The sequence below is a fragment of the Vigna unguiculata genome, chromosome 7, assembly GCF_037176805.1.
Source record: "Vigna unguiculata cultivar grain cowpea cultivar isolate G323 ecotype 2 chromosome 7, ASM3717680v1, whole genome shotgun sequence".
Classification (NCBI taxonomy): domain Eukaryota; kingdom Viridiplantae; phylum Streptophyta; class Magnoliopsida; order Fabales; family Fabaceae; genus Vigna; species Vigna unguiculata.
In genome coordinates, this window is record NC_140798.1 from 27,892,580 (window position 1) to 27,964,668 (window position 72,089).

The 72,089-nt window shown below is 31.4% G+C and overlaps 4 protein-coding genes and 1 pseudogene across 5 annotated transcripts in view; 4 read left to right on the forward strand and 1 right to left on the reverse strand.

The window, feature by feature from the left end:
- The first annotated feature begins 464 nt into the window (after nt 1-464).
- LOC114192779 (Pentatricopeptide repeat (PPR) superfamily protein) lies at nt 465-3,253 on the forward strand. Its single transcript, XM_028082595.2, has 2 exons — nt 465-861; nt 1,623-3,253. The coding sequence occupies exons 1-2, from the start codon at nt 580-582 to the stop codon at nt 2,853-2,855; spliced, it is 1,515 nt and encodes a 504-aa protein (XP_027938396.2). The 5' UTR covers nt 465-579; the 3' UTR covers nt 2,856-3,253.
- Nucleotides 3,254-11,280: 8,027 nt separating this feature from the next.
- LOC114192534 (uncharacterized) lies at nt 11,281-13,722 on the forward strand. Its single transcript, XM_028082282.2, has 5 exons — nt 11,281-11,527; nt 11,707-11,799; nt 12,603-12,765; nt 12,937-13,026; nt 13,178-13,722. Exons 1-5 carry the CDS (start codon nt 11,435-11,437, stop codon nt 13,333-13,335), a joined length of 597 nt encoding a protein of 198 aa, XP_027938083.2. The 5' UTR covers nt 11,281-11,434; the 3' UTR covers nt 13,336-13,722.
- Nucleotides 13,723-18,913: 5,191 nt separating this feature from the next.
- Nucleotides 18,914-19,387, forward strand: LOC146884739 (CBL-interacting serine/threonine-protein kinase 7 pseudogene; annotated as a pseudogene).
- Nucleotides 19,388-25,203: 5,816 nt separating this feature from the next.
- Nucleotides 25,204-35,473, reverse strand: LOC114190521 (truncated basic helix-loop-helix protein A-like). 2 transcript variants are annotated; one of them, XM_085665147.1, is made up of 9 exons: nt 35,290-35,473; nt 34,894-35,060; nt 34,464-34,718; nt 32,227-32,323; nt 31,673-31,687; nt 31,451-31,507; nt 30,824-31,355; nt 26,039-26,580; nt 25,204-25,933 (listed from the first exon to the last, which is right to left on the reverse strand). In XM_085665147.1, the coding sequence occupies exons 2-9, from the start codon at nt 34,995-34,997 to the stop codon at nt 25,538-25,540; spliced, it is 1,998 nt and encodes a 665-aa protein (XP_085521273.1). In that variant the 5' UTR covers nt 34,998-35,060; nt 35,290-35,473; the 3' UTR covers nt 25,204-25,537. The 2 variants fall into 2 exon arrangements, with proteins under 2 accessions (XP_085521273.1, XP_085521274.1); XM_085665148.1 differs by having other exon boundaries at nt 35,200-35,473.
- Nucleotides 35,474-70,618: 35,145 nt separating this feature from the next.
- LOC114192345 (aluminum-activated malate transporter 14-like) overlaps nt 70,619-72,089 on the forward strand; it is a 2,908-nt gene continuing 1,437 nt past the window's right edge. The window contains exons 1-3 of the mRNA XM_028082040.2: nt 70,619-70,931; nt 71,047-71,187; nt 71,429-71,707. Of these exons, the coding sequence (XP_027937841.2) occupies nt 70,640-70,931; nt 71,047-71,187; nt 71,429-71,707 (712 nt within the window). The 5' untranslated portion in view covers nt 70,619-70,639. The remainder of the gene's footprint in view (nt 70,932-71,046; nt 71,188-71,428; nt 71,708-72,089) is intronic.

Genomic DNA, 72,089 nt, shown 5'->3' on the forward strand with positions numbered 1-72,089 from the left:
CCTGTACTAAAATCATGAATACATTCCCTTATTCATATAACCCTCTATTCCAATTAAATCTTAAACTAAAGTATGAATCTAGTAAAAATCTAAAAACATAAAATAAAATACAAGAACATAACTAAATTACTTCTCTAATAGATACTTGAATATTTTTATTTTCAAGTCAAACTTTTAGTTAGCCTATTAAACTAGAAATAATATATCATTAAAAGTGTAAAGATAGCAAATACTTTTTTTTTTCAAATTAAATAAAAATGTATTGAAATTTATATTTTATGCTGTTATCTACTAATAAGCTATCATAAAATTATTTCCTTAAGTTTATAACAATTTTTAGAAAAAATTAATCACATATAAAGCAGTATTAATTAATTAGTAGAATTTTTTGCATTAGTAATTTATTAAATTTTTTTAAAATATATTACACCGTGATTTTTTATGTACTAAAGGGCGGAGGGGGCATTCGTGAACACATCAGTGATCCACGTTTTGGTAAAAACTGAAATGGCAAAAGAAAATTGAAACTCATCTCAAGTTAGGGTTTAGGGTTTAAGAGCTCAGATCAACTCATAGATCATGATGCAGTGGAGTAAAAGGGGAATGTTGCTGCGTTTTCTCGCCGTCATTCGCCGCTTTTCCACGGAGGCGGTGCCTGTTCGTGCCGCAGTAGCTGCCAGTTCTAGCGGCGGTGGAGATACTCTGGGGCGGAGGCTTCTGAGCCTTTTGTACCCGAAACGCAGTGCCGTTATCGCCATCAATAAGTGGAAGGAAGAGGGTCACGCGCCACCACGCAAATACCAGCTCAATCGCATTGTTCGAGAGCTTCGCAGGCAAAAGCGCTATAAACACGCACTCGAGGTTGGTTCGTCATCCCTTGAACTCTGTAATCTCTTTTAGCTGTAACCTATTAATATATTGAATTCTGAATCACGAGAGATACACTACTGGCTTTCCTTTGGTTATTCTACTACGTGTTTGGCTTCACGATTTTTTTTTTTAGGTCGTGTGTGATCTTAGTTGAATGTTCACTTGCTTTGTTCAAAATTGATGTTGAGTTAAAACAACTTTGGATAGTTTTTTAGTTGAGTTTCTCTGTTCACTTATTTTCAGAATAAATTTTAACCTAGCTCAATTTTACAAAATCAATTTGTCAAAGAATTTTTTAAATACTGTTACGCTTAGTTGATTGGTTTAAAAGTCTCTTAACTGAAAAATGAATGAATTATAATTTGTTTCATTTATTCAGTGCAGCAATTGTGTTTCTATTTTGGTATTAGACCCTGCTAGGGGAAGAGTAGGGGAAAAAGGTGTTCCAACAATATTTGTTGAACCACGCTTACTTGCAATTTCAAATGTCCCAGCCAAGCTGTCTAGGCTTGGGGGATTAATTGGAGTGATTTTTTTTACTGGCCTAGAAGGGAACGCGACTATTTTCCAGGAAAAAGCACCTAACTTTAGTTAACTTTGTTAAAATTTTAGCTGTTTTTTTATTTTATATTTCTTTTTTTTTTTTAAATTAAAGTTGGTTATTCAACACATGAAAATTTTTCTCAAGAAAAAGTCACCAAATCCATCCCCGATCTGGAATGTAAAAGGGTTGATCCTTTTTGTTTGTGTAGGTATGTGAATGGATGACCTTGCAGAAAGATATCAAGCTTGTGCCGGGTGACTATGCAGTCCACTTGGACTTGATAACCAAAGTTCGGGGTTTACAGAGTGCAGAAAAATTCTTTGAGGATCTTCCCGATCGTATGAGGGGCCAGCAAACCTGCTCCTCACTTCTCCATTCGTATGTCAAAAATAATTTGGTTGACAAAGCTGAGGCCCTCATGTTGAAAATGTCGGAATGTGACTTTTTGAGATGTCCTCTTCCTTACAATCACATGTTAACTCTCTACATATCGAATGGGAAGCTAGAAAAAGTTCCTAAAATCATTCAGGAATTAAAGCTGAACACTTCCCCAGATGTCGTCACTTTCAATTTATGGTTAACTGCTTGTGCCTCGCAGAATGATGTAGAAACAGCAGAAAGAGTACTGCTTGAGTTAAAGAAGGCAAAAATAGATCCGGACTGGGTAACATACAGTACATTGACCAATTTGTACGTAAAAAGTGCTTGCCTTGAGAAAGCCGGATCTACTGTGAAAGAGATGGAGAATAGAACCACTAGGAAAACTCGAGATGCATTTTCCTCTCTGCTTAGCTTGCATACAAACATGGGGAATAAAGATGACGTTAAACGAATATGGCAGAAAATGAAAGCCTCCTTTCGCAAAATGAATGATAATGAGTATATTTGCATGATATCCTCTATGGTGAAGCTTGGAGACTTTGCTGGAGCTGAGGATCTTTATAGGGAATGGGAGTCTGTTTCTGGGACCAATGATGTCAGAGTTTCAAACATACTTCTTGCTTCATACATTAACCAAGATCAGATGGAATTGGCTGAAAGTTTTTGTAATCAAATAGTCCAAAAGGGTGTCATTCCTTGTTACACTACATGGGAGCTATTGACTTGGGGGTATTTGAAAAGGAAGGATGTGGAAAAGTTTCTCGATTATTTTAGTAAAGCTATTTCTAGTGTGAAAAAATGGAGTCTGGATCAAAGATTAGTACAGGAAGCATTTGAAATCATTGAGAAGCAAGCTCATACTGAAGGAGCAGATCAGTTGTTAGTTATCCTTAGGAATGCTGGTCATGTGAATACTGATATTTATAATCTATTTCTCAAAGTTTATGCAACAGCTGGTAAAATGCCTCTCATTGTCGCAGAGAGGATGAGAAAGGATAATGTGAAGTTCGACGATGAGACTCAGAGACTATTGGATCTAACCAGTAAAATGTGTGTGTGATGTTTCAGGGAATTTGTTCTAAGCCAAGCACCAAATAAAGGAGTTTTATGGAGTGTTTGGCTGGTGAGATGGTAAGGGACGTAGCTTAGCGTGAGTTCCATTTTATGCGCAGTGCATGCAAACCAGTTCTGTTATAACTTATGATGCTCCGACACTCCGCATAAATGCATGTCCCGTGTCCGATACGTATCGGATATTTGTAGGACACACAATGTTTAATTTGAAAGATATTTTTTTTATCTTTAACATGATCTTGACGATTAAAATAAGGAACAAATTTTATACTATCACTACTTTTTGCATATTAGATATTAGATATTAGATAGATAGATTAGATTTATTTTTTTGTTAGTTCACAATGTGTTAGTTGACAATTTCAAATTTAACATGTTTACACACGTGTTTTGTGTCTTATATTATTTTAATTTAGTCATTCTGTGTCTTATATTATTTTAATTTAGTCATTCGTATTCGAGCAACATTTATAAGGCATGAACCAAGGAAAATGGAACGGAATAATTCCATTTCTGATCATGCGCCAATGCCACTTCGAGATTGAGGGGAAGACTTTGAACGCCTTTCGGCCCTGCGATATTTTTTGTAGTGTTCGTTGCATTTGTGATGCACAACCCAACTTGGCAACTGATACCAATCTCGACTGAACCTTGATTTTGTAGGTAGAATCAGTAGATAACCCGGTTGAATACTTCAATCTATTTAAGCTATTATAATGTTATTTGGACAATAGATGATGTTTTTGCTTTCGGTAAATAGGGGATGATGCCCAACTTGTCACAATTTCGCCGCCCAACAAGTTAGAGGGCACCCTTATATTGATCCTTCTTCCACTCCGACGAGGAAACCCTGCTGTTGTTTACATTGATTGGGTGACCTATATTTCTCAATTAAAATGTTCAACACAAGTTATTTTAGTTTACTTTTCTGTGTAGCCAAATATTTTGGCGGTGTTGTAAATTTTTCATTACTTGTTGAGTGATGTATACCTACCCAAGAAACTCAACCTTATTGATTCAGCCCATCCTCATTATCCACAGCATATTAGCGTGATGGTAGAACTTCAAAACGTTCATGTATCAACTTTTCTAATGATCTAGCACTCCTTAATGGGATTAATTAACTGCTTCACAGTAGTTCCAATTACAGTCTCAGTATCATCAGTACCTGTTATTAAATGTTGGGATTGAATACACCTGTTGTCAACAATTTATTGTCCCTTGTTATTATTGAATCCACGTGTAATAATCAATTTATTATCTCCTTCTACCACACGTTATCTGCATTTAGTGTGTTGTTATCTGCATTTAGTGTGTTATGAACTATTATTTTGATTCGTATGTTCTTTTTTAAGTGGAGTTCATAGTTTATAGTTAAATATAACTTTTATCACATAAAAAAATATAAGATTTGTGACATTCATTGTATAATAATTAATTCAATTTTCAAAGTTAATGAGTATTGACTTTGTATTGTAAATATTTTATTATCACTTACTAATGTATAACTGGTGGTGGGACTGAAAGTAATTATAGAGGAATTTAAAATATTCATCAAATATATATATATATATATATATATATATATATATATATATATATATATATATATATATATTTTGTCCATTAGCGATTAAGAACTTAAATTTGATAAACAGAAAATATTACAGTTAAAAGAAAGTTTATACTTGATATGTATTATAAAATTTTACTGGTCTTTGTTTTAAAGATTTTTTATATTTCTTTATACACCTTGTTTTTAGTTGTAATATTGACATTTTCATCTTCTCAAAAATAAGTATTTTTAATCTTTTCTCTTCTTTCACTTTATATATATATATATATATATATATATATATATATATATATATATATATATATATATGTGTGTGTGTGTGTGTGTGTGTGAACATTGGATATGAAAAATAAAATCCAACATAAAAAATAAGTGACATTGACTCTTATTCATTGTTATTGTAAAAATATTGATATTAAAATTGTCTTATTTGCAATTTAAAAGGTATTGAATTATAAATAACTAAATTCATTTTTCGGATAAATATTGTGTCACTAATCTTTTTCTATTATGAAATGACATTTTTGTTCAAAACAATAATTTGTAATTTTCTGATTACAAAACATTTTCTCTGATTAATATTTCTTAAAAGCATAATAACTACATATACTTTCAACTTCAGTTGATGATTTAGTATGTCTAAATATTTACTTTGATGCAAATCATTTAGCTTAAATTATTTGGTCTTCATTCGATTAGCAAAGTGTGTCTAAACTTGTTATGAATCACATCATGGTCCAAATGGAGAAGGACTAATGCATCATTTTGCGATAATTTTTTTAAAGTTATTAGTTTATTTAAATAATGAACAAATTCTTTGTAAAATTGGTTGACCAAATTATGTTTTGGTTTAATCACTCAATGTGCTCTAGTTTAGTTTTATTTCAAGTTGTAATAATGACCTAATGCTTTTGGGTGACTTTTAGATTGTCACAATTTCAGTTACAATCAGTCATTAAGTAGTGGGATCATTAATAGCTTAAGTGATATGTAATTACAATTTATGTCTTTTGTAATTTTAGTGGTTAAACCTTCTATATAAGCTGAACCATTTTATGAATGAAGATAAGTTGAGTTTTATTCAGAAAATTAGAGTTCATATATTCTATATTAGTGAGAGTGATTCTCCTAAGTTCTTGAGTGATTCAAGAATCCTTGAGTTTTATCAAAGGTCTTTCATTCCTTTGCGTGTTTAAACTCTTACGCCTATCTTCTCTTATTGAAAGTGTGACGTCTCTTAATTTCCACTCCATCTTCTTATTAATTTCCATTTTTCTCGTTTTAAACAGTTTTCAAATTCCTTGCTTGTTAGCATTCCAACCTAGATAGATCTGTAAAACGAATCCACCGCTCCAGATTCACATAATTTGGTAGTTAGAGCTTGGCTCTGGGTTTGGAATAGCAATGGAAGTTTACTATACAATGTGTTTAATCAAAGGCCACACATGTTTAGTTGCATACGATTACAGAAGCGACAACGATGTTGTGAGCCAAAGATTGGTGGAGAAACTCCAGTTACCAACAAGGTTTCATCTGAATCAAGCATGAATCAAATTCAGTACATGAAAAAAGAAGTATTATGTGATATTGCTCCCATGGACTCTTGTCATCTTCTTTTGGGATGGTCATGACTTCGTTTTAAAACACTCAATCTTGATGAACGTTCCCTTTATTTGAGGCATGAGGGACATAAAATTAAGTTGAAATTTATGACACCAAGACAAGTCAGCAAGGATCAACATAGGCTGAAGGAAAAAATAGAAAAAGAAAAAATAGAAAAAGATGCAATAGAGAGTGAAGAAAGAAGGGGAAAGGAAGAAAAAGAAAAGGAAGTAGAGAAAGAGATGACGAAAAATTTATTTGCCAATGATTTTTCTTCTACAATTTGTGATGTCATTTTACATGAACAAAAAGATAGGCATGTGAATGAAATACACCAACTTCCATGTTTGAAAAGGAAGCTTGTTCATAATACTTTATTATGCATCCAGTCCGCTGATGAAAAACAAAGTCTTCAAACACAATGCATGGAGTTATTTGTTGTTACATATGAAGGTGGGGTAGTGTTGGCAAGAAAGGTGCTCCACGTATTGCAACCATTGGAAAGGAACAAATATGAATTTATTCAAGTTGTGTTTGATCCTGGAGGAAGAGGAATAGTTTCAAGTTGTGGAAAAATAAAGTCGTTCACAAGGACATAATAAACTTATATTAAAACTAGTAGTAAAATAAATCCTTAAGATTCATGACGAATCTTCTCGAAGAGGGAGGGTATGATATGAATCGCATCATGACCCAAATGGAGAAGGACAAATGCACCACTTTGCAACAATTTTTTTTTTTGAAGTTATTAGTTTGTTTAAATAATGGCTCAATTCTTTGTAAAATTGGTTGACCAATTTATGTTTTGGTTTAATCAATTAATGGCTCTAGTTTAGTTTTATTTAAAGTTGTAACAATGACCCAATTGTAACTTAGTCATCAGCCTTTGGGAGACTAAGAGGATTCATATTTGAATGCTTTTGGGTTGCCACAATTTCAGTTACAATTAGTCATTAAGTAGTAGAATCATTAATAGCTTAAGTGGGATGTAATTGTAATTTATCTTTTGTAATTCTAGTGGTTAAAACTTTTACATAAGCTGAACCATTTATCAGTAAAGATAAGTTGAGTTTTATTCAGAAACATCAGAGTTCATATCTTCTATCTTAGTGAGAGTGATTCTCTTGAGTTTTTTAGTGATTCAAGAATCCCTGAGTTTTATCAAAGGTCCTTATTTCCTTTTTGTGTTTAAACTCTTAGGCCTATCTTCCCTTCTTGGAAGTGTGACGTCTCTCAATTTCCCCTCCATCTTCTTATTAATTTTCATTTTTCTCGTTCTAAACAGTGTTCCAAATTTCTTACTTGTTAGCATTCCAACCTAGATAGATCCGTAAAACGAATTTATCGCTGTTGATTCGCATCAGAACTTTAATAAGTTATTTTTCTTTCCACTTACTAAATATAAAATGAACTCATTAGCTTGCTCTACAAATTCAAATGTTGGACATAATATTGCTCTATAAAACAAAAACTTAGGAGACATCATATTAAAGAGAAATTGTGACAAGACAAATTCAACCCATGATCGTAAAAATTATTGTTTTAAATAAAAGATCTTGTAGTATATCAAGAATGTTCTCATCATTCTCATTTAATCCCATGTCTTTATCTTCAATTTTCAAAATATAAAAAAAAAATTATATTTCTAGCAGTCCTACTATTTGATATGTGACAGTATTTAATTTCATATTATTTGAAACTTTCAAGACTTGCAATCTTTTAATAACTCATGATAGTTTATTATTGATGTGACAATATTATATATAAATAATTATTTTACAACATTTTGACTAAAATCCTCCCTCAAAATAACAAAAAATATATGTAAAAATCAATGATAATATTTATCACATAAAAATTTATTAAAATAAAATAAAAAATACAAATGATTGATGGATTTGAGTTATAAATATCAAAATTCACGCTAGCTTATTTGAAAACATTCATCACCTATGGACGTTTGTTAAAAATTTGTAGAAGTATTACTAATTTCAATTTGTAGCTTTATCTAAACTTTTGTTAAAATATTTAAACAAATAATTTATTGAGTTCAAATTATTGCAATATTATCTATCAACGCAAGTTTCATATTTCCTTAAAAGTAGATTATCTAGATTTATTTTTTCATTTAATATATATATGTATATATATATATATTAAATATACTATTCTCAAAAATTTATTTTTGTAAATAAATCTTGAATAAATTGTAATAAACAAAAAAGAAAAAGTATATAATCACTTGTTTAAAATTATTTTTAATCACTAATTTTGTAAAGCTCACTTTCTATTTTAAAGTTAATGGCCCAAATTTAATTGCAAAGGCCTACCTAGCCCATTTATTTTCTTTTAGAAATCTCTTCAATTTCCTACTCTCTTTTTTTGTCGACTCTTCCCTCCTAGACACTATTCTCCTTCTTACTTTTACCTCAGTTGAGAACATTTTGTGAAATAGAGGCTGAATTTGAAACCACTACTTTGTAATCCGCTGATTAAATCTGAACAGTTTATTTATCAAGTAAGTTGAACACCAAATCTTCGTTGTCTTTTCCTTCTTTTCTAGTGCAGTTGAGTTGGTTCTGTCTTGGTTCTTCCTTAAAGCTTTATTCTTTTCTCTGTACTCATATTTTTTTTTCCAGCTCTTTAGTTTGTTTTTGGAGTTGTGGTGTTCCTTAGGGCTTTGTTTTTCTGGTTTTGCATGCAGGAGCATGTGAGAATCTGCTATTCTCGTCCAGGCAGGCGAGAAACCTATAGCCCAAGCTAGCAAATAATTCCCCTTTTACTTCTGCACGAGTTATCGCTCAAGCGAGAATTCTCGCCCAAGCGAAAACAGTCTCGTCTAAGCGAGAAAGTCTAGCTTAAGCAAGAACTCGTAGAGGTGCATTGTACCTTCTATTTGAGTTCTCGTTTAAGCAAGGGGATCCTAGCTTAAGCGAGAGGACCGAGTCGCTTGAGCGAGACTTCCTAACTTAAGCGAGAATGTGGTAGATTGGTTTAAATTCTCTGATTTCATCTGTGGTTGGTTGAGTTACTTTTAAAAGCATGAAATATGTGACTATGCATGTATAATGAGATATTGTGGACTGTATTTAATGTGTTCAACATGAAATGATAATGTTATGAGATAACATGTGGAATATGTGTGAGAATTTCATGGAGAAATCTCTTGGGTGATAAAGTAATGTGTGTGATGACTTAAGGATTCAAGTAAGGTTGTATTGTGACACTCTAATGAATCATTCAAACTCACTTAGAGTAGACTGGTTCATGTGGTGAAAGTAGTAAAAGTCCTAGTCTATGACAGAAAAATGACCTTAGATAATCATGGACTAACCTTATGTGTAGTAAGGTGAATATCTGATTTCATTATATGTATCCGTATAATCGAGGTAGCGGGTCTTGTATTGTTTGTTAGCACATGTTGTTTGTGCTCATAATCTGTTTATTTGTCTATTAAAATTATTTTTTTCTCTAACTTACCATTTTCTTGTTTGTGCTTTGGTTTCTTGTAGTGTTTTCCTTTTTGTAATGATCACTAAACCAATGTTGGTGTGAGCAGATGTGGAGACTCCTGGTGATCGTACAGATGGTGGAGATACTACCGTTTAGACTAGGTTTTAGTTACTGCTCTTTTGAACATCTTTTGGAAAACTAATCTTTGTAATTCTTTGTTCTATGAGCAATCTTTTGTCAAACTGTTTTATGTTTGAGTTGTGTTTATGACATTTTTTTGTGTCCATGATACTTCTAATTCAGTTCCAGTATATTTTGGATAACCGTAAAAGGTTGATTCTCATATACTTTCTATTGTCCTCTATTTTATTATAATATTTGATTATTAAATTTCTTTATTAAATGGGATGTCAAACTAGTTGTAAATAAATAAAGTTGATTTAGATATTTTGTCTTTTTTATATAGAAATTTATCCGGCAAAAACATTCATGTAAATCTAAATGTTCCTATATATTTTGTTATATGAAAACAATTTTTATATTTTTATGTATATATTATTTGATAAATTAAATTTAAATCTTACTTTGTAGTTTCAAAAAATTTGTTTATCTATTTTAAACTAAAATTAAAAAATTATATAAACTAATTAATAGAAATTAAAAATACTACAATAAAAATATAAAATAAATATCATCTGATTTTTAGTTGTTCATTCTATTTTTTATTTGTATATTTTATTCATATAATTTTATGAAAATGCAACAAATTTTAATTCAAATATATATATATATATATATATATATATATATATATATATATATATATATATAAATAAAGAGGAGTTCATATTTGTGCACGACATTGTAAAAATATAATAAAAAAATTAATTAAAGTTATTTTAATATAATATTTTAAATACAGTAATTAAATCCAATATAAATCTTCATAAATTAAATAAAATTTGTATATATTATAAAAATAAATTTTCCTATATTTTCTTTCATATGAAAATAAAATAAATGACTTAGAATTATAGTATTAAAATAATAATTATTTTGTACTATTAGTCTGTACAGAATCTACTCTGAATTAGATAGGACATACATGACTTAATATTGATTTATTGATATTCTCAAAAGATAAAAATATTAAAGAAGTTCCATTTCTCCAACTTGAATGGAAACTAGAATGAAAGTCATAAAAAAGAACAAATATATAGAAAAATGTTGGAAGAATTTGGTATGGTGGTTTAGAAAGTTAGTTGCGAGGCTTCACATTCGTACGAAAAGCTCGGATAACATACGCACATGCTTTATTTTATTTTACATTTTTGTTTTGACTCAAACCATTCATCATTGTGTATCTGTACTTCTTTTATTTATTTTTTATTAAAGTCAAACTGGGATTATTAGCTGCATCTTTAAAGTTGATCACCAAAATAACAAACTAAGAAGATAGTGTGACCAAAAACACATTAGAAAAGAGAACGAGTAACTGCAACGACAACATGGAGAGGTTTACCCAATCCAACCCACATCCACGTATAACCAAAGACATCAACGTTAGAGTCCCAATGTTCTTATGAAATGACATTAATCTCCCTTCCTATTCCATCAAGGACCTCAATGAGGATAGCACGTGAACACACGCGGAAAACTAAACGACTTGTCGTTTTTAAGGTTGTGTGGTAGCAGACAACTGCATGCAGAAAGCACGCGTGGTTTGAGGAGCGTAGTGGTTGTGTGTTCGTAGAAAACTGCAAATACTCACCCACTAACGCCACGTAGGTTATGTAGTTTGTTGCATTGCAGGACTGAAGTTGAAGCTTTAAAAGCCTGTCAAGTCTCAACCGTTTCAGAATAAGGTAGCAAAACTGAACTGTCTTCGTAAAATCAACCGCTATAACAAAGCTTTTTTCTCTTTCTCTCTGTCCATGGCTGCTATGCATGATGATGGTGAAGTGGGTTTTGAAGAAGGAATGCTCTGGTTACCCTCTCATGTTCTGGACGAGGCATGTGGCACAAAGGTTATATCTTTTTTCTGTTCATCATTTTTCTTTTTCTCTTCTTCTAGTGTTCGAATTGAACGACTGGGTTGACATCAGTTCAAGTGCCTTGCTTTCTACTTTTGGATTTCATTTACAGTTTATAGTGTAATTTATTGTAATTGCCAGTAAGTTACTCATGTACTTCAATTTTTCTGCAGGAATATATGAGGAACAGATATCAGAAGATCCAAAACCATCAGCAAATGCGACATCTTGGTCCTCAGGAATCATCAGGAGAACCAAAATTGCAGGTAAATGTTTTACTTAATTGCATCCATTGAATCCATCTTTTGTTGTGGTTGGTGGGTCCACGAGACAGTCTGCAACACTCGATACACACGATACTTTTTTTTTTTTTTTCTGTGTGAAAATTGGTATGAAAATGAAGGTATAGGTATGAATTGAACTAATGATATGATCATTAGACAGATTAACATGTAGGTCTAAAGATTGATTAGGTTGTAGCATGGTACTTTAAAAGAAATGTAATAGGTACATGTGTTCCACTTGTCCTACAAGTAACATCTGATTAATCAAACAATACCCTCATATTCAGGGAATTTGACTAGCTATATGTATGATTTAAAGATTTGGCCATTTGCATTATAGGCTCCTTTTTCATTTTAATTTCTTTCTAAAAAATTACTTGAATTTCTTTAAGAAAAGTTGAAATCGAAAGGATACACATAAAGGTTAGGCAAACCTACACAAACAGTAACTTTAGTTAGTGGCTTACCAGAAAGTTCTGAAGCATATATGCAACAAAACATTAAATTAGTATATGTCATGTCAATATGCACGCACACACTGGTTCTAGTGTATGGAATTTGGAGGGTGTGTGACTGTGACTAAAAAATCAGAAAGACAAGCTAATTTTGGAATGTCAAAAGGGGTGAAACATTAAAAGAAATAAGATTTGGTATCTATTCATATATAGATAATTTGGTCCTACACATTCATTGAATGTACTTCACTACTGTAGATTAACAATTTTATTTTCATACACCTAATAGTTTCTTTCTCTGTTTGTTTTCTTTTGAAATGTCTTTTCCAGTACACAAAATCTACCTCAAGATCTTTGCATACAAGGCCAAAACTTGTCAATGGTGGACCAGGAATGCGAGTTATTTTCTTGGGATCCAAGCAAAGATCCTGTGGCACTGGTGTATTCTTACCACAAAGTGCAGGCACAAATTTCCAACCAAGCAAAAGACCAGGTTTGAGAACTTGTATTTCCTCCAAAAATATGTTTACTTGACAACAAATGTATGCATATGTATCAAATTATAACATGAAACAACATGGTCAAAGTGAATGTTGCAGAATTGGACTATGAATGTTTCCACTTGTCTAATTCAGATTTATTCACACTCCTAATTGTTTTGCAGCTTGTGCTCCTGTTTTCCTTCCGGCCCGAGTTGTTCAAGCTCTAAATCTTAATGTGCATGCATTAGGTGTACAGGTTTCACCACCTCAAGGTCTTGAATCCAACTTTTTAATTCATTGATTTTTATTTCATACACTCATTCAATATTTATTATTCAATTACAAGTATTAAATATATTTTTTTTCACGCGTGATATTGTTGAGAGAAAGGTTAATTAACTCTGACCTTTCATCTGGTTACAGTTCAGAGATATAACCCTATGATATGCAGAGAGGCATGCAACAAGAACTCACTAGAAAAGAGAAGTGATCAGAAAGATGCATCCAAGCAATGTAGTTTTATTTCTCAGAATCGAAGTTCTTCTCGAGAGATATTTCTCCCAAAGGAATGGACTTACTAGCTGGCTTTTCATTTGCAATTGAGAAGCAAACAAAGGGGAGCTAGCAAGAGATGGTACATAAAAAATAATAACAAAATGCATGAAAATCATGCATTATGCAGAAAGGGGAATGGTTTAAAACTTTAATTTTTGTTGCTGGTTGAACTGTTAGATTGTTGATCGTGTGTTGATTTGAAATAATAGCATCCCAAGTCTCACCAGGGTGATGTTTGTAATTGCATTCTTCAGTTTTAATATAGTTTTAAGTCCTAGCATTATATTTTATGGATTAATGGATGTGAATGCTATTAAAATATTTATATTGATTTCAGAAGTATTTTTTTTTTCTTTGACACTCTTTTTTAAGGGTATCTGATATTGAACTTGAAAGAGTATATTTCAATCAAATCAAGGATTGAGAGCAGAATCACAGAATTAACACAGGGAAAGGGTGGATCTGGGGAACCCCTTCTGTGAACAGAGATGCAGTTGGACTACACGTCTTTAAGAGTTTTGTTTCAGTGCAAAATAATATTAACAAAAAATCATCCCTAGCAATAGTACTGTGTACCTATAATTTATAACTATAGAGAAACAAAAGATAAATGTTGTTTCGGTTTACATATTTTTTATTTTATCTATGTAACTATTTTATAGCTATTATTTTAACCTTATTATACTCTCTAAATCATTCACATCCTCTAATACTACGTCAAATAATAAACATAGGTTTTGTTGGGTCTAACGTAGTTAATTATACATGAATGCACTTATAATGGTTTATACGTGAAACTATCTATTCTTAAACTGGAGCGTGTCCGGTATGTTTTAAAACATTTCATATTACAATTATATCACATAATGTAATATCTCATTTAATTAATAAGCATAATTAAAAGAAACGCCACACACAAATAGTACAAGAGCGCAGTGCTGGAGTTTTTAACACAACCCCTACAAACCTAGGCACACCACGATGCCAACAGAAAGCCAGTTGAAAAGTCTAACAGGTGAAAGTAGAGTAATAAAGCATAAAGCAATACATGGGCCATAGCCTTAACAAAAACCCACACAAGATGCGATGTCCAACCCAAACAGACTATGCAGCGGAACCGTCTCTTCCCGGTTGACCTCGAGTGCTTCTCGCATCTGCTCACATCAACAAGTTGATGATCATCGTAAAAGGAGAAGAACAACATACATGACAATCAAATGAGCAAACAAGGTAAGCTAGAGCCATAAAGATTTCATCAAATGCAATCAAATATACGTTCACAGTCCAACATACATACATCACCCAAACATGTTATGACCTTCCAAATCAATACACTAAGACTCGACTCGACTCATCCGGATACATATAACATGGTCAGATTCAGCGGATGCTTGCACTTGTGGTGGATACCTCTGCTCACCCCCGAGCTATGTGTTACAAGTGTTACAATGAATCAATTCCCTCACACACAAGGTTAGCCCTTAATGAGTTTCAAGCCTCCTGCTACTCTCACCACAGGAGTCAGTCCACTCTAAGTGAGACTAACTGACTCCTTAGAGTGTCAGAATGCTATCCTTACCTTGAATCCTTACCAAGTTATATAGATGGGGCACCACCATGGACACCCACTAACAGGGGCCATGAAATTACGTCCCGACCACTGAAGCACGACCCGAAAATCCCACCTAGGAATTTTCAAGGAATTACGCACTAACACAGACCAAGCATACCAGACCAATCAATAAAGATTTATTACACATACACATATACATCACATACCATCTCTTGATAATTCACCCTTTTTTATTTCTTTCCCAGTGGTTCCATACCCATCCATTTCTCTCAAACCATAGTTATGGGATTTTAGTTCATGCCAATACCATGCCACTTTAACACCAACCATCTCATTTAGTTTACATGCCAAGTTCATACCATACCCATCATTCACCATCCATGAATCATATCACTCATACATAGCAGTTCATTGTATATTTTTCATCATATCAATCAGACCCAAGCAAGTATCAATCATCCAAGAGCAATAAACAACCAAACACCACACTGCCTCGCCCAGCTCCTCGCTCAGGCTGAAGGGTCTCGCTCAGGCGAGCCCCCTTCGCCTAAGCGAGGGCTCGAAAAGGGGAACAGTAGCCTCACGCGGGATCTCGCTTAGGCGAGACCCCTCTCGCTTGGTCGAGACGCTCGCTCGCTCAGAAAGGACATGTGTGAGACTCGAGAAATTTAAATAATTAAATTAATAATTATTTAATAAATGCGGTAGTAGAAGCCTTTATGACACTTAATGCTAATTGTTGTGACATGGAAAACTACTAGCTCAAGTGGTTGAGAGTACTTGATTGTGTGAAAGGACTTGGGTTTGAGTCATAGGTATGCTATTTGTGTGTTCTTTGAGTTATATTAATTTTAATATGTAAGATTATGTTAGTGATAACATAATTATAGAATTTGAGGAATTAACATGAACATGACTTGGTTGAATTGGTTATGCTTTGATCTTGGAATTTCAGGGGTGTGTGTTCAAATCCTGTTTAAAACGAAATTAATCCCTTTATTTTTGCTAAATATCATTATGGGTTGCATGTGAAAGGGCATAGAAAACCCTAGCAGAAAGGGCAGCCAAGAGGGGCTGAAAAGTCACTAAGTAATGCCTTGAGTAGCAATCAAACCATCACTAAGTTTAATTTCGTTTTCTTTTTATTAGTCACAATTAGGGGTCATATAAAAGGGTAAAAACAAATCAATTAGAGGGTTTTAGAGACTGAAAATCGTGAGAGAGGGAAGGAGCACGAACTTGAGGGAAAAAGGTGAGTTGGGAATTGTGAGTAAAACTGCATTTTATTTTGGGAGAGAAAAGAAAAGGTTTTGGGTACCATAAAGGCAAAGTTGAGCAACCATTAGAAGCAAGGATTTCCAGGTTAGGGGAGTTCCTTTGTGTGTTTTTTTGTTTGTGAATTTAGTATACTCTGAGATTGTATGTATGACTGGGTTTGATCATGAATTTTCGTGCTTCTTATGGTATGAATCAATGGTGAAATGGTTGTTATGCGGGTTTGGTCAATTTGTATGCATTGTATGGGAATTATGGGAATTTACTGTACTATTGTTGTTGAGGGTCTGTTTTTGCAATTGGAGTGACCAATTTCATGTTCAATTCATGCATAAAATGTTGAATCATATGATGTATTGTTGGACGTAGTTGAATGGGGTTTTGGGGCTTTTGGGTGTAGGTTTCTACGCGCATGACAGGGAGAATATTTGCTATTCTCGCTCGAGCTAACTAGGCTCGCCTAGGCGAGAATAGTAGAAACGAAGTTTTGGGTTGTGTCTGCACATCTCGCTCAGGCGAGAAATCGTGTAGTGGTGAGGTTGTGCTCGAGGGACTCGCTCAGGCGAGGAGCCCATGTTTTGAGCGACAGAGTACCTCGCTCAGGCGAGAGGTACTCGCCTGAGCGAGAAATCGCAACTAAGGAGGGTGTGTTCTGATGTCTCGCCGCCTAGGCGAGTGTTTTGTGTTGAGCGAAGGGGAGATTTTGCCCAGGCGAGGCCATCTCGCCTAAGCGAGCCTTCGCACGTGAACCCTGGCTGCACGCTCGCTCAGGCGAGGAAGCTTAGCCTAAGCGAGACAGGCCTGATCGCTTAAGCTAAGGCTTCTAGCCCAAACGAGTTTAGTGCAATTTGTGTGTATTGGTTGTACGCTTTGATGAAACATGGATATGGAGATGTTGTGCCATGAGCAGGTAGGTTCATGGATGGTGGATAACATGTGATGGTATGAGCGAGGAGGTTCATACTCGATTACTCTCCTGTGAGGATACGAGCGAGGTAGTTTCGTATGTTCCGTGGTCACAGTTGAGAGATGCTGCGTGTGGGGAGGTACGTAGCTTGTGAATCACATGTGTTGGACTACGGGCGGGTAGGTCTGTAGAGTAGGACTACGAGCGGGGAGGTTCGTAGAGGCAGGACCACGAGCGGACAGGTTCGTGTGAGCATCAAGAATCCTGAGTCCATGACTAACTTTCTTGTATGCTAGTGGTTGAAAAGCCATGGGGTATGTTGAGAATGTAACCAAGATATAATTATGATAATAAGAGTGGGTGGTTTCTATTATTTAATTTATGTGATTTTATATATATTGTTGAGCTCACCCTTTCTGTCTGTGTTTGGCGATGATCGTATAATTTTACACGGGAGCAGTTGATGATACAAGTGATGCTGCTAACACTCGAGATGGAGAGAGGGACTAGCTGGGAATTAGAACTAGGGATTTACGATGTTTTAAACTTTTGTTGGAACTTGTAATCACTTTTGGAATTATTTTTATTTATTAAATGATTAACGTATTGAACATTATACTTTGATTTATTCCCGTTGCGGGAAATTAATAAAGTTGCGACTTTCAAGCTTCTTTTTATATCTTTAAATATTTATTTAGGTAATATCTTTTAGGGATGTTACAACATGGGTCGCCTGAAGCAGCTTGGGCAAGCATCTGTTGATCTCGCCTAGGCGAGCCATGCTCGCTTGGGCGAGAAAACTAGTGCTCACCACTGTTCTCTCGTGCACAAACACCCAACAGATTCACCAAGTGTTCAATAATACCATACATAGGTTCGCATTAACACATCAAGCATATTAAAATGATAAAACAATAGTACAAGCAGCACAACACGAACAGAGGGGTGAACCCTAACTTCCCTACCTGGAAAACAAGCTAGCAGCGGGTCCTTGGATACGAACAAGGGAACATAGCAGCTCCTAGGGTAGATTAGCGAGCTGAAAACAAGGAACAAAAGGGTGTTTAACACCGAAGCTCAAACACTGCCCACGGAAATAGGGCCAGAGATTGAAAGTTAGGGATTAGGAATACTTACGTGAGCTAAAAATGGGGTCAAGCTGAACTGAACTGAGTGCACTGTGGATCCCTAACAGAGAAGACGGATGCGGCTCTAAGCACTAAGGAAGCAGAATTCTGAAAGTGTGGAATGAGTCAATTAGGTCAGACTTGGGTGGCTTTATCCTTTAGGCCAGCCCTTAGGCCTAATAGCTTAAAGGCAGTCCTCAAAACTTTAGGGCAAAAAACTGGGCCTTACACATAACACTTCTAATAATTTTATATGTATGAGATCAATAAATAATAGAGCACTACATGATAATAATAATAATAACATGTGTTTGAAAACATATAAATAATGTATTGTTTAGAACTGTCTTACTTGTTGGAGAAGAAATTTTTGGAAATACTCAATTGAAAGTTTGGATTTAGATTATAAATAAATCTAAAAAAGCAAATTTCAGTGTATTTGTCTAAAGACATGCATTATAAACACACTAATGCAACAAATACTTTCTATTCGATTAAAAAATTTGTTCTATGCCCATTTTAGAATCGACGTAAATACATCCAACATAAAAAAATTTCATTTTCTATGTCAATTCTAGAGTCGTCATAAGAAAAGTCACTTTCTATGCTGGTTCTAGCCACAACCAACATAGAAAATGTCACTTTCTCAATAGGTACCAACTCATATGATTCTTTGACTGCAACAACTTCTTAAGGTGTACCAGGTATTATCCCTCGTGGTCATGAAGGTCATCAACAAGTCCAAGACGATTGATGTCACCATGGAGCCCCATATCATGAGTGAGATCGACACCATGTGCCACCTCCAGAACCACCCAAACATCCTCAAAATCCACGAGGTTCTCGCCACAAAGGCAAAAATTTACCTCTTTGCAACTACGATGACAACGACGATCTCTTCCCTAAGCTCTCTCAGCTGTGGCCACCTTCCAGAGCCCCTAGCGCGACACTCCCAAATTTTCCCTGCACTTCTCTTTTACCAGTGCCACGACATCACGCACCGCAATCTGAAGTCACAAAACCTCCCCCTCGACGTTGCTGGTGACTTTAAGGTGTCTGACTTTGACCTCTTCATGCTCCCAGAGCACCTTTGCGATAACCTCCTCCACATTGCATGTGGCACGCCAACCTTTATTACGATGGAGGTCCTACGCTGCTGGCTACGATGGCTTCATACACCAATTATTGTACCATAACCTTAAATCTTGAATTTTGCTTGAAAGAATTTTTTATAACAAATGGTTGAGGGATAAGAGCGTGGGAACGATGAAGGCGAAGGTGAAGGAGGTTGGGGAGAAGTTAGGGTTTAGACTTTAGGCTAGACTTTCGATGCTAGTTTTATGTATAACCAATTGAAAAAACCTTCCTCTTATTACAATATTGCCACCACTTCCGTTTCTATGTTGGTTCTTAGTATAACCGACATAGAAAGTCTTATTCTTTATTACAAAATTGTCACTACTCTGGTTGAAATAATAATCAACATAGAAATTCTTATCATATTTACAATTTTGTCACCGCTTCATTTATTATAACGGGTGGATCATAATCACCATAACAAGTCGTCATAATAACATCCAATTTTTGTACTAGTGACATACAAAAATGAAGGATTGGGTTGACTTTTTGCCTGTCAAACGTTTAGGAAAAAGTAATATGGACCTATCTTTGTGAGAGATCACTCTACTATATTTTTCTATGACATTCCATATATAATTGTATGTCTTTACTCACCTCTCAACTTTTGAAAGTGTGTTATGTGATTAAAGTTGAAGAAATATCCTAGATTTATCCTAGACATTACCTGGTTTAGTTTGCTTTTATATATATATATATATATATATATATATATATATATATATATATATATATATATATATATATATATATATATATATATATATTCCAAATACACATTCACATTTATAATTTTTTGGTTAAATTACTCTTTTGGTTCCTCTATTTGTCAAGTAATATCAGTTTGACTCTCAAGTTTTTCGTTGTCTCAATTTGGTCCTCATTTTCTTAAAAATGATTCAATTTGGTCCTTGCCATTAATTTTGACCAGACGGTGTTAAAGTCAACGCCATGTGTCGATTTCTAGTTTTTTTTTTGAATTTTTTTTGAATTTTTTACACTTGTCACTTCACAATTGTGCCACGTGTCAAAATGATTCAATTTGGTCCCTATATTTGTTTTTAGTTTCAATTTAGTTCCAATTTTTGTAAAAATGAAGCAATATTGTCGCTCCTTAAATTGACACTCAATTTAGTTTTTGTATACAACTTATCATGATATTCTTAATAAATTTGAAATTTTTATTAAATATTTTTAAACAAGTTTTTTTTTTTTAGTTTTATTATTAAACAAAGTTAAATCTCAAACTTAATTTCAAAAATTAACAATTTTGTCATCATATATAAAGGCATCAAGTGTATTATTATACAAACTCAGTGAAGATTAAAAATCAAATAACTTGTCACACATAAGTTTAGGAACTAAATTTGAAATTCAAAACAAAACCAAAGTCTAATGCTTTGTATAAAATTTAAAGTTAATTTAAAATATTTATAGAAATATTTAATAAAAACTTTAATTTTAGTAAGAATATCACCATAAGATTTATAGGAATATAAATTGAGTGTCAATTTAAGGAAGGACAATATTACTTCATTTTTACAAAAAATGAGACTAAATTGAAACTAAAAACAAATATAAGGACCAAATTGAGTCATGTTGGCACGTGTCACAACTATGGGGACTAATTTTTTGGGGTCCAAAAGGTGTTGTAGCCGAAAATTTTAAAATTATGCGCATGTATAATGACAATTTACGAAAATTAAATTAAGTTTTTAATTTATTTTATAAAATATGTTCATGCTAATAAAAATTGACGACTAACAATTGTCGATAAAGAAATAGTAAAATATAAAATTAAATATAATAAAGAATAAAAAATTTATTAAGATTTTTTTTCTCCTACCACTTAAGCTACTTGATGCTTATGTTTATCTCTTTCTTATATGTTCTCTTTTATTTATGAAAAAAAAAAAAGTTAAATACAAACACATAATTTTTTTCTCTTATTTTTCACTTGAATTCTTTAATTCTTTGAAGAAAAAAAAAGATAATTATCTCTTGTCCCACTTGATAATGAAATATTAGTTTCATATATATATATATATATATATATATATATATATATATATATATATATATATATATATATATATATATGTATATATATATATTTCATATGAGTTATTAAGAGATTGTGGTTTTATATATATATGAAACATTAGTCTTACACATATAAGGTATTTGATACCACTTTTACCCAAAAACTTTAAGACAATAGTGTTATGGGCCTTTGATCTTATATAATGTTTAACTTTGTCTTTTCTATCTAATGTGAAACTTTTGACTCACTTGGCCTATTTTCAACCATATATATATATATATATATATATATATATATATATATATATATATATATATATGTAGTCTTTTTGTATAGTAATTTTTTATGAACATAGAAGAAAAAATTAACAATTATGTGTTTTTTCATAACCCGTTTTTAACCATAACTTGATTATCATAGATTTTCTTTTTAATAATTACATATGTCAATATTTAATTAGATTCTCATAGTTTACTTTTAGTCTTAGACTTTTTAAAAAAAAATAGTTATATTGATGAAAAATAAAATAATAGATTATTTTTTTAAACTGATAAATGGGAAGCTATACATGTGAAAATGAAAACAACACAAATTCAACTTCTTCATTGATGGGGAAAACATGGAATCACGAAGCACATCATCGTCTTTACCCTTGAAAATCGCCCTACCAATAGAGAAATAAGACCAACACAAGAATATAATATAAAAACTCAAAATCAGAGAAAAACCAGGACCATTGTCTAATGACAACTAAAGAATAACACCAGTGACGGAACTTGGACAAAAAATTCAAGAGTGTCAAATTATATTTTTTTTAAATTCATTATATTAAATTATAAGAACTTTAGAAAGTTGTTTTTAATTGTCTTGGATTCACATGAAATTTCTCAGGTTTTGTTCACGTAGATGCATTTTTTTTATCTCCATCACAAGTCTTCTCCTTGAAAAAGAAAGAATAAATTATTTTACTCTTTATTATAATTTTTCTTATATAAATTTATTACTACTCACCTATTTAGAAAAAGATAGATTTATCACCTTCAAGTGATACACATACTGATACACAATAGACAAATTTATCACATACAAGAATAAAACATATTGCTTTAAAAAAAAGTAGAAAACAAACTTATACAAAAGAAAAAATTAATCAATCCAAAATGTTTCTTAACTTCTTAAGTGCACCCTGATGTAATTTTATTTTAAAAATAATGTGAGATTGAGAGCAAAAATTAAAATAAAAAGTAAAATGGAAGAAATAAGTGGAGATGTATAAGAAAGAAATGAAAAATAAAATAAAATAAAAACTATGCATGAAGTTTTTTAAAAATATTAAAAGGTTAATATAAATAATATAATAATATATAAAAATAATTTTAAAATAAATATTAAAAATTGAATACAAAAAATGGGGGAGTCGCGACTCCCCTTGTCATATTTAAAGTCCGCCAAGTGAATAATACTATGTGAAAATTTTTATAACACAAACAACTTTTTCATATCTTTTGATCCTAAGTACACTCACACTCTCCAAAGCAAGAATCTAATGACATGTGAGTGTTGTTTTTTCTTGGTCTTGAGGGTCTACTCCTATTATAGCCAGAATACGCATAAAGGAAACAATAGTATGCTTGACCAGCTAGTCTCTCCAACATTTGATCAACGAATGAAAGTGGAAAATGCTCCTTCGTGGTTACTATTAATGGTCCAAGTAAAGAAACCAACTTTTTCAACAAGTATATTGGGTTAGTTGTAATGCAAGAAGGTCGTATCCACATGGAGGAAAGTGATAACTAGATCAACGGTCTATAGTTTGACTCAAGGTTTGGCAATGAAACAATATATGAGTTTTGGTTATTATATTGTTGAAGATAAACTATATAAATATAGACATGAGAGAGGTGATGTTGATTAAGATGTTGAGATTAAACTTGGCCTCTTAACTTCAATTGTATTGTCCTATAATTATTTATATATTATGTTTTCTTATCTTAGTATTCATGGAAGTACGCATTTAAAATTTTGATTTTTCAAAATTTTAAAAATCATTATAAGTAAAAGAGATATCCGATATGGTAAAATTATAAAATTCAGGATAAAGCCAAATCTAATAAAATGAACCATTATCAAAACAGAGGAAAAAAAATCAGATTAGCAAAACAGTTTTTTCTCACCCCTAATTATTATCTATTTTAAGTAAAGTCGGTGTTTAAGTTCTTTTTAAATATTTTTTTCCATCAATCACACTACTTGTTGACATTGAGATAAGGAAGATGAAAGAGGATTGTTGTAACATCAATATGGTACGTAAGAAGGAAATTACTCAAGTAGCTAGAACAAAGGCTCGAAGAAGATAGAAGTAAAGTATTTTTTCTAGTGTACTAAACAATCCTGTTTGAAGTTTTATCTCGAATGCACAACTATATTATAATGCTATTCTATGTTTTTGTTTGTTGAGAAAAAAATAGATTTATGTGATATAAGTTTGAAATGAAATGATAAACAAAGACTTTCATTGGAGAATATTGAACATGCAATTAAAGCTAAATTTGAAGAAAAACATAACAAACGTAACCATACGTGGATCTCACAACTTTTTTATTTTATCTCAATGCAGACAAAAACTAAAAATAGAATAATTTCAATTCTCATGGTTTTGAGTTGAGATAGTACAAAGATATGATGATATACAGGTAAATGAAAAGACATTAATGCTTCTTTAAATAAAAAGACAAATGAGAAAATTAAATTATTCTTTTAAAAGCAATCTCATGGTCTAACTATATATGCACAAGACTTCTTCCAAGTTTCATGTTTGTTTCTTCTTCTTTTATTCTTGTTTTTTCTGTAAGAGTCTATTACTCTACTTTATTCCTTTGCTAATGGATGCATAATGCTTCATATTAATTATGAAAGTGTAGAAGTACAAATCTATAATTCTAATCAGCTAATATTTAGGCTTAAATAATGATTTGGGTATAGTTTTCGTTCAGTTTTTTCAATTTGCTCATACTTTTTATTTTATTTTCAATTTGATTTTAATATTTGTCCATTTTATTTAATTTGATCATTTTCACTAACACCGTTAAAATATTTAACAGATTATGAATAGTAATTGTCACGTGTCATTTTGTTATTTTTTAATTTATTTTTAAAAATTAATTTTTTTATTTAAATAAAAGTTCACGTGTCAAGCTTATATCACACATGTCATTTTGTGATTTTTTTTTTTATTTTTTTTACAATTTATTTTATTTTAAAAAAATATTCCACGTGTTAAGCCAATATCATACCATGTGTCAAGGTTTGCTTTTATATTCAATTTGATCCTAATATTCGTAATTTTTTTTCAATTTGATCCTAATCTTTTTTTTTAAATTTAACATTTTTGTTCTACTCCAAATTAAGACAAAATTTAATTTGTATATAAATATTATATGAATATTCTTATTAAAATTCATATTTTTATTAAATATTTTTAATTTTGAGTTAGAGTTGGTTTAAAATTGTTTCTTAAAAATTTAAAAATAGGAAATAACACCATTAATTTAAGTATTTTTATCCTCTTAAAATTTTAAATTAATGGTATTATTACCCATTTTGCAATTTTTTGTTTTAATTTTATATATATGGAATAAAAAATAAAACACGGTCCAAATTAATTTTAGTAAGGCTATATAGAATATATATCGAAATTATAAATTCATAAAAAATAATCCAATCTTCATATTCAGAATATTTAAAGAGATTAAAAGAAATCAATCAACAGCAACAAAGCTTACAGAAAACTTAAGTATGGATTCGGTGGTTGGTTGTTTTGAAGAGTAGTACTAGAGGAAGAAAGAACAGCTTCATTGCGAATATTCTTAGAAATATAATGTAAAATAATATCCTAGATTATTGTTAGATCATACATAATTATTATCACACTAAATAGAATGTGAACTAGTTTAAGTAATAATAACTAAAACTCTAATGAGAGCAGTGGTTCCTAGTTTGTTTTTGTTGATCAGGCTTTCTGAGAATGCTTATGGGGATCACATTTGGCTTCAATCAATCTTAGATACACATTAAGCCATTGTGATTAGATATTACAAGAAAAAAATAATTAAAGAGAAGTTAATCCATAAAGTTAATTAAGGCATGAAAATTAGAAGAGTGGTATTCAGTGGAGAGGATGGGGAATGATTTGGTTAAGGGCCTTCTTCACTTCCACAATGCTCACCTTCTTCCCGTTTGCATGTTCCTTCACCTTAGCCCTCAACTCCGCCATGAACACGCCATTGCTAAGTGATGACTGCACCCCAATAACCTCTATTCTCACCTCCCTCAGCATCTGCATCACATCAAGAAGCAACCCTTCTCTGTGGACGCACTCGATCTCCAACAGTGCGTCGCTCTCAATGATCGAAACTTGCACTGATGTTGCCGTCTCAGCCTCCACCGCCGTCGCCTTCGCCGCCACCCCTTCCACGATCCTCACCTTCCTCTTCTCCATCACCGTCACCCCACTCCTCTGCTGCTCCTTGCTCGAATTGCTGCTCGTCCTTTGAACCGCCACCTATCCACATTTGTTAACGCATCAACAAATCATGTCACCAAAATATATAAACTTTATTAATTATAATAGGGATAATGTCGATTTTTTTCTTGATTCTAGAATCACCTCTGGGAGCTTGGAACGGTGTTCCGCCTCAGTGTGGCGGTTACGCGCCTCCAGCTCCTGGATCTTCCGCCGCAGCTGCTTCACATACTCGATGGTGTCACCCAGAATGGATGCCTTGTCCATTTTGGTGACGAAGGGGACCAGTGACCGCAGGATTACGAACCGCTCGTTCAGCTTCTCGCGGCGCCGGCGCTCCGCGAGCACGTGGTTGGCGCTCAGCTCGTCCTGCGGCGTTCCCTTGCCGCGCAGCTTGGGGTCGGCGGCGGTTTGGGGGGAAGTGTCGGCGGGGTTCTTGGCGTGTAGATAGGGGACGGTGAAGAGAATGTACTTGAGGAGCCACTGGCTGGGGCCGTCCACCGCCGGGTGGAAGAGGTGGCTGGCGCGGCTGCTCCACTTTGTGAAAGCTGAATGCGTGGAGTATGTGATGTAGCCAACGGAGGTGGGCGATGTGGGCCACCGGCTGGACTGGTTTTGGAGAATGTTGGATACGGTTTCAGAGTAGTGATTGTCCTCTTGGGTCAAGTCTTCTAATAGATGAGGGGCTGCAAAATACACGCTCACATTTAAACGTGGAAATTATGTGCAAAATTAAGAGTTAATATTAATATAACTAAGTTATTAACACTTTCTTACTAGGATTATTTTGGTGCAAGTTTTTTAAATTGAATCCCTAAACTCTAAATTAGTTATTCAACCTATCAAAGTCTTCCTTACAATAGTGAGATGTGATTAAATCATGATTCAACTGGCATAAATTAAAAAAAAAATGGTAAAAATTATATAATATGAGTAAAAATAAATATAAAACTCGACTTCGCAGTGTGAATTTTGAATCATAAAGTTCTACTATAATCAAAATAAAAGTAAGTTTCAAAATTCAGAATCGATTGTTATTTCTCTAAAAATAAAACATATGCTTTATAAGTTTCAAATCTCAAGTATCATATTGAGGTCTTATTTAAGGTATGAATATATGTCTCACATAATAAGTTAATATTTGTCTGAAGGTTAAAATGTAAAAATAGCACAAGTTAATATCAATATCCCAAAAAAAAAATCATTAAATAATAATTAATTTTAGAGACAAAAAACGTTAATCAATATATTAAATAATTTAAATATCATATTATAAATTAAAAATATTGATAGTTAAAATATTTTTTATTATAAATAAAAAATTATAATTATTTTGTGAATTAGAATATAAATTAATCTTTAATATTAGTTACCAAAATTTTAACTATGGAAATATTAATATTAATGTCTAAATTAGTTTATAATTTAAAATTAGATACCAAGTTAGAATCATGGATAGGAAATAGTTAAAATTTTAGTAACTTATTTAATAATTTTCTTGTATGGTAAAAGATATATACAATAATGCAAATCAAGTAAAATAATAACAAACAGTTTTTTGAAATTACCTCAGATATTTATCTTCTTAAGTTAAAATAAAATAATTTTAGAATAATTTTTATTAACCCATTTCAATAAGAAAAAATTAGTCTAGTTTTTTATTCTTTTAAATCCATACCGTATAGAATAAGAGTTTGAGTGTATATATATATATATATATATATATATATATATATATATATATATATATATATATATATATATATATATATATATATATATATCATTTTATATGTTAAGAGTGAAGAGTGATAAGTGACAAAAACGATATAAATATATTATGAATAAAATGATTTTATATTAGTTTTAAATCATGTAATGAAAAAATAATGATAATTGTTATACACAAAAATAATTTAAATATATTATAATTGATAATTCTATAAATATAAATCATATTCATCACTTTTATTTTTAGAGATAAATTCATGTTATGAGACTAGAAAATAAATGATTTTACAATCTTTCAAAATTGTAAATTATCAATTGAAAAAGTTTTAGAAACGTCTAAGTCGTATATTATTTGTAATGAAAATATAATGTTAAAATTAAATTATTGAAAAATATAAAAAATTATTATTTTATTTATCTTAATAGAGAATATATTTTTATTTAATTAAATGAGTCTGAAAATATACATATATTCATATTAATTTAAAATATTATATTAAAATAATCTTGATTTTTAGGAAAGTATATAACGCGACAATTAGAAATCATTAGATATTTAATAAGCAAATACTTTCATAAGAACTAAAAAAATCATATTAAAATTAAAATATAAAAATAATAAAAAGAGAAATAACAAATTATTAATAAGAATAAAGATGATGGATATTTTGAATGATAAGAAGGATAGAGATGTGATTTTAAAGTGCTTAGCATGAATGTAAAAGTTGAAGAATAAATAAAATTGAGGTTTATATTAAAAACTGCCATCTACAAAAATCATCGATAAAATGGTAAAGAAAAACAAATCAGTAAATAAAAAAGTGGTTGAAAAAAATTATATTTAAATTCAGGTATTATTTTTTCAACCATCTTACTTTTTCATATAACAAAATATATATATATATATATATATATATATATATATATATATATATATATATATATATATATATATATATATATAACCTATAAATTTATTATTTTTATTATTTCTCTAAGCGTATATTAGATGTTAATACACCTTTTTTAGTGTCAATGAATGATTTTTCTTATATACATTATATTTTTATTTTACTTTATTTATAATATTATATTGAATTTGAGAAGGAAAAAAATGAAGTTTAACAAGATATAAGTGTAATTGTACAGGATGAAACTCACTTTAAATTAAAAAAAAAATTAAATACGTATAGTCAAAATTAATACAAATATTAAATTTCAACTGATTAGAAAGAATATAGTGTGAGAAGATGTGGACATGTCTTAGCACATATGTTATTTAATAAATTTTAATTCTACTAATTTATCGTACTCATTGATATCTTAATATTAAAGTAGATAATATTTGTTGTCCATTTATGTTCACTATCGTGAAGATGCATACATAACTAAGTCTAATAAAAGTTTATTTAAAATTCAAGGACTTATAATTTGTTTGTTGTGAAAAGTACATTTTCTTTTCATTTCAGTCTGAGATTTTGGAGTCTTTTGAAACAGTGACAGGCTAAAAACTTAGATATATCATATACGTTGGGTTTTCTACCTAAAACAAGGGGAATAAGAAAGAATATTCTACACATTCTGACTTATTTTGATGTGTTCCTGTTGACATTAACATCTATAATGTTTTGGATTTATCTTTCAAAACATGTCCAATGCTGTGGTAGTTGATTAAGTTTTGGAGATTTTTCATCCAAACAATGCTTATCTTTAAAATAAAACGTCTAATCATTAAACAGTGCACCTCTTTGCTTGCAATCACTTTATGATTGGTGTTGGGTTGAGAAGAAATTAAAAGAATAGAAAAGGATGAAATTAGTTTTTGTTACTTGGTGACACAGAATGAAAAATAATTTCAGAAATCATAAAATTTACTGAGTTTTTTTTTTTTTTGAGATTCTATTCATTTAATCTCTATTTAAATTTTTTATTTACTTTTTTGATTTGATTTTATTTCATCTCTTCAATAAAATACTTTTAAATGTATTTGTTTCATATTTTATTTTCTAATCGTTCATTTAATTTTCACTAATAATTTTTCTCTATCGGTAACTGATTTTATATTAAATTAAGACTCCTACAAAATCTCAAACCATTATTATTTCGCAAGTAGTAGTACTTAGGTCTCTGTTTTCTTTTCCTGTCTTTTTAAGAACGAAATATACACATCTTATATATATATATATATATATATATATATATATATATATATATATATATATATATATATATATATATATATATATATATATATATATATATATATATATATAATCTATCTTCATAGTAATAATAATAAAAATAATAATAACCATCAAATGAAAAGTTACTTTTTATTAATTTACTTTTTATAATTATCAAATATACTACCTTATTTTCAATATTTTTTATATTATTACATTCATTATTATTATTATTATCATTAATGTTGATGTCTTGGTTATCATTATTATGAACATCTTTTATTGTTATACTTTGTACACCAGGCATTTAATATAATTAATTCTTATTGTATTTTGATTAGATTATATTACTTATATATCGTACTGATATTAACTAGTCATAAAATAATGTAAACGAGAGATATAGTAAAAAAAATAATGATAATTATAATGGTTGATTAATAATAAGAAATTGTACTAATAATATTTTTGTCTTCTTTTTCCGAGCATTATAAACTTTCGCTTTTCTTTCGGTTGAGCATTATAAACTTTCGCTTTTCTTTCGGTTGTCACAGTCATATTTTCGTTTTGTAGTGTGTACCTGATAGACAAGGGTCTTTATTATGATATATTTGCATGAAGATCGTGGTGTTTGTTTACGTACATATATAGCGTGGGATCACTATACTTTCATGCCTCTGCATTAAAACCAATTTCGTGGTTTAGACTTTTGCTAAGGACCCTCACCAAACGCTCGTCTCAGCCAATCTATTAGGATAAGGACCACATGCCCTAGCTCTAGATTAGTCTTCATATGCCACACGCATTTAATCAATCTTCACTAATTAATTAATTAATTAATTAATTAATTCTTCTCAGTGACCTACCTAACGTGGTCCATGTATTTTAGGGGTTGAACGTTTGGTGAGATGCAGTGGCAGTTGTAATGTTATACGAAACCTGTTTTCAGTTTGTCATTCATATGTATGTATGCATGGATGTCTATTTCTGCATAACTAAATAACTACCGGTTTACCTGAAGCTGGTAGTTGAACTTGTAATGGCTCTTCACTCGGGACCCATCTCAGGCTCGACTCAGCCTGCCCCGCCGCATTTCCTCCTTGACTCACCGCCAGCAAGTGGAAGTCCGAGTCCAAGTTGTTCGACCCGTCGTTCGGAGACCCGACCCGGATATCCTCCGGCATCTCCAGCTGCATCAGCTCGCTGGGCTCCGCCCTCGTCACGTCCTCCATCTCCGGCGTCGTGACCCGCCGAGCAATGCCGCCTCGGGTCTCGTCCTCAGAGGCGGACTCCGCTCCCTCCTCCTCCTCTTCTTCTTCTTCCTCCTCCTCCTCCTCTTCCTCTTCATCTTCGTCCATCTCGTCGTTTAGGGCGGCACTGGCTGCGGGTGGGTCTGCGACGGTGTACATGATGGCGGGGATGTGGTCGGAGGAGGAGATGGGGTTGGAGGTTGAGTGCTCGGACAGGGCGGGCTTTGGCGGCAGAGGGTGGTGGTGGTCTGCGAAGAATGTCTTCACGTGGTGGATGAAGTTAACGTCTTCTTGAACCTAAGCAAAAGAGAAAAGAAATGAACATATAGAAGTGAAAACGTTGTTACGTTAAAAGTGATTGGTTACGTTAGGAGGGAGTGAAGGTTGGTTACCTTATCCGTTGTACCAAACTCAACAACGCCGTCCAGTAAAGGAATGCACACCACTGTCTGTATGTTACAAATGACAAATCCATCATATTATATTACATTTATATATTATTCTTCACTTTAATTTTCCTCTTTTATTCATTGGACCAATTATGGATATTTTGAACACGCGTGAAGAACGCAGAAATGCGACAATGAGAAAGAAAGATAAAAAAGAATGGTTACCTGTATTCGAGCACTCTATGATTGTAGAAAAGTTTGCATCCAGAAACCAGAGGAAAACACAAGTTAGTAAATTATGAATCACCCTTCATGTCATTCAATAAATTCAAAAGCAAAAGCAACTTGTGTAACTTTTCTTATATCCAAAAGGAAAAAGATTTTATGACACTCCCTTTTGGTTTTAGGTTGACTTGGCAATTGGTTTATAATAGAATATTATATTGACATAATAAAAATATGTAAAAATATAGAATTATAAAATAATAATTTATGAAATTATAAGTTGAGTGTAAAAGAAAAATGAAAGTGTCAAACTAACTTGACCCGTTTAAATTCTGCATTATTAAAAATGGTAAGTTTTTTCCTTAGCTAAGAAAAAGTAATGTTATAATGTTTAAGGAAATTGATTAAATTTCCATTCAATATATTTTATAATAAAGTAGTAATATTTAAATTTTTTAATATAATTAATAAACTCTTTTCTTTGGATACTTTCTACTTTTAATAGCATTTGTGTTGAAATATTATGTGAATTGTTTGTTATATAGAAGAAGCACCTTGGCTAGAATAGCTCGTGAAAATGTTTTGCTGTCCACCTCGTTTGCACCAGTGAGCCAAACATGCTGCCTCCTAGCATATGCCTTTCCAGGCAACCTTATAGCGCAGTTCAGTAATAGGTGTCAAATGCAAAAAAAATAAATAAAAAAATTAAAAGAATAATATTTTTTCTCAAATTCCATATACTTAAATTATTATACTACTACAAGTTTATTAAAAGATATATGTTAGAAATATTGTGAATGTTTACCCCTTAACAGTCTTTTATTAAAGAGAATTCAATGTATGTAACTAAAGTTCCCAGAATTGTAGAGAATCTAAACAATCGTCACAAACAATGATTTGCTTCATACAGACAGATGAAGATCCTGATATGTTAAAAGCAAACATAATAATGTCCCACATAATAGAGAAAGATACAAAATGAGTTATATATAGAAAGATCTACAATTATTTATACATAGTTCCTAAATTTAATTTTATATCTTTCTGTCTTATAACAAACACAACATTGTCATGTTTCTTTCTAACATGAAATAATCTAAATCCCACATTAAAATTAGTGCATTATTATTAGATTCCTAATATAGTCCTGCTCCACTCAGCTCTATTAAACTTTTTATTTGTCCTTCTCCACTCATAGCGTCTCCTACAGAATATATATACAAAAGCAAAGGGATCATAGCTTTGTGTGTGTGTGTGAATGTAGACCAGCCTAAACACACACATCCTATCTCTTATATAATTGAGAACTCAATAGAATGGTGCAACATGCATTCATCTGTTATATAGGGACCAATTGATGTTATAAATCCTTTTTGATGGAAGGGAAAATGGTAGTAGCAATTTGGGAGAAAGTAGGAAGCTATGTAATGTAGCATTGAAACACGGATTCCTATGGTAAATAATTATTCCATAATGAAAATATGATGATGGTGGAAAAAGTTTGATCCCGGAGGAGGGAGAAGAAAAGGAAGATGGAGGTGTGATTGAAAAAAGTTCCAAATGAGGATGGTAGCTACAGTGGAATTCTTTTGCAGCTATATCGCTTTAAATTTGAACGCTTTAATTTGTCTGGTTTCTCAAAATAGGCAATTCCCTCTAGCAGCAGTCCTATTCAAGCATATAATGCGCAACTAAATTTTGACCAGCTCAGCAAATTCTTTTTTGACAGAATGCTCCGAATATATTCCCCAACACATTCTAACACAACTCTCAATATCAATGCTGTCAGTTTGACAAATTTACGTAATCTAACTGTGCTTCATTTACTCCTGAAAGCAGAATCTGAGAAACCTTCGAATAGGAAGAAGAAATAAAGTCCCTCAACCACCTTTTGGTACGTAGAGACAAATGATACCATTCGTCAAACACTTCCAACAAAAAAAGGTGAAAATTGCACAACTTTTACCGTCTCTTCTCTTTTTCCACACAAAATATCAAATTCCTTTCACTATACAATCTCTGCACTGCTATATCTTTTTCAACAACATCTCTCTCATACTATATCGACTCAAATGTGTAATGATTCATAAAATGACACCAGTTGCACAACTCATTCTTATAATTTTGTAAATTTTATGAAATATATGTAAATCTTAGAGAGGGAATCAAAGAAAGCTTGTTATATACATTGGCATTTTCTTTTCAGTCTTTACTGACACTTCATAAATTCGAAGCTATTCAGATTGCATTTAAACTACACTCAGAGAAGCTCTGGGCCAGTCTTGATGCCTCACCAAAATGCACTTCCAAGTGAGGGAAATCGCATTGATACTTCATTGACAACCTCTAGCATAACCTCTTTATGAGAAAATGATTTAACATCTTTAATTTTCTCTAAACAAAGTAAGGAAGGCGCTTGTTTTCAAAAGCTAAGTTAGCACAAATGGAAAGTTATTAAATTTTTGCAGCTGCTATCGTTGCATTTAAATTCACACGTCACAGTAGCTAGTCTCTCCCTTTCTCTTTTACTATGGGACACTATAATACTTCTCCTCACCCTTTACAAAAGCTACCGTTCCACTTATCTTCAAAAGGTAATAATTAACTCAAATTTTGAACCCAAACTATACATATCTAGAAAATGGCCTATCAGATAATAAAATTCACCACATCAAATATAGTTCAACATTATTAAAAAGAGTCTTAAAGAACTGATAAAGTTAAAGTTAGATTAGATTTCTATGTAAAGACATAAAGAGAGCTTTATGACAAATAATGCAGCATGACTTACCCAACACCAGGAGGAAAGGAGAATGAGACACACATCAAATAGAACCATTCAGATTCTGTCAAGTCCTCTGGCGACAAGGCGGCGCAAGGCCGTCGAGTTGGCGGATTTGTCTCTCCGGCAGACAGTGACTCATACAGTTCTCTAAGTTGTTGGCTTCTTTGGAGAGATGCCTCCTCAGCACTCACCTCCATTGGTTGCACCGTCTTCCTAGTCTTGATTGCCCCATTGTAGTACCCATCACCCCAAACCAGAATCCTAAATCAACATAACATATAACACATCACCTTAAAACTAACTTGTTATAATTTAGTGTCACACACATATACATGTGTCGGTTAGAGAGAGTGAGAAACATTAATTAGAGGAGTATGAGTGATTATATATGATATGGGACAATTAGTGTGGATAAAGTGAATTAATAACGACGTACACTTGTTGTGGGCAAAGTTGCCAGAAGAGGCTATAAGTCCAGTGAACAGATTGCACCGCAGCCTGCAACATGCTTTGGAGCCTATTGCCTAGTGGTGCAGCCATTGTTCCTAACAGGTTTCGGAACAGAAGGCTTTTGGTTACTTCTCTGGAACCATGTCTACTTTGCTTCAAAAAACATACCCAAAAGTGGGAAAAAGGTGAGAAAAAGGAAAAAAAAAAAAAAAGGGTTCTTGGTTTTGATGAGAAGTTAATAGGCAATGAAAAAAAAAGATTGTTTTGCGTGGATCTGAGCCGAAAATCAAACCTTTAATTTATTGGGAGTGAAAGGAAGGGAGAAAATAAGGTAAAGGGAGTTGTGAAGAGAGAAGAGAAGGTCAAGAAATTAAGTATAGACCTGCAGATGGATGTGTGGTTTGCGTATTGGAGAGAAAGAGATGTTTAAAAAGGTGTATGACTTTGAGGTGGATATGCGGGCGATCCAAGAATTACCAAATCTCTGTAAGGAGAAGATCTAGGAACGTTTGTTGGTTAATGATCAGAAAGAGAGAGGGAGAGAGAGAAATAGGGTTTTGAAACTGAAGAAAGTGTATGGTTTTGACTGGTTGGTCTACCAGACAGTTGTAGCTAGCTATGTGGTTTGTGAATGATTAGACTCTGAGGCTGCCTTGTGCTTTGTTAGTTGTGTTTGTTTTGGAGAGCCTTCAGGATTTTGGTACTGAGAAGGAAAACAAAATGATTTTCTAAAATGTATTTGGGTACATATAACTTGATGAGTAAAAGACAGATAGAAAGGAACCATGTGTGTGTAACAAATACTAACAACAATAGTTATAATGAAAGAAAAATTAAAATTGAAATAGGTGCGTGGAAATCAAGCACTGGCATGTCATGAAAAAATCGTGAGGATTATGTCAACCCACTAAATTCTAATCAAAACTAGGTGTGATAAAAATATCTGTTTACGTGAATATTTGCTAATTATAAAATCCTTTAGGGTAATGAGGGTATATTTTAAATTAAGGTTGGTAATACAAACCGGCTTGTCCCGTTTTGGTAGGGGTGATAAATTGGGCCAGTCCCGTCCATTTTGGCTCGGCTCGCCTGTGGCTCGCCAAAAACGGGTTGGGTCGGGCTGGCCCGCCATCCAAAACGGGTTGGATATTGTAACCCGTCCCGTTTTAGGGTGGGTTGGCGGACCTGCAGGCTGGCCTGTTTTTTAATTTTTTTTAATTTTTTTAAATTTTTTTAACTTTTTATAAATTTTTGTTTATAAATCTATTATATATATATATATAAATTTATTTATATAATATAAAAAATATTATTTTTTAATTATTTTTAATTTTAAACATAAAAAAATTAAAAAATAAAAAATAAAAAAAATGGGTTGGCAGGCTGGCCCGTTTTGGCCCGCTAAACTGCCGGGTTAAAGTGGGTTGGCGGGCTGAAAATTTCAACCCGGCCCGCCCTTTTTTTGGCGGGCTGGCGAGCGGGCTGGACGGGTCTGGTCCATTTTGACATCCCTACGTTTTGGTCTACTCCACATTTAGTTATAAAAATTGCGTCAAATTGACCCGCTTTGCATAAAAAAATATGTGCTAAATTCTCTAACCTGTCCTCTATAATGTTTGGCCCACGTCTCATGTGAGAAATTATTTATTTTTATATTTTTTTACCAAGATTATAATTTTAATAACCTTCTTTTTATTTAATTAAATTAGTAAAAATAAAAATTTCTATAAGCCTATTTCTTGAAAAAAAAATATTCAAATTTTATAATTTCTAATTTTGAAATTCAAGTATGTTAAAAATAAAAATGACTTTTGATCTAGATTAGAAAAAAAGGAAAGAAACGCGAATAATAAAGTTGATTTTGGATGGACTAGAGAAAAAATTTTAATGAGCAACTTACTTATAAAAAACTCACATGATGTATTTTGTTGGTACCATCAAATTTTAAAGATTTAAGTCAATGCGGGCTATGCAGGCTAGTGCAGGCTGACCTATCGTTGGCTTGCGCGGCTATGACTTAAGTAGGGCGAGCCTAAGCAAGCCAACAGACTCAAATACTTAGTTTGTCCCGCACTTGCACTTTTTCACTTTTTCTTGTAGCTTGCAATGTCATCAGCATTGTCATTCCTACTTTAAATGGATAGTCGTGAGTAACAAATAACGAATAATATAATGCCTGCTTGTAGATAGGTCAGGTTCAATATCATTCTACTATTATCCATGGATACCCATTACCTGTAAAAAATTAAAATTAAAATTTAATTTATATTTTATTAAATAAATTTAATTAAAATCAAAATTTTCATTTTCATTTTCATTTAATTTTATATACATTATAGTTTATATTTTTTTGTAATTTTATTTTAGATTTTATTTTAAAAATCTATGAATTATTATTTTTCAAATATTTGTGGTCATGCATGGATATTCATGTATTCTAAAAAATCCATAAAATTTTTTAAACAAATATTTGACAATTAACAAAGTAAATAATATGTCAAATTTTTGTTACAAGTCGAATAACGAGTAAGCACTATTCATTACCATTATCCCTACACAATCACAAACCTCTTGTCATCCCTACACAATCACAAGGTCATAATATAATTGTTAACTTTCAAAGTTTGGGTCTAGTATTCAAATAAACGTTAACAATAAATTAACTTTACGTATATTAAATATGTTAAAAATACGTTAGAGAAAAAATTATAATAATAGTTAAAATGTTTAAGTACACACATTAAAGGAAGTAATTATTTATTTATTTTGAAAATTAACTAACTTTTAAAATAATTTATAAGAATACATATCATGGATTCAATTGATTAACTAAAACAAATTCAAACTTTATATATAATTGACGTTTTAGGGTTTGATATAAAGATTTTAAATTTGATAAACTATTGTGTCATTTACGAACTAAAATAATAATTTATTAAAAATTAATCGGTAGTGTTGGAACTATTTTTATTTTTACGGAAAATCAGTTTAAAAACAAAAACAAATGAATAAAATAATAAAATAATTCTTTAGAGAAAAATCTTTTATATGACAATACAAACAGTTTGTATTATTAAAAAATATATATTTTTTAAGTAATATTATTTAAGAAACGAAAGTAAAATATATTTTTACATATTTAATTTTATTAAATGACCAAATAATTAAAAATCATAAAAAGATAAAATAAAAAAATGAAAAATGTAGCATAAAAAAGTAAGTATTACTTTAAATATGAGTTATTCTTTAATCTTTCATTAAGACCAAGTAATTAAAAATTATAATAGGCTAAAATTAAGAATGAAAAAAATAGTATAGAAAAATATTTTCATTTTTAGGAAAAAATATATATAAATAAAAATAAATAAATTAAAAATGTCAAATGACTAAAAATTTAACTTTTGAGACACCTATCAACAAAATAAACATAAATAATAAAATAAATTTAATAGATAATATATATTAAACATTTGAACTATTAAATACAATTTTTATATAGAATTCTATGTACATATGGTTACTATAGTTATTTATTAGAAAATATTAATTTAAATTTGTATTTATATTATAATTTAATAAAAATATGTTTTATTTTTTATAAGATTTTTAAGATAAAATTATTATTACTATTTTTAAATAATATTATTTTACAAAATAAAATTAAAACATAGTTTTGAAATTTAATTTTATTAAATGACTCTAAGTAGTGAAATATATAAAAGAAAAAAAAAAGTAGTATAGAAAAAATAATTTATTTATTTAAATATTATTATTTTATGAAATAAAATTAAATATATTAATCAATAAAATAATTAGAAATTATATTAATTAATCAAGTAATTATTGAAAAAATAAATTAATACTTTAAATATAAATCATGGATAAAAACATAAATTACATCTCTAAAGACATGTAGCAGTCCAACAAGAAAAAGAAAAAGTAAAAATATCAAATAAATAAAAAAATAATAATTTAAATACTTGTCAACAAAATAATAAAAAAAAATAACTTTCCTAGTATCTTATTTTCTTATATTATAACTCTTATATTATAATAGATAATGAATAAAAGATAATACATACGTTAAATATAATCACAGGTAAAAGTGTAAATTACATGTGTAGAGATATATGTGGCAGCAAAATAAGAAAAAGAAAAAAAATAAAAATATTAAATGACTATAAAACTAATAATTGGGACACTTGTAAATAAAATAAACATGACTAAAAATGTGACTTCCTTAGTATGTTCTTTTCTTATATTATTATAATAATATAATTGATAATAGACAAAAAAAAATATTATAATGGACAAAACAAACATAGATAAGAAAGTAACTTTTCCGATATCTTTTTTTTTATTTTATATTATAATGGATAATAGACCAGAGACACGTGACAACAAAATAAGAAAAAAAATTAAAAATATAAAATAATTAAAAAACTAAAAACTGATAATAGATAATATTAATATATATATATATATATATATATATATATATATATTAATACTTCTTAAAAGAGTTATATATTAATATTTAATAAAAAATGTTTAAATATTAATTTTAAATTAATTAAATAATATTAACTATAATATTATATATTATGACTTTACGCCACACTACTTGTTAATTTTGTTTTGAATTTTTTTTTAAGGAAATACTTATAATTTTTGTTATGAAAAAAAATTTGCAGGAAATTGCTGCCAATTTTTTTGTAAAATATTTCTTATAAAACATTTTTCGTAACAACTTTTGTAGAAAATACTTGCAAATTATATAATTTTGTAGGAAATAATTACTCACGAAAGAATTACCTACCAATTAAAATTCTTAGAAAACAATAATAGGAAAAGGTTTTTTCTTGCAAATTTTTTTAACAAATTTGTAAGAAAATTCTCATGTAATATGAGAATTTTTAGTAGTGTCACTTGCATACTTATTCAAGTTAAATTTTAAAATTAGTAAATTTTAAATAATTTATCAACGTGAAAGGTAGCTTTTTTAAGTTACTTTAATACTTATTATTGTTAGATTGGGTTGCCAACTTTGTTTAAGAAGTCCAACCTAATCAAGCCTATTTTGTCTCATCATTTAATCTAAGTGTATATGGGTCTTTTAGATCAAAAGAGAGTGCATAGAGGTCTCTCCAAGAGAGTGCAAAATGTAGTTTTGGGTAAGAAAAAAAGGGAAACAAATTCTGCAGGGAATTTTACTACGCAATCATTATAAAACGACAACTTTTGTTTTGTTCATCATTGGATTGGGCTGAAATTTTGACAACAGATTCACAACATAGGGTTATTCATTCTGACTGGTGGGATCGTTAATTGGAGGTCCAAGATTAGAGAAATCAATTCCACACTATTGCTTATTTTTGGATTTCTCATTCTTTGTTCTTCATATTTGATATCATTATTGCTTTGATGTATTGACTGATTATAGGCACTTGTTTGTGCTTTTTTGATTTGACTCTCTTGTACTATATTTGATCTTAGTGAAGCTTGATTTACTGGCTCGTGTCCATGAGTTTGTAACTATATCGATGTTTTCTTTTATTATTAGCATGGCATTTTATTTTGTTGTTGCTCCTCATAGATTCTTGCAAGTTTGAAGAAATTATTTTTCTGCACACTTTGGTATTTATTATTATTATTATTATTATTATTATTTTTGTTGTTTCCCCATCAGAGTGACATCAGAAGGAAGACACGAGGTTCTTCATCTCAATTTGAGGTGTTTATCTTACAAAATAGGGGGAGAAGTCAGAAAAAGGATTTGGATGATGTAAAAAAAGAATTGGTTCTTCATCTCAATTTGAGGTGTTTATCTTACTCTTACTGGAGGGAAGGAAATTTTAATTGTTAAAGGATGATTTGATGTCAAACGACATTTAAATTCATGTAATTGGAGGTGTAATTGAATGGAACACTGGGAAGATGATGTTAGGGTTGGAAATTGGGTTCTTGATGTCCTAAGGAAATTGGTGGTTCAATTGTACTGGAAAGAGCGAATGAATGGGTTTGGGATGAGAATCCTTATAACTTTAAGTGAATTCAAGTGAGGATTTGGTGAAATCTGCAATGGAGGAAGACTAAGGAGTGTTGGGGCTTCGCAGGTGCAAAGGGAGGATTCTTGGGTTCCTAGAACAGTAGGAACCGCCTGGCGGCACCCAATTGGCTGCCAAGCGCCATACCATAGATGTGTGGTGTTCTAATTCACGAAAAACGCTATTTTTCATATTTTTGCGGAACATGAACCACCCGGCGCTGGCTTTGTACCATCAGGTGCAAGGTTCCTGATTGCTGGGCGCTAGACGCCACCATTTTTTTTCTAGTTTGCGCAGTTTTTGTAAAACTTCATTTCCTGGTTCATTAACCATCCGATTTTGGTGAAATTTTGACAGGTGGTCCATGACATGTAGTTCTTCACTTTAAACGGTGGAGATTTTATTTTAAGGTTATTAGCGAGAGATATATGTTATACACGGTTGCTGGTTTCATAGTTTATCTTGTAAGCGAATTGATCATATGTGCGTATAAAAGAGTTTATGAAATGTTAAAGGGTACTACAGGGAGGAGCTATCATAGGTAATGTAAATATTAAAGTGCTGTCAGGACCATAAACGAATATATATATATATATATATATATGTGTGTGTGTGTGTGTGTGTGTGTGTGTGTGTGTTTGCTGGTTTGAGGTGGGGAACACTTGGAAGGGAACAACTTTGTGGCAAATGGCTGAAATAACATGGTTGGAGTTGGGGATACCCTTACATGTATATGAAAGTAGCACATGGGTACACGGAATTGTTATGGGAATAGAGGTGGAAATTCTGTTGTAGCACTTACACAAACTTGGGAAAAATCAGGCTACAAGGGGATAACTAGTGCAACTCGTTGTACTTATGTATCGCCTGGCGGAAGGTTTAGAGCCGCCAGGCAGTAGTTTCAAAACCAATGGCTACTGGAACGCGTGGCGCTTGACGGTGAGGAGTGTTCCGCCAGGCGATAACTGCAAGCATGGGCATCAGAGGCGCGTTTGCGCTTGGCGGTACATATTCCCTACCAGGCGGTCTGGAAGCGGGCAGCGCTTGGCGCCTTGTGAGCAGCGCTAGGCGATTCTGCTGCAGCAGGACTTACGCTTGCTGGCTTTGTGTGCATGATCTACAAGGCTTCTATGACACCTTAAAGGTTGGCTTGTTACTGTTCTTTGCGTTGTGGCTCGGAACGTATCTCTTGAGTTGAGCTCGGGATAGGGGTTAAACACGTGACATTTCTCGAGTTGATCTCAGAATGACATCCCTCGAGTCGAGCTCGAGATGGCAGATGAACACGAGGAACCCTTGAGTTGAGCTCAGGTTGACGAGTGTTGTCGGTGTGAGTGTGCTGGTTGTGGCCATTACGGATGGATCCAGATAGATTGCCCTCTTCAGTAATTAGCTAACGAGTTTGATAGTCTTGGGACGTTACGAACTATGTTCATATTTGGGAACTCCACCTGGCATTACGGTATATGATCCGTAGCAATGGTTTCTCGCACATGCTCTATCGATTGTGGCCGATAGGTATGACAGCAAGACATCTTGAGGTACTCATTAGAAGACGTAGAACATGATTAACATGGTGGTGGCCATGTGATGTGATATCAAAGGATGGAATTCCTTTGGTGTGATTGTATGATTTGTATAATTGTGCAATATATATATATATATATATATATATATATATATATATATATATATATATATATATATATATATATATGTATGAGGAATGGACAACTCAGAGAAATTGGTTCGTTGAAAATTTTAAGGGTCAAAAAACTAAAATCGTAGAACTTTTCTACAAATTCCTAGAAAACGTCCAATGTCATGTCTGTTTCTTTGATTGGTTTAATGTTTATTTGTTAGCAAATAATATTGAACCTTCATGGAACATTACAGTCTCTCAGGATTCTGAGATTAACACGATCACTGTCTGGCATAGGAAAAATGGAGAATATGTTAAGTCTAGCCTCCATTAGCAATCTTCGTTTGGATGGAAGATTTTGCCAATTGGCTTTTAATTGTCTCAAAAGAAAGATCATCTTTTAAGAAATTAATCTGTTTCTGTTTGGCCTCTATGGGATTGAGGCTTCGATGAATTGGGTTGTTCAAGAATTTGAACAGAATAGTTTTACCCAGGTACTGGGTAGAGATACCTTGATTGGTGATAGTGATTGGGAAAATGGTTTTGATGAATGGAGTTCCCAAGATAACTTCATTCGACAGGTTTTTGACCAAAAGAAATGGGGTTTCAACTTGGAGACCATCATTCTTTATTATGGCAGAGGGGAGTTTGTACTGAATCTTCAGGCGTGATCCATTAGCCGTCCGAAGTTTTTCAGAAGATTTATGAAAGTATTTCGTAGGTACGAGTCCTTCGAGAATACAATTAGAGTCAGCACCGGTTTCAAAAAGTGCGACAGTTTGGAGGGAAAAACTTCCGATTTGAATATGGATTGGGATGTAGAATTTTTGAATTGTGCAACGGTTGATAAGCGCTGCAAACAGATTGTCCTGTTCCGAATCACTACTAGGATTGGAACTGGGAGTTTTGATATGATCATCATCATTGGGATGATCCGAGAGGATTTCTGTGATTTGAGTAATTACATTTTGATGTAATTGCTGCTGATGTTTGAGATTTCGAACTTCATCTTTCAAATGATGAATTTCAGCTTGAAGATCTTGGATTGTCACAGGCTTGGCTGTGGATTTTTCTAAACGTTTTAGAGTTTGGGTAAGATCGAACCTATTACTAACAAACCTATTACTAGAATTAGGCTGGCTAGGATCAGGTTTTCTGAGAATCATTTTGAGTTTATCAAGATACTCTTCTCGTTCATGAGGATCTTGAATGGATTTGATTGCATCGATCAGCAGATTTTGTTCATCATTATGAAGAACGTTGATTGTAGGAGAGTCAGAACTCTCATTAGAGGATGATGAAAGATCATCATCAGCTTGAATTTCTCCAGAAGATTCATCGCAATCTTCTTCGGAGAGATTATAACAGAGTTGCAGAAGTTCCTCTGTTTTGGTTTTATCGAGATTGAGTTCTTCAATGGAAGAAACGATACGACATTGTTTGGCAAGATGACCTTGCCTACCACATTTGAAACAAGTCCTAGTTTCTTTAGACTTGTCAAAGGATTGGTTAGAGATATGCGTCGACTTTGACTTCGAGGGTCTAGCAGATCTGGATTGAGTTTGGCGGTTACTAGATCGTTTAGTTCTAGTTCTTGATTGCTGACCAGACCTATAAGGTTTAGCCGGATGACTATCCTGGGTTCTGGATGTATGAAACTTCTGGGTTTTTCTAGATTTAGTCCTAGAACCAGAAGGTTTGTCTGAACAAGGAAGTCCAAATTGTTGGCAAAAACTACCTAGATCCTTACGGTTCTGGGTTCTTTCTCTGGCCAATTGATTTTGGATCTTCTCGTCTTGGCAAATCTTAAGACCTACCTTTTGGATGTAAGCTATGAGTTGACCATAACTTAACTGATTGTAAGGGATTTCGCCATTAAACTGGGTTCGAATCTTTTCCCTAACTTTGTCTCCTAAGGATTTAGGAAGGCCTGCTAGGAAGGTTTCTTTCCAGAATGGTTGTTGGCAATCATCTCGGGTAAAAACTCTAGTGAGGAAGGTATCTTTATAATACCTAAAGCCACCTAAGGTTTTACACCTAAGTTTAGATAGGAGGTCACCTGAACGATCTCGCCAGATATTAGGATCTCCTATAAAATGTTGAACGATTGACATGATGAGAGTGTTGACGGCATCAGGAACAGGTTCGCCCCTGTTAGTGATGATATTCCCGTCAGCATCGGTTTTGACCGCATTAAGGATTTGGTCTCTTTGTTCGTCAGAGAGGTAGCTATCCCACCATCCCTTAAGTTGACCTGAGAAGCCTGAGGTCAAGATTTCGACAATTGTTTGGTCTGAGCTATCCAAGGAGGCTTGGTAGGCAGTTGAGACCATAGTCATGTGTTGGAGGGTGTTGAGTATATTATACTCGGATTGACCATCTATGTTCCATTCATAGATGTTGTTTGCGCTGAATGATCGGAAACTTTGACCATTCTTTTCTTCCAGTAACAAGTCTGGAGCTGTGGCACGATTGTAGTAGAGTTTGGAAGGCTGCTTCCAATTAGCTGCCTTGTGGATTACAGGATTAAGACTTAGAACAGATTTAGAGTCAGAATTAGGTTGGCTTTCCGTATCAGATCCTACGGAAGATGTTCCTAATTTGTTAATCCTAAGATTCTGTTCCTTTTCCTTTTGGGAAGTACTCCGGGTAATAGGTCTAGTGCTACTGCCGGGTGGAGTGTCTTCGATTACAGGAGGAAGCCTAGATTCTGCTCTAGAACTAATGGATTCTTCTATAGATTTCTTCCAGTCAAGGTGAACTAGTCTAAGTTTCTGCCTAGTTTGTTCGGTTAGATTGGAAGGTTTGAACAATGGTTTGACCTGGGTTTGAACTAAGGGATCAGGTTCAGAGGAATCCTTAGTTTTGGTTTCAGGGATTGTTTTAACTTCACTAAGCTTTTCTCCTATGGTCTGGAGATATTGGTTAGTGTAGTTGTTTTGTTCCATAAGGGCCTTGATATCTTGGGCACCTACGGTATCATCAGACTTATATTTGAAAGGAGATGCAAGATATTTATCTCCTAAGCCTGGGATGTAGAAACTACTGGAAGGAGGGAGGCTAGACTTAACATATTCTCCATTTTTCCTATGCCAGACAGTGATCGTGTTAATCTCAGAATCCTGAGAGACTGTAATGTTCCATGAAGGTTCAATATTATTTGCTAACAAATAAACATTAAACCAATCAAAGAAACAGACATGACATTGGACGTTTTCTAGGAATTTGTAGAAAAGTTCTACGATTTTAGTTTTTTGACCCTTAAAATTTTCAACGAACCAATTTCTCTGAGTTGTCCATTCCTCAGAAAAGAATTCACGTTGAAGGGTAGGCTTGTCTATGGTGTACCTATTCATGATAACCATATAGCATTTCAGATTGGGTTGGAGAGTGAATCTCTGATTTAGGTTCATCCTCCATATTAGAATAGATGGGTCGAGGGATTTGAGAGGCAGTATCAATCCCAGCGAGACGAACTGAAGAAGGGACAGAAGAGAAAGATCTTCTGGCCGACCTAAAGTTTGTAGATCTAACAGAGTTGGATCCTAATGACCTAGTGGTTTTAAAGGAGCTACTCCTATTAAAAGTTATAGTAACTTCACCAGCTGGGTCTTGATTGATTTCCCTAATCTCAGGGGTTGGTCTAGGAGCGGCTGTAACCGATCTGGTCACAGTCCAAGATTCAGGAAGGGATACTTCATCCCAATTGACAGAAGTAGGAACCACTACGTTAGCCTTACTAAAGTCAGTAAGAAAAAGGGTAGTTGAACCTATTTCTGGAGATTTGTAAACTTTGGAACTAATAGAATTCATGACTTTATATTGAATCCTATAGATTAAGGCTAAGGGAATTGATCCAGGTTTCATTTGGAGACCCTTAGTTTGGATTTGGAGATAGAGTGCATCTCGGATGTTCCTATCTTTAAGACTAATAGTCCGATTGGGAAAACAATTGAAAAAGATTGGTCCTCTAGCTAAGGAAGATTCTATGGTGCCTATGAGGGATTGATCGAATCTGTAGTGACGGATATCCCTAAGACAGCATAAGATTGAGGAATCTAAACCTTCTATTCCTAGAGGTTTTATAGCTACTTGAATACATCCTATGTGAAGATAGTTGTATTTTTTGGCTTGATTCCTAAGAGTTTGTTCATCTAAGAGATGGAACTCTTCTTCCTCAGAAGTAAGAGGGATTTGTTTTTCGGTTGTTTTGATGATATAATCGGCTTGTTTAAACCAACTACCATCGAGTTTGTAGATTTCATTGTTTGAGATTTTTGGGAGCTGCCAATCGTCAAGCTCCTGATTGTGGTTTTCGAAGCAATATTCTTCATCGAAAATGTTTGAAGTAGATCTGGGTTGGTGCTCTTGGAGCGATGAGGATCCCGGTTGGGATGATTTGAAAGAAAGCTTAGAAAGGAGTGAGTTTAGCATGATGAGAGGGAGAGAGAAAGAGAAGGGAGTAGAAGAGCGCAAGGGAGAAGAGCAGAAAAGAGTGAGTGCAAGCAGTTTAAACAAAATCCTAGTATCATCGCCTTCATCTAGTTCAGTAGCAGGATATAGACGAATATAACATGCATATTCAACAGAAGACTATCAGATAATAGTATTCATAGCTATATATAGAACACATGGGGATTTTGTTGAATTTTATAATTTTTGTTTTGTTTTTTAATTAACCGACTAACTAATCATTTGACCTTCGTATAAGCACCAACTGCGAGCCAAGGAGATCTTTCGACCTCAAGTGCCGAGGCACTCCTCTAGATTATACCTCAAAACTATATGCCCACTACAAGCAATATAGTCCAAGATACGCGCAGTGTTTGATGTATCCAGTCAAACTTTCAGTTAGCAAAATTAATTTTGATTTTAACAAAATTTTACTATAACTTTTAATAGGAGTAGCTCCTTTAAAACCACTAGGTCATTAGGATCCAACTCTGTTAGATCTACAAACTTTAGGTCGGCCAGAAGATCTTTCTCTTCTGTCCCTTCTTCAGTTCGTCTCGCTGGGATTGATACTGCCTCTCAAATCCCTCGACCCATCTATTCTAATATGGAGGATGAACCTAAATCAGAGATTCACTCTCCAACCCAATCTGAAATGCTATATGGTTATCATGAATAGGTACACCATAGACAAGCCTACCCTTCAACGTGAATTCTCTTCTGAGGAATGGACAACTCAGAGAAATTGGTTCATTGAAAATTTTAAGGGTAAAAAAACTAAAATCGTAGAACTTTTCTACAAATTCCTAGAAAACGTCCAAAGTCATGTCTGTTTCTTTGACTGGTTTAATGTTTATTTGTTAGCAAATAATATTGAACCTCCATGGAACATTACAGTCTCTCAGGATTCTGAGATTAACACGATCACTGTCTGGCATAGGAAAAATGGAGAGTATGTTAAGTCTAGCCTCCCTCCTTCCAGTAGTTTCTACATCCCAGGCTTAGGAGATAAATATCTTGCATCTCCTTTCAAATATAAGTCTGATGATACCGTAGGTGTTCCTTCCCACTGTTCAAATGGAACCTGAGTTCTGGGATTCGAATCCCTCAAAAGTTTGTTCAAAGATCTTTCCATCTGGATTTTTGTTCAAACCCAATCATGTGAATAAAACCCAAAGGTTTTATGAATTTATCTTAGTAGACTCTAAGTCTGTTGAGATTAAACATCACATTGATAAATCGGATAGCGAGAATATCACTCATTCGACTATCCAAATTTTAAAATTCTTGTCTTACAAAGATTTTAAAAACAATCAAATTTTAAAATTTTCCCAGCCTTTTGACCCAATTGGTTATAATTACTGGGATTATCAAGCAGCCTGGACTAATGTCTTTTGGCTTTCAAACAAAACTGGTAAACATTCTTGGTTGATTTATTTCAAAAAGAATGTTCGCTATCATTTTCCCCAATGGTTCTCTAACTGGTGGGACTCATTTGGGCCAATCCAAAAAATCCTTCCTGACCCAGTTCTCGAAGGTTTTAATCAGTTCAAAACTCGATTTGGAAATGAGACACCCTTCCATGTTTCACTCCATTTCTTTTCAAAATTCTCGCTTGCCTGGATTTTCACCTGGCAACACCAATTTCGGAAGGATCAATCCTCCAAGTTACTCCCAGTACTTGGAAAACAATTATCTGTCAAATGGTGGGACAATTTTGACGCCACCCATGCAAATGCTCAAGGGGTTTCATCTTGGTTCAAGAAGAACCCTAAGGTCCTCAAGCTTGCCGATCCAGAAACCAGCCAGTTTCTCAACCGGAAAGCCCAAATTGCCGCAGCAATAGCAGCATCAGCTAATGATGAAACATTAGCCCGGTCCCATTGAGGGTTATTATCCTGTACTTTTCCCTGGAGGTATTCTCTGGTAAGAAAGTCAGGAAGAGAATTTGAGGTGCCTTTGATAAATTCAATATCAAAATCAAAAACACTTAAGATTGCTTGCCATCTGGCAAAATAAATTCAATATCAAAATCAAAAACACTCAAGATCATATATATATATATATATATATATATATATATATATATATATATATATATATATATGTGTGTGTGTGTGTGTGTGTGTGTGTGTGTGTGTTAGCTCACCTTATCTGCTTGTGTTTGGCGATGATTGTGTACGCGGTACACAGGAGCAGATGATGTTGCAGGTGGATCTGGTGAGGCTTAGCAGCGAAGCGGGGAAAACTCATGGAAACATTTTCTTATCAGTTTTTTTATTATGTTTTGGAACAGTTGTAATAATTTACATTATTAGACTTTGTTTTTATTATGGATTTTATATCGAGTTATAATAGAGATTTTGAGAACATTTATTACTAAATAAATGTTGAAATTTCCCGCGTTTTTGGGAAATGAATTTGTAATTAATGAGTTTTTATTTTCTTATTTTATTTTATTATTTAAACCCGTAATATCCGGTCAGGATATTACAAATTATTACATGAATTGGTTGAATGGTTGTGCGTTTACTTCACAATTGTGTGATATTGTGTATGAACCTTGGCTGGAGGTAAGTGCTACGAACCTAGACACAAATTTAAAGTGACTTTAAGGGCGAGATTAATTAGGTGATTTTTTAATCAATTTGGTTTTAATTATAATTAAAATTAGTTTAGGGTTATAGGGGGGAGAGCATCAGAACTGTGGCTGCTAACTAAGGAAATTCATAACAATACAAAGTGAGTTTGAGAGAGGGTGGACGATTGGGAGTAGGCCTCAAGAGTGGATATCAAAGTTTGAGACAAGAAGAACGTGGGTGGAATAATTTTAGCAGGATTTATAGGTTAGGGGAGCTGCCTTATGTGTTTATATTCAATTTTATATGATTTGATGTTGTATAATCATTGTGTGTACTTCTCTTTTTGTCAAGTTTCATAATTGTGCGCGTTTTTGGAAATTTTCTAGAAACTGCCTAGTGGCCTTGAAGACCTGCTAGGCGAAACATGTGCATGAACCCAATTTTCTCGGTTTTGGGGATGAACCGCCTGACAACAATGTTCTTCCCGCCAGGTGACACGAGCTGGATTACCAGTTCATGGTTTTGGGTGGTTCTTTTGATGTTTGGCATGGGTTGACTCAACGTGTCATTCAACACAGGTTGACTTGGCACGAGACGACTCGACTCGACTCGACCTTTGGATTAGAGTTGACTCGACTCAACATTTAGTATGGCCCGACTCAGCCCAACTTTTGATTGGACCTGAGTTGACTTGACACAACCTTCGACTCAGACCAAACAAACGAGTCGACTCAGCACGTTCTTCAGCCCAGGTCAACTCAACCTGAGTTGAAGGTTGATATGAGTTGATTTTTCGAATCTGTGGACTTTTTTTTTATCATGACCAATGAGGAATTTCACAACTTGTGGAATTTGAATTTCCTTCTTTTTTGAGTGAATTTCAAATTTTATTATTTTAGTTATTTGAAATACTTTCTTAAAATGCTTGAATTTCAATTTTCTTTAAATTTTCTCGTCCAAACAAATTATTTTACTTCAAAGAATTTCAAATTTTCCAAATAATTGAATTACTCTTTTAAATTGTTTCATCCAAACACAACATTAGTTTATATATTAAACAATGTTATCTTTTATCTACTATACCTATATAAAGAGATTTCTCTTTTTAGTGTCCATCTTTATTTTCCAATTTTATCCTTGAAATCAATTATTTTTAATAAAATTTATTTTATCAATTGTACCCTTTAACTAATAACTTTTTTAGTTTAACCGTTTTTACTTTCGATTTGATATTTTTTTTAACTCAACTATTTTTTAATTACAAAATTATCCATAAAATAAAAATTATTCATACTTAATTTTATAATAATAATAATTTTATTATTTTTTACTATCATAAAAATTATTTTTTCACCGGTATAAAGATAATTAGAAATTGAGAATATTTTTTCTCATTATGGAAGATCATGCTTGAGATCGTAAAATAAAATGTTCATGCGACCCTATTTAAATTGATAATGCGAATTCAGTTAAAAAATAGAAAGATAGTTCACACTCAATAAAATAAAATCTTGAATAATAATTTAATTGAAAATACTTAAATGAAAAGTAGCAACCACATTATATCTATTGATAACAAAATCCAATAACAAGACTCAATTAAGAAATACAAAAACTTTGTACTCAATAAAACAATTTTTTTCTTAAAAAATTTCAATTAAAGATACCTAAATTTAGGAGAAATTTGAAACGTAATTAACCTATTTTTGCTTTTATGTTATTTGTAAGACCCAATATTTCTGCCTTTATGTTTAAGGGCTGCCTCAGATCTAATTGGGCCTAAGGGCTGGCCCATGAGGAGCCAAGACCCTAAACCAGCCTAACACTCTCACTCCCATCTCACTTTCAGAAAACATGAGTCCTCAAACCCCTTCGTTCTCAACAGAAGCTCTGCTAGGGTTTGATCCTTAGCCTTCGTCAAGGTTGCTCAAGCTCTTTCGACCCTACCTTCTAAGTTTGTTCCTTGAGCTGTGGTGCTCCGCTGTTGGTGTCGAGGCCTTGCACTAGCTCATTCCAGGTAAGGGAAGCTAGAACCTAATCTTGTATTCGTCCTTTTCATTGTTTTGGCTATTGTACTACGATTCTGTGGTTAATATGATGTCTTGGATGCGTGAAATGCTTTAATGTGTTATTTTTGGCTTGGTATGAATGGCTGTCGCAGGAAAACAGTGGCGAGACCTGATAATCTCGCCCAGGCGAGCCTGTCTCGCCCAGGCGAGATGAGCAGAGACTCGCCCAGACTTTTTACGCGAGGGGTCGCTCAGGCGACCAACTTAGTTTTGGGCGAGCGAGTGTCTCGCTCAGGCGAGGGGAGTCTCGCTTAAGCGAGAATGCGCAGAGGCCGTTGTGGTGTGTGGGTCGAGCTCTCGCCTAGGCAGAGGGAGCTTGCTTGAGCGAGAGTCCTTCTCGCTTGAGCGAGATCCTCCAACCTGGGCGACGAGCTGGGCGAGAATGCATCCTGAATTGGGTTCCCTCTGTGCTTGAATGTTTAGCTGGTACTTGTATGAGTTATTGTTTAACGGCTTAATGGGAATGTTTATGCATGATTGGGAGAGGGTTTTATGTGTGAATCATGAGTTTGACATAATCTTTATATGAATTATACTCGAGAGGTTGAATATATGTATATATGTGGTCACGAGTTTGACATGAGCAACAATGGACATGATGGTTGGTAATCTAGTGGCATGGCTTTGGTATGAGGAGAAACACTTTACTCATGGTTGGGAATGACGAGTTGGTATTGACTCAACGTATGATAAATAAGGATTGGTTACGAATGAGGGGATCAGGTTCCTATGTATGATATATGTATTTGTTACTTGGTTGTTTGTGTATGTTTGTCGTGTGGTGAGAATAGCAGGAGGCCTGAAACTCATTAAGGGCTAACCTTGTATGTGAGGGAAATTGATTCATTGTAACACTTTTAACACATAGCTCGGGGGTGAGCAGAGGTATCCACCACAAGTGCAAGCATCCGCTGAATCTGATCAGGTTATATGTATCCGTATGAGTCGAGTCTTAGTGTATTGTTTTGGAAGGTCATAACATGCTTGGGTGATGTATGTATAATTAACTATGAAAGCATATATGATTGCATGATAAAACCACTTTTGGCTCAAGCTTACCCTTCTGTTTTTGTTGTGTGTCCTGCTGTGTGGTACTATCTTTTGTGATGATCATCAACTTGTCGATGTGAGCAGATGCGAGGAACAGCCGTGGTCAACAGGGAGGTGATGGTTCCGCTGCTTAGCCTTTGGGTTGACTTCTGCCTTTGGGCTCTGCATTTAGGGCTAAGGCCCATGTATTGTTTTCTCCGGGAATTTGTTTAAGTCATTTTTACTCTCTTACTTTACTTTGTACCCGACATCGTGGTGTATCTCTTTTATTCATCCTCTAAGCATTTGGGATATTTGTAGGAGTGACGTTATACTCTTTTATCCTCGCTTCTTATATTATATTGTGTGACATATCCTTTATTTAGCTTTATTAAATAAATGGGGTGTTACAATATTCTAAATAAATAATAAAAGTTATAAAATTTAAAAAGTTTTTATTATTATTTCTAAACCTACTTATTTCCCCCCGAAAAATATATGTTCAAACATTGCTTGGTAATTTTGTGAGGCGATCAATTGACATCACAATAAAAATATTATATTATCTCTATTCCTAAATGTAACACTTTTTTAAAATGATTTTTTTATTATACTCTTATTTAGCTGTTATATATATATATATATATATATATATATATATATATATATATATATATATATATATATATATATATATATATATATATATATATAAATAAGATAATGTCAAGGAAGAATAATAAAAAGATAAAGATCACACAAATTTACATTCATAGTTTGATTATATTGAATTAAATTGTTTAACAAAACTTGATAAATCATAGTTAGAAATGTATTTGGCATGTAACATATAATACTTTATAAATATTCTTGAAAACTTATCAAGAAGAACCACAAATAGATATATAAATTTACTATATTACAACACCAAATCTAGGTGTTACAAATTGTCAGAAAGTTTTAGGTGAACTCGCCTACTAGTAATTACTCACAAGTTTCATTTGGTACAAATTTGTTCCATTCCCCATAGCTTTCATGTAAAGGGATATTTCAAACCTATGTATTCATTGCAAGATATTAACCTCACTTTTATTCATTGGTTATTTTGGATTCTTTATTTGCTATTTAATCTCATCTCAAATATGATGCTATGCACAATTAATTAGTCATCTTTTACATAATAAACACATAAGTTTGATTTTAACAAATTCATTGGTCTAACTGCCTTTTTTGCAATATGCTATTATTAATCAATTCTAAATAACTTATGACTAAGATTTTTTTTTTGAATGTTTTAATTTTAAAAAATTACATTAATTACAAATTTAAAAGCTATATAAGAAAAAGTAAAGGCTTCATAACACGAATGGAGGGCCAAGAAACCTGCAAATATTCCTTAAATTTCCTTTATTGAAAGCTAGACAACTAAGTGCATACTATTTGTTTCTCAACTGAAAAATATAAAAATATATACGTTATTAGCATAAAACACACGAAAGAAAATATTGATAGGAAAACATAAAGTTTTGATTTTAGAAAAGAAAATTAACTCTATTTCAAAATTAAAGTGTTGTCTTGGTCTGAAGGTAACCAAACACTGTGTCATTTAGTTTAGATGAAAAATGAAAAAAAAAAAATAAGAAGAAGAAGAAGTTTTAGATTGTTTAGTTTTTCTTACATTGAATATTTAATGAGATTTCCGTATATGAATTTTGGTAGTGAAGAGCAACAACGACAACCATCACACAAATATATACACGCACATAGCCACATCAGAAACGTAAGAATCTATATCTAGTACATACAATCATTAAATAACATAAATATATAATAATTTCATCTGAATCTCACTTCATAATTATATATATAATACATAATCCTTCAGATTAACATAATAAGATATCATACCATTATTATATTTAATTCTTAAACTAACAATGACTTAAATCTCCAAAAAGTATTTCTTGAATGAAATTGCCTCACTTGATTGGCTTGATGTGACTCCGGTCTATCCACTCAAACTGTGTAGTGTAATGTCACTTGAGCCAAAATTTATATCCTTTGATTGTTTGATCGAGTGATAAGTTCAAATAAAATATACATTACTCTTAAATTCCTCCCTTCTCAAACTACAATTTATATTTATCAGCAAATTTAATTGCTAGTTTTTGTTAATGAAAATTTAATCCATAATTTTTTCTATCTTTTCTTGTGACCCCTCAAATTAATCTTATTCCAAATGTTAGTGGAAGAAGTTGAACTCACCATTTTTTTCACTTTTTTTTTTCAATTTTTACTATTAAACCAATCTTATAGCTTCCTAAAACTACAATATATAAATTCAGTGATATCCGATTGTAAAATAATAGAAATAAAAGTAGAGTGACCTAAATTAATCATTATTAAAGTGAGAAGGTTATAAATATCTAATCTTTGCTTGAGATTTTGCTCCTAACCTGACTCTCAAGCGAAGAATCCAAAACACAATAATTTTTGCATAAAGTTTCAAACTCACCCAAATCAAAATTCAACCAAATAACCATTGTAATAAGTTGAAAACACACTTTTATACTCATTAAAAGCACTAATTTATTAAAACAATTAACAATACTCATTTTAAGCCTTTTAAGCCATTACCTAGCTTAAAAGTTCATATAACCATCCAAGTCAATTCAATACATAAATCATCAATTCAATATAATAATAATAATTATAATTAAATCAATAATTTAATATAGCTTGACATCTTATCTAAAAATTGATTATGATCTAAGTGATGATTACAAAAGTTGAAGTTTTATCAAGATCTATATAACCAAACCGTAATAAATTAAGAAATCACTGTTCAGTGCGAATACAAATTTAAATTAAGAGGTGTGAGGATTTGGAAGTAGTGGCAATGTTAATTAGTGAAATTAGTATTTTTTTTTTCTTAAAATAGATACATATATGAATGTGATAAATACTTTTTTGGTCTGTAAGTTTAGTTAACCAATTCTTTTTACTATATATAATAAAAAAGTAATTATTGATTATAAAAAAATAATACTTTAAATAATAATTAATTTATTAAAATTGTAAATTTTCTAATTTACATGTTGAAACTCATTAATTAATTAATTAATAATAATAACAATGTTATATTAAAGTTACCAAATAACTAATTTAATACCATTAATTTTTGAATAAAAGGATTAGGAAAACATGTATCACAAAATCTTGTTTGTAATTAACTAATAACTATACGAAAATACCAGAAAGTTATAAGGCAATAATTAAAATATATAATGTTTTACTAATGTCTCTCAAATACCGTAGAATATTATCTTAGAAACGAAAATATTGCAATGAAATTGAACCCCACAGGTTGAGAAGATGATTGTCCTTTGATCAGGGTTTCCCTGTCACGGTCCACAAAAAGTTCGTGGCAATTTATTTCGAGTTTTGGGTTGTTCCCTAACCCATTTACAACCCAATGTCAACTTCGTAGTCTCTGTGACACCATGTGCTCTCTACAATCAATGCTCAATCTTCTCTCCTTCTACCTACGCGATACTCTTTCCTAAGATATCATTCTTTTTAACTGCATGCTGTCAACTTTCTTTCAGCTACCTAACTTCGTATACATTAATTCACCACTCAAAAATTTATTTCAAAATTACCGTTTTGGACTTCCACCATTCTAACTTCTCCTCTTTATTTTATCACTCTACCATGTCCTTCTGAATTATAGGATCCCACAACAAAACTAACAATGTTGAGCCAGTGCAGTCGCTGTTGCCATGATTGTGGAGTCGGAAATTAAGTATATAAAGAGAGCATACAATTAATATATTTTCTGTCGATAAGAAAAAGGATATAAAGAGATCGCCAATGTCATCCTTGGATGTTATGATTATGGAAACCTTTTGTACATTGAACCAACTTAATTCTTCATCTGGTTTTTCAACTCTCGGCCATTACCAAAACAAAAAAAAAAGGTTGGTAAAATGAAATGGAAAGTGTTAGCAGATGACAATTTTTTGTTTGTTTTTGTTTTATGTTGAATTGATAAGAGAGATATGAATATTATTTTGTGCAATCCTCTTCCCTGGTATAACCTCATACATGATACTTCCACCAACCGCAATCATTCAACATCATTGACAAATGTGACCTCAATTACTTATGTATTTTTTTTTTGGTTAAATATTTTATTTTTATAAAAATTGAAATTATTTTTTCTTTAAATTTTAGACCAATTTAGTCCATATCTTTAAAAATGTGTGTATTTACTCATTTTAATCAAAATTTGTTAAGTTTATTTCATGTTTCAAATGTGTTTTCAATCAACGTTGAAGTGATAATGTGTAAATAGTATAAATAACTCAAATGTTATCATGAAACATATTTGAAACGTTAATAAAATTTGGTTAAAAAGACTAAATACACATATTTCTAAAGTTGAGACTAAATTTAGTTGAAGTTCCAAAGAAAGATTAATTTTAATGTTTAATAAAAATTAAGGGACAAAAACATATTTAATACATTTTTTATGTGCAAAATTGAAATATTTCAAATACTTTTGTGTAATATAAATTTTGCAAATAAAAAAAATAATACTTCACCTTTTTTTTTTAAAAAAATCTATAAAAGTGTTAACTTCCGTTAGAAAAACTACGACTAAACATTTACCATCCCTCTAATAATAAATTACACCATTTCTTTCCTCTTCTTAATAAAGAAAGGAGATTAAACTACAAAAATAATAAATTTTAGCTAGGGTTATATTTAACGTTTTTGGGAGTTTTAACCCCTATTAAGGACTTTACCTGCGTATGTTGTTCTCCTGGAAGAGCTAACGTTGCTAACAGATTATCCGGGAGTTTTTAGCAACCCCTAAAACTAGCGCAATGTTCTGGTGATTTACAAAATTTCCAATACTACCTACGGTTTCAAACCCCCGATATTGTTTGGGTTTCAAATCCACAATACTGCTTGGGGTTGCAAACCCTAGTACTGCCTGGGGTTTAAAACCCCTAGTACTGCTTGTGGTTTCAAACTCTCTGTACTATTTGGGATTTCAAACCCTTGGTATTGTCTGGGATTAAAACTCCCAGTACTGCCGACAATGTTGAACTGTACCATATGTGTGTTTCATTAATTTTATTGTAATGCTAAATTTGTAATTGAGACACTCTAGCTAACATAAGTGACTAAGTTATTTCATGATCCATTAAAGTAAATACGTATACATCTTGTTTCATCACATGTGGATTTGAAAAATGGATAATCTTTACTCTTCAATTCTATACTTGCACTACACTATTGATTCTATACTTCAGATATACAAACATTTAATACATAAAGTTTCAGATAAACCCGGTACTACTTGGGGTTTCAAACCCCCAATACTACCAGTAGTGCTTATTATGGCATTGAATTGTACCATAGTGAGTTTCATTAATTTTATTCTAATGCTAAAGTTATAACTGAGACACTCTAACTAACGTAAGTGACTAAGTTATTTCATAATCCATTAAAGTAATACATTTACATCTTGCTTCATCACATGTGGATCTGAAAAAATGACCATCTTTATTCTTCTATTTTATACTTGTGCTACACTATTGATTCTATAGTTCAAATATACAAACATTTCATACATAAATTTCTAAAGTTCATTTGTATTTTTAAATGGGTCATGTAATTATTTCTTAAACTTTTAAATCTATTGCGCTATGGTAGTGGCATCCATTGTAGTTGAGTGGGTGTTGTTCTACTATTTTGTGTTACACTAATGGGTCTAGTAATAGAACACTATTAAAATTAGTTTAAAATTGCATAGATAGTTTAAAATTAAGTTTTCAATAGTTGCAGGATTTGAAAAATCAATTATAGAAGCCCCTAAAACAAATTGAGAGTTGTAGTACGAAACACAATGCAACAAATAACATGGAGAGTGAAACGGGAAATGGAGAAACCATAAAAAAAGAACAACACAACCAAATCATTTAATGCATGTGCATGAATTAGGTAAAAATCTACAAAATATAATAATATAAATAACACGTCAGATGATGTAAATAATTATATTTTTATTAATCACTGCATTAGTTGTTTGTTGACAACTTAGTTAATTTGAGCGTTGAAGTGTCTTTTATAGGCACAACCTCACCTAACGCTGTCAAAATGGGTTGGAACCTGCGAGCCAACCCGGCTCACCATGGGTTCAGGCCGGGTTGGGTTGAAATCTTTTTATAAATTTCAATACGGGTTGATTTTTGACCCGGCTCATTTAGAACCCGGCTCATCCGGGTTGAACCCGTGGTGAGCCGGGTTGACTCACCAACCCGTAGATAAAAGGGTCACACAAGTGTTTTTATTTATTTTTTATTAAGTTGAGCTTTACATTTGGGTCATGTTAGGTTGTTTTTTTATCCAACACATAAATAATTTGTATTTTTTTATTTTGTTTTGTATTTTGATTGTATTAAATTTTATTTAGATTTTAATTAGAATTACAATTTAGTTTTGACTGAAAAAAAATAAAAAAATATTTTTTTTAATTAAGTGAACCCGTGAGCCAACTCGTTTAACCCACCAACCCGTGGTGGGCCGGGCTGGGTTCAAATTTTTTTGGCTTGCTAAAAAGTGAGTCGTATTGGGTTGGCTCACTAAATCATTAACCCGTGGTGGGTCGAGCCGGGTCGGGCCGGATTACCTGTTTTGGCAACTCTAACCTCACCCACGGTCAAGAGGATGAGTACATAAAGATTGAAATTCGGCCGTTTTTGTGGAGTGTTCACAAAATATATTTGATCTGGAAGAAAAAAAAAGTTTAATTACTCGGATGATCCCCATTTTAATAGCGGTGTGTCAATTTGGTATCCGCTCTTAAAAAAATGTCAATTACGTCCTAACTTTTGAAAAATGTCTTAATTAGGTCCCTTCCAGAAAAAAATTATTAACGCCGTTAATGACATGTCATGTGTCATTCTCTAGTTTTTTTTATTTTATTTTTTTTTTTTTAAATTCATATTTTTTTAATTTTATTTCTTTTTTTGCAAAAACCTTTTGTTACCACATGTCAAGTTCCTTGAGTGACACATGGCATGCCAATGCCACATAGCATAGCAATGTCTTTTGTTACCACATTATCTTGATTGCAATTTAGTCCTCATATATGTCTTCTTGATTCAATTTAGTCCATACTTTTGTGTTTGTAATTCAATTTTGTCCTAATTTTTTTTAATAATTGAAATATATATTTTTAATCCATTTTTATAACATTAAAACTAATTAAGTATAAATATTTTTACAAAATTAAGTATTGATATTTATATTAAATTTTAGTGGTAAAAGAAATGATTAACAAAATATGGGTTAATAATATACAATAATGTAATATGTTAAAATTTCATTTTTAATAAAAAAAATATTACTATAACATTTATACAAATTGTGCCCTCCTAGATGGAGAAGATCTCTAATAAACCGAGGTATTCAATAGACTAAGGAATTAAGTGGCAATTCAAGTTAAAAAATAGGTCTCCAATAGGCCGAAGTATCATAGGAATCTCCGATAGGCCGAGGTATCACAAGGAATCTCCAATAGGCCAAGCTACTAGAGATATTTTGAGAATATTAGGAGATTTTAATAACCAACTATTTTATCTTTGTAACCCACTTTTGGTAAATATAAACCGATGTATGAAAGTTATTAATCATCATGTATTATCTTTTAGGTAGATAGGTTTAGGTATATCTAGAAATTTGTAACCGATTTACCTATAAATAAAGCATTAACTCCCATGGTCAATTAACATAACTATTTTGGCATAAATGCTATTTGCGAAGGTTGAGATACTTATTTATTTTAGTTTTCACGTTAAGGTTCATTCACACCTTTACCGAAACACCAATAATAAATTTGGTCTCGAATTGGAGTGAGACAATATTGCTTTATTTTGAAAAAAAAAATGAGTGACTATATTGCTATATTAATATAACATTTTTTTAACACTAAATTTTAATATAAATATCAGTAGTTAATTTTGTAAAAATATTTATTTTTAATTATTTTTAATTTTATAATATATATATATATATATATATATATATATATGTAATATATTTCAATTATTAAAAAAATGGGATAAAATTGAATCAAAGAGACACAAATAGAGACTAAATTAAATCAAAGACATGGATGAAGACTAAATTAAAATCAAGATAAAATTATCCTACCACGTGGCACTATTCTACCACATGACACTGATAATGTCACGTGTCACAAGGACTTGACACGTGGCAACAAAAATTTTTGTACAAAAAAATTATAAAAAATCAAAGAATGACATGTGTTAAGCCATTGGCGGTGTTGATTTTTTATTCTCTGAAAATGATTTAATTGAGACACTTCTCAAAAATTGAGACAAAATTGAGACACAATTGACATTTTTTTTAAGAGCGAGTATCAAATTGACAAACATTTACTCTCATAGAACCATCTGAATAATTAAAAAATCAAAGTGAACTGAATTCTTAATGCTCGATTTAAATATTAAAGAATGAATATATTTATTTGAGCGAGTTATTTGAGTTAAATATGTTTTTGGTCCCTCAAATTTTAATGAATTTTGGAATTAGTCTATTTTCGAAACTTTATACCAATTTAGTCATTCATTTTTAGAAATGCGTAGATTTAGTCATTCTTATCAAATTTTGTTAAGTTTATTTGACATTTTTAACGCATTTTATGATAATATTTGAGTTAACATTAAAGCGAAAATGTGTCAAACAGTGTAAACAATTCAAATATTATCATGAAATGCGCTTGAAACGTCAAATAAACTTAACAAAATTTGATTAAAAGGACTAAATTCATGTATTTTTAAAGATGATGGACTAAATTGGTCGAAAGTTATGAAAATGAACTAATTCTAAATATCAATTAAACTTGAAGACAAAAATATATTTAATCGAATTATTTTAAATAGTTTTATAATGAGTGGAAAAAAAAGTCAGAAATTATCATATTATACACACAATCTTCCGCATGATCTCAAATCAATCGCCAATCAAGTCATCTCACAAAACTTTTCGCCGCGACTGCGAACGCTGCACCTCATCCAGACTAAAGGGGGCAAAGGTTGGAACAAATGCATTTGAAAAGATATTCCATTTGATAAATTTAGTAATAAAAATAACTGATAAGTAGCATAAATTTCTCTCAGAAATCAGTTTCCGGAACCAAGGAAGAAAAATTGCAACCTCTCAAAGAATCAATGAAACTCATCGGCTGTCTGTTCTAAATACAACATTCAGAAAACTCTAATAAATTATCTTATATACAAATTAATTTTAACTTACAAAAATAATTTCAGTTTTTTATAAATTTTTTAATAATTTTGTTCTTTCAAATATATCCTCGATATGATTGAGATATACATAAACTCACGTTCATAACTTCTAAAATACATATTGGACTTTTTTTTGTGTGTGTCGAAGAACATTGTTTATAAACAAGTTTGAATTTTGGTCTAAACTCTTGGAATGAATCTTAATATTGCATATCTGTACGAGGTTGTTGTCGTTTTGATGAAGGCTTTCCATCTCTAGAGAACAAAGACATGGAAGAAGTGACACCCAGTGTATAACCTTCTATTATTCAGGATATCACAAATAACATTAAAACTATCAATTAGAAAGCCAAAAAGCAGAGAGGGTAATTTGGAAGAGACAGAGAAAAAAAGAAATAAAAAAAGAAGATATTATCACTGGCATTGGTGTTGGCCCCATGCTCTCTATGTTTGTGATATAACTTACTTGGTTGAGTCGCAGAGAAAGAGGTGTGGAAGGTGAAACATGGTCTACCTGTTCCCTCATTAGAGCTTCCCTTAAAGTGATTTTGGTCTTGTTCTTTTTTCTGTGAAGATGATCTATGAGAGAAGACGTGCTGATATTGTCGACAAAGATTGTCTTTTCTAAATAGTTTCTGATATCCAATTAATGGAGGATGGCTCCATGTAAGCGTATGAAAATGGTTCACTCCATGAAGAAGGACCCACCATTTTTACGCATGTTACCACGCCTCTTGCATTGAGTAAGTCATTTTCACATGCTTTCATGGAGTTATCTTCCATTAATTATTACCAGAAACTATTTTCGAAAAGACAATTCCTGTGGATAATGTATGGTTAACAGTACAAATTAAGAAAAGTTCAGGATGTACACCTTTGTCTGTTAAAACCATGGCAATTGCTTTGCAACTTGTCCTGACTCATTTAAGACATGCACATTGTGCATCGATGAATAAATATGCCAAAATCACTCCATCTATTCTTTTCTAGTCTTTGTCAGGGAGAAGAAAGGGTTTAAAACTAAACCTAATAAAAAATTAACATAAATTCAACCGGAAGTTCCACCGGCAGCAATATTTTGTACTCAATAATTTGATGACTCAAGTAAATCTTCACCTTTAACAGGGGCTATAGTTTCAGTTTAAAAATCTTCATTTCTGGTTGTCCCTTATATGTTTGCTCTAAACTTTTTTCAAACCAAAAAAAAAAAAAATACTGAATTTAGAGATTACGAAATGGGTGAAGACCAATTCCGAAAAACAGGTAAGTAGTTTTTTTATGTACTTTTGTATTTGTTTCAGCACCTGATATTAAAAGGTACGGGTGTCTTCCTTCTTTAATCAATATAGGTATCTATTTATATATTAAAATAATATTATGAACGAGTTAAAATTAGTTTTAATGAATTTTTTAACTTTCACAAAAAAACATGTGATTTATTAAGCACATACTATATTTAGAATAACTATTTATTGAAGATCAGTTTTAAGTTTAAACATAGAAACTAAAACTTCTTATGGGTTTTGTTTGACTACTCAAATATACATATTATTTAACAATCTTCTAAGCAATCTTATTAAAACCAATTTCAGAAGGTAGATAGAAGACTAAGAAATTATAGAGAAAAATAGTTTAGAAAGAATGACTGAGTTTTATAAATAAGTAACTATATGAGCTCTATACTATGAGATTAATGTCATGATGAAGCATTAATGTCATCACATTTTTGTATGTTTGGTTTGTAATGAAATAGAAACTAAGACGATTTCAGAAACCAAATCTACACTAATCATGATGATGACATGATAATTGCTTGGACCTGACTCCCTATGGTGGTATATATTATGATTGTTACTCAATTGTCCTTTTGCAGAATTATATGGTATAACACAACAATGTTTTAGGAGCTTACAAAAGTCATTTACATTAAATAAGGGTTGGTCAAATGAGTGTATTGAAAGTGATTCATACTGTGCTCGCATAAAAAAATTTATAATTCCAAAACATTAAAATACAATATATTTAAATTATTTGTAATTTTTTTATTTGTCAAATATTTCATCTGAACAGAGTAATCTTACACTTTTATCTTCTTGTTTTAACAAAATTATTAAATTTCTCTTTTAAAATAAAATTCCATTTTAAATTGCAAATTTTGTGATTAAACGTCACAAAAAAATTAGTCAAATTTAAATATTTAAATAATATTCAATAATTTTTTGTCAATATATATGTGTATAAAAAAAAACTGAAAATTTGTAAAAATTTAATTTTTTTAATAAAATTTAAATTTTATTGTTTTAATTGTTTGAAATATCTTCTAACAAATTGTAAATTTCAATTTTTTGCTATTTTTTCATCCATTAAGCAATGTTACTTAAATAAAAAATTTATTAAATGGCTAAATATATTTTTAGTTCATAAATTTGGATGTAAAATTAAAATTTGTTTTCTATTTCAAAAATTTTGATATATTTTGATAATTAAATTTTAAAAATAAATAAATATAACCATTTTAATCATAACTTAAATGTCAATATAAAACTTATTTTACACGTAAAAGAAATATAATTAAATTAAAATAATTATATTGACTCATATTTTAAAAGTTTAAGGATTAAAATGTATCAAAATTTTGATAAAATAATAAATTCTAATTTTAAATTCAAATTTAAATACTATGAGTTATAATTAACTCTATTAAATAAATGAATTGTTGTTTTTAGTTCCCTCATCTTAAAGAACTTTGCACCATCATCGAATTGACCCAGCTCGGACCAGCGGCACTACACGAGACATACCGTCTGATAAGAAAACAATTGAACATAAAGCAGTGCAAGCTCTCTTTGGTGATTCCCTAATAAAGGGGAAATTAAGCAAATAAGATTAATGGTTGAAAGTTGAGAGAACGGGCCAATGGAGTACAAAAGTGAAGAGATAAAAGGTTTTATCGTAGTTTCCTTAGAAAAACACTTCCGGAGACAACCATTTTTTAAGCCCAAATCAATGGTAGATCTTCAGGTCAAAATTTTAGAAGTGTCAAAATTTTGGTTGAATTATATTTTTAGTTCATTTTTTCGTTTAAGATGTTCATCTAGTTTTTTTAAGTTCCAATTTTTTAAAAATTAATGTATTTTGATCTTTATTGTTAAATGTTAATTTTTTTTTGAAACAGAAGAAAGATTTTTCATAAAAAAGTGACATTAGGATTATATCAATTATACCACCCAATCAAACAATCATCTTTATTTACAACTTCAATTTTGATAAAAAATTTGATTCAAGAAATTTAACGAAAATGAAAAAATTACATTCTTTTTTAAAAAATTAGAACAAAATTGAAACAAAAATAAATAAAAAAAGTAGATCAACTTGATATTTTCGAACGAAAATAGGAACCAAAAGAGTAATCTTAAAATTTTTACATAAACTAGTAAAAATATCGTATTTTCTTTTTTCATGATAACAAAAAATAATAAAAAATTATGATTATTGTTATTATTATAATTATAAAATTAAATATAAATCATTTTTATAATTTTACTATAATTAATTTTCATTTATAAGGATTAAGTTTAAAAAAATCAAATAAAAAATGGTTAAATTACACAAATAATTATTTAAAAAATAATATTAATAAAAAAATTATTTTTATTTAAAAAATTAAAATATAAAATTAAAAAATAAATGTGAACAATCCAAAAAAAAAAACCTTTTCCTTATATATAAATATAGATGTATACAAATTTATTAGAATGTCAAATATATGAAATATATTACAAATATTAAATTTTTAAAAAATATATTAAAATTATATATTAACATATATAAATATAAAAGAAAAATTGGGGAAGTCATGAAGTTCTGCCACCGGGTCAAATAGTAACTAAAACAATAACAAGATGAATCACTCATTATCATATTCTTATTAAAAGTTACTGATAATATAAATATTACAAATACATGTGTTCATTTATTTGTTCACCTTTTTGTGATATGTTTGGTTTTGAAGAAAGAAACAGAGATAACGAAAATAGAAAAAGAAAAGTTGAAAAATAAAAAATAGGTAAAACAGGAAACTAAGGCAGCGTTTGTTTAAGGACAAATTCTCGTCGAGCGTAAATTTACGATTAAAGTTCAAACATCGATGCATTTTCACACGAAAAATTAGATAAATTTCTTTTGTGAACTTTCTTCACACTAATAAGAATATTTGTGAGGAAAGTCTATTAAAATAATACATATTAGCTTTCCTTCCACCATTAGCTTCTGCGTTTGTTCACACATCCTTTTCGTACAAGAGCATGAAATTTATGAAAAATATATAACTTAGGAGATAATTATTTTTGTTAAAAATTAAGATATTTCTATATGTGAGTAAATGAGTCTTCAAAATAAGGTTATAAAGTGTTAAATTTTTTTAAAAATAGATTATTATATCCATCAAATCATTTATAAATTTTCATTCTAATCTTTTTTATCCATTTTTCCAAATTTTTTCATTCAAACAATACTACAATCTTTCTTTCGTCTTCTCAAATTCATTTCCTCACTCTCTTTCAAATTTATTCCCCAATCCAAAAAGCATTTTTGTTGTTTGGTAAAAGTAATAAGAAATGGAGTTATATAATTTGATTTATTTGATAGAAAGTGAAGAGGGACATAAATGTATGTAAGAAATAATGTATTGGGTTGTTCTATACTTTCCAAAAGTCAATGGGAAAGTACGGAAAATTTCCGTGCCACGGACTCCAATTGAATCACCAAATGATGGAAACAGAAACAGAACAGTAACACAAAATCTCACCTAAAAACAAAGAATCTCGTGAATGGGTCCCGTTAGTGGAAAAAAAAGAAAAAAAAAGTCATCTATCTCAATTTTTTCTACTTCATTAGTTAGGCATGCTTATAGAAAGAAAAATACATAATAATATTTATTTTCATAATTGTTGATAAAAAGGATGATGATAAAATTATAAATAAAATTATCATGATTAAGGAGAAGAACTACTAGAAGCCATTTCCTCTGATCCATAATTAAAGTACATCTATTTTTTTTTACTAATTTTAATGTGAGAAGACATTTTTCTTTAATTGTGCTTTAACTTCATTTAAGTTCTTCAATACCTTTCTAATTTCTAAAATTTTATAAACAACACATCTTCAAATGTAACACTTTTACATGTGAGTGTGTGCATCCTTGTGTGTATGCATATATGTTGCCAATACGGAATTAATTTATTTCTTTAAATTAATATTTTAATATTATTTTTTAAAAATAAATTAGACAATCATAAATTGATTTGTTTTCCTTAAGTCTAGATTCAAATTATAGGATATTTTATAATTGTGAGTAATAATTATTACAAATATTTTTAGCATTATTTATAGGGACAATAACAATAGTGAGAAGCATCAAACTATTTTTCATGCCATGGTATGAGCCTAAACTATGATCTTTTTTTCTTCTTTCTTAGGGTTTTTCTGGTTTCGTAGTTCTTGTTCCTAGTTTTGCGGTGTCCGTGACCTCGTGTTTCCAATCCCAATTTGTTATCTTTGTTTGTGGTTCTCATTTGTCATTTTTGTTTGTGGTTACGAGCACGTTCTTTGTTGCAGTTCTGTTCACAATTCTATTGTGTTCATGTGTTATGTGTATATCTATAATGGATTTTGGCCTTAAGACCAAGTTCTATTAGCTATATAAACACCTTCAATTTTCTTTGACTTAAGGTTTTGTGTTAAAACTAAACAAGATTGAGTAGTTGACAAAAATAGCATAATAACCAATTCACTCTAATTTGACATATCTTATCGTAATGGGTAAATATTAGAAATGAGAATAAACGTCACTTTATAAGTCAATATATTTTAATTATAATGAGGGGAAAAAGTAAATATATTATAGATATCTATGTTTATATTTTATCGTATAAGCATCGTCATTGTAAATATTATTAAAGTATGAGTATTTTTAAGTGCTTTCTGTTTGATTTATTTATGTATTTATGAAATACACTTAAACTTGCTTCCTTTTTAATAATATATAGGATAAGTAATTTACTTCAAAAGAGATAAATAAAATTTGAGTCACAAAAAAACATGGTTGAAGCTTGATTTTTTAATTAACTAATTTTGTAGACATTTAGGTTGGAATGATATATTCAATCATGTGAAGGGTATATAGAGATCATGAAATTATCATGTCATTATATCGGATGATTTAGTTTAAGTTAGATTCTTATATTCGGAAATGATCATATTTTATAATTATATAATTAAACTTGAAATATATAAAATATCATATATATATATATATATATATATATATATATATCCTATTTATATTTTATTTTTAATTACATTTTAAAATTAAGAAAAAATATTTAAATGTTAAAAATAACTATATACACATCTCATTCAAACTATATAGATCACTGATATTTTTTAACAACATAATATCATACAAACTATCCATTATTTTTTATCCCATCATTATTAATTTTATATCTTTTAAAAGGACAATGATATTTTGACTACTAAATTTTGACAACTTTACGAAAAAATGAAAAACCACTTAAAAGATGATACTTAAGGTTGTAAGAGAAAGTTATCAAAATGTAGTAGTCAAAAAATAATTTTCCCTTTTAAAAATATAAAGACACCTTCTTTCCTACTAGTTATTATAAAATAAATTTAATGTGGCCATAATTGTGTCAATATATGTAATGGGACATAGCAAGTACTAAGCATGCATATAAATGTTTAAACTAGGCCTTTCACTAAACAATGTCATCAAACAAATAAGGCAAGACTTTATAAATTAATTATAAAGTCATCAAACTCAACTTTATTTCCTCCTAGAAATATTATTTAATCTAAAATTACCATGTTAATTGAGGTTTTCAAATAATATTAGTAAAGTTATATCAAGCATTATTACGAATTTTGACATCTTAATTATGTTGATACTTCAAAATTTATTAATCATTTGTCATCATATAAAAATTTATTAAAAAAATAAAATAAAAGAATACAAAATATGATGACCACACCAAATTCACCATAAAATTTATATTTCATCATAAAGTAATATTGTCTTAAGGTGTCAATAATTTATGAGTTTTATTACATTGTTAATATTTAAAATATTAATTGTAGAATATTTTTCAAAACTTAAAATGTACACACTAATGTCATTAAATGTACGATAGTGAATTGATTACATTATCTATACAATTAAAAAAAATATTAGTTGAGAAATTACATAATAATTTCTCATCATAAATATCTGGTTGAATTCACTTTCACCTTTTTTTTTCTTACATTTTTTTTTCAAAAGAAATACTGTATTTTTGAGAATGATTTTTGTACTTATGGAATTTAATTAGTTTATTTATACACAAATTTCTTTAACTTTAAATATTTATTTATAATACTCACATCAAAATAATTGAGGCTCTTCGAATAAAGTCTCATTAAAAATGCTTTTAAAGTGTATACCAATACGCGTTTTATGGTTGATGGAACGATGATGGTTTGCTTTGTGTCAGCCATTATCTTAATTTGTGTCAAACGTTGCTGACTAAGTTAACACATTCGAATCACTCTACCGTACGCTTCTTTATTTTAAGCAAAAGTGAAGCATCTTTTGCTAGTGCTCTTGACTATAGATATCTTCTATTCCAGGTGTTAATTATTAGTGCCAAAAGCAATGCACGAAGTTGCAACGAAGAAGCAGAATTATGCTAGCTATGTTGTGAGATAACTTAGAGAAACTTAGAAACGCGGAATTTGGTGGCTGGTGGAGGCATATACCAACATAAAAGTGGTGCGAAGGGTCAATTACATATAATTATTCTGCGAATGCGATTTTGTTTTGTGTGGCCGCCAAAATATAGTGCTTTTGTCATAGTAACATGCTGAATTAGGTTGTTACTATTATTCGTGCCAACCAAATATAACAGTAGTTTGGCTAATTGAGTTAGAACTTACACTATGAAGCAAGCATTAGAACAATCTTGATTAAGTAAGACTTATATTTGACTTTTCATTTCTAAGCCATAACGTCTCCCATTGTTTACTCTCCTAAAACATCAAAATATAACTACTCATAAATTCTCTGATGAATAATCTACCCTAACATGATTCTCTAAGTAGTTACATACAATTATAAAAACTATGAAAGAAAATAAAGATGTACTAGTAAAATAAAGAGAGGATCTTTAACATGTGTAAAAAGAAGTAAGGGATTGAGAAAGAACATTCCAGATGTCTGTGTAATATGGTACACTCATCCGTGTACAATCCGTGTTCCACTGAGGTTCAGTGCACTATGTTTAGTAATAAAAAAAAAATGGTTAGTGCACTAAGATGTTGGCCGTACATGTTCATTTTCTTACTCAGTCATGTGTTTAAGGGGAGAATGCAATTGGGCCAGCACAGATATCCACCAATTTGGTACTTCAACAAGGGTACTAGATCATTCATATTGCTCGTTGCATGCTATAAATATGGTCGTAGAAGACCCTTCTACTATAGCTGCTGAATAATCAAAAGGAAACAAAACAATGGAATCAACGCATGTAATATCCATTACAGACAATGTTGCTCCAAGGAAGAATACTACTAAAACGTTTAAATTTTCACTTCCACCGGTTTTTTCCCGTCTTAGAGAAAACAAAATCCATCTCTGGGATAAGCAAATGAAAGACGCTAAAAAAATTATCCACAGCATCAAAGTTGGAATCTCCCTTGTTTTGATTTCACTTCTGTACCTCTTGGATCCTCTTTACGAGCAAGTAGGAGAAAATGCTATATGGGCTATCATGACTGTGGTCGTCACCTTCGAATTTTCTGCAGGTAAACTTTCATCAGTAACACAGATTAAGATATAAATAGGTTCAACTTACTCCTTATTGTTTTGGCTTTGTAAGCAATTAATATGCATATAAACTAATTTTATTATAACATGCAGGAGCTACTCTAGGCAAAGGTTTAAATCGCGGAATGGGAACTATATTAGGAGGTGGACTGGGTTGCATGGCAGCAGTTTTGGCTCAAAATATTGGTGGAGTTGGCAACTCGATTATAATTGGTGCTTCTGTATTTATATTTGGTAAGTTTCTGATATAAAACCTCTGAACTGTTGGTTTATTCTTTTCAAATTGTTGTTACAGTCTGTGTTTGATAAAAACAATGGTAAAAAGTTTCGGACAAATGCAGTTGAAGAAACCTTTCAAATGCAACAGTATGAAAACTTTTAAGTTGGACAGTGTTGATAGATTTTCCAAAGATTTGGAGCAATATTTAATTATAAAGTGATTAGCTTTAAGCAGTTAGTGACACTTTAATTTCAGGGACAATTGCAACATATTTTCGACTATTCCCCAGCGTGAAGAAGAGATACGATTACGGAGTGATGATTTTTATTCTGACTTTTAGTTTGATTGTGGTGTCTGGTGTGCGCACCGAAGATCAGAAAGTTTGGGAAATAGCAGTTGAACGGCTTTTAACAATCGTGATGGGTTTCGTTGTGTGCATTTGTGTGAGCTTCTTGATCTTCCCCTTGTGGGCCAGTGATGAACTTCATGATTCCATTGTCTCTAGATTCCAACACATTGCCAATTCATTACAAGGTAGCAGATGTTTAGTTTTTTTTTTTGTTTTTTTTATATAGTACAGTAAATTTTCGCACTCAACTAGAATAAATCAGTGATTAAAAAATGTCATATGTGAGAATGTATTTAGCTTTAACATATACTTTTAAATATATATATATATATATATATATATATATATATATATATATATATATATATATATATATATCGATATCTAAAGAAAACTCTAATGTCTAATAACAACATACTTTGGATACTTGGATTCTTATTATAAATTTTTATCGAGATGTTTAAAATCATGAATAACTATGATACTGATGGAAGAAAAAGAAAGTTAAAATAGATGATTAGGAATAAAGTTTTTTAGATTAACACCTGGGAGGTAACAGAGACTCGT

Excerpts from the sequence above, each read along its gene's own strand:
- LOC114192779 (XM_028082595.2), top strand. The coding sequence starts at position 580 with ATGATGCAGTGGAGTAAAAGGGGAATGTTGCTGCGTTTTCTCGCCGTC. Across the intron at positions 862-1,622 it reads GCTATAAACACGCACTCGAG|GTATGTGAATGGATGACCTT; the intron begins GTTGGTTCGTCA and ends TTGTTTGTGTAG.
- LOC114192534 (XM_028082282.2), top strand. The coding sequence starts at position 11,435 with ATGGCTGCTATGCATGATGATGGTGAAGTGGGTTTTGAAGAAGGAATG. Across the intron at positions 12,766-12,936 it reads CCAACCAAGCAAAAGACCAG|CTTGTGCTCCTGTTTTCCTT; the intron begins GTTTGAGAACTT and ends ATTGTTTTGCAG. Across the intron at positions 13,027-13,177 it reads ACAGGTTTCACCACCTCAAG|TTCAGAGATATAACCCTATG; the intron begins GTCTTGAATCCA and ends ATCTGGTTACAG.
- LOC114190521 (XM_085665147.1), bottom strand. The coding sequence starts at position 34,997 with ATGGCTGCACCACTAGGCAATAGGCTCCAAAGCATGTTGCAGGCTGCG. Across the intron at positions 32,324-34,463 it reads TCCTTTCCTCCTGGTGTTGG|GTTGCCTGGAAAGGCATATG; the intron begins GTAAGTCATGCT and ends CTGCGCTATAAG. Across the intron at positions 25,934-26,038 it reads ACCGTTCCAAGCTCCCAGAG|GTGGCGGTTCAAAGGACGAG; the intron begins GTGATTCTAGAA and ends AAATGTGGATAG.